General features: G+C 40.1%; 2 protein-coding genes across 2 annotated transcripts; both read right to left on the reverse strand.

Annotated features, from left to right (window-relative positions):
- Positions 1–27999: 27999 nt before the first annotated feature.
- c14h5orf15 (chromosome 14 C5orf15 homolog) lies at positions 28000–34167 on the reverse strand. Its single transcript, XM_026328747.2, has 3 exons — positions 33856–34167; positions 30348–31102; positions 28000–29799 (listed from the first exon to the last, which is right to left on the reverse strand). Exons 1-3 carry the CDS (start codon positions 33974–33976, stop codon positions 29665–29667), a joined length of 1011 nt encoding a protein of 336 aa, XP_026184532.1. The 5' UTR covers positions 33977–34167; the 3' UTR covers positions 28000–29664.
- A 1317-nt stretch (positions 34168–35484) lies between these two features.
- vdac1 (voltage-dependent anion channel 1) lies at positions 35485–43154 on the reverse strand. Its single transcript, XM_026328836.1, has 9 exons — positions 43065–43154; positions 41124–41193; positions 39919–39968; positions 39204–39356; positions 39022–39074; positions 38483–38710; positions 37644–37794; positions 36724–36781; positions 35485–36261 (listed from the first exon to the last, which is right to left on the reverse strand). The coding sequence occupies exons 2-9, from the start codon at positions 41188–41190 to the stop codon at positions 36170–36172; spliced, it is 852 nt and encodes a 283-aa protein (XP_026184621.1). The 5' UTR covers positions 41191–41193; positions 43065–43154; the 3' UTR covers positions 35485–36169.
- Between the last annotated feature and the right edge of the window lie 17794 nt (positions 43155–60948).

The following is a 60948-nucleotide window of genomic DNA, read 5'->3' on the forward strand; positions in this document are numbered from 1 at the left end:
CCGGCACATGATAACAGCCTACTGAGCCAACCGGGATGTGGACTGCAAATCGCAAACGTGTTTAGTCACATGACATTTGAAGCAGGGGACAGTAAGTAGACTTTGATTAAACTCTTCAGTATTTCCATCCACGTTTTAAGAGAATAAGAAGTAGTTTCAAATGTTTTACAGTGAATCGCTCTTCCCTCCAGCTTTTTTCCACCTCCTTCCTTTACCTTTTTTTATTTACAGTGGAAATCCAGCAACTCTATTACCACAGGTCAAGGCACTGTGAGGGGAAAGACAGATTAACTCAGAGAAATTAGAGAAGTTAAATTCCCTGGCCATGTTTATTATCCTGCCCTCAGTCTTGTTCTGGATTTCACCTAGTAAAATATGAATGTACATCCAATATTTAACATAAGGACATCAAAGGGGCCACAGCCTCACTGCAGAAAAAAGGATGAAAAATGAGGCAACTTTATCTCCTGCTATGAGAAGACATTACTCACAGGGGTGGTAAAAACCTGCAATTTCCTAGATTTTACTATCATCTAAGTTTTTCTAAGAGCATTAGCAAAATCAAACACCTCCATGGACATTGTTCCCGAAGGGACGTCTTAAAGCAGCAGCTTAGTCTTGTTACCCCAAATGCAAATATTCACGTCAGTACAAAGACGTTGTCGACACGCAAACACAATGAAGGAAGTGGAGGTGAAGAGTCGGTGCCCACTGTTAAATCACTGTTTATGTTTTAATGTTAGGGCCATTTTAATAGTGACAGTTGACTGGTACAAACTGAAATTAAGTTTATATTGTACTAATGTGTAACTGCTGGTATTTTGTACATTTATATTAATACAGCGCAGTAACCAAAGAGGAATAATCAATCAGTGGTTGGAGCACTGTAGTTAGCAGGGGTTAACTAAAAAACTATATATATTATAGTTAACTATAAATATTTATTTTCTTCAATTCATTATTTTAACAAACAATAACCTCCTATGTATATACGCCTATTATTACAATTCTGTGTCCACATTGACTTTTATGTGTGTGTGTGGTTCAATGTCTCTTCAGTTTTAACAGATTTCTATCATTTGTGGCTAATTTAATGCTGTTGCCTTGTAGTAATGCATTTTAAATTAATAAAATAATATATTTTTTTTCTATCTATTTTAGTATCTTCCAGGAAAAACGTTCAGCCCTGAATCTGAAATGAATCAGACGACGTATGAACAATCACTTTCACAGCAGCTGTGGCGCTTTGACGTGTCATAACAGGAACAGCACAGGTGATTAATGATATTAATGATTCAGTTCTATTAAGGTGTGTCAGTGAACCAGGGTGCCATTACTGACATTATCATCAGCATCTGTGTTTGACAAGCCATATGTCCTCTGTGAGGAAAGATCTAAAGAGCGAATACAAGCATTTTACCCTGCAAATCACATTTGAACGCGTTTGTAAAAAAGGTGCTATAAATAAACCGACCTTAATGCAACATCCATTTTACATCCAAGTCTTTCTGACATGACATCGTCGTGTTTTGTACTTTAATGCTGTCACATCTATAAACTACTACTAACGCTGCTTCCCACCATATGAATGCTTGAACCTTACCGTGCAGTTAAGACTGTGTGTGCTTGTGTGTATAAGAGGGGAAATTGCTATAATCCATGTTTATGGTGTAATGTTTCCTAGCAGTTGCGAAATATAATGCATCCACTCTAAAGCTATCAATATTTCAACATGCAATGAAGTTTTATGATTTTTCTTAAGTGTACCTGAGGCCCAAACTGTCATGAACCACTGCCATTATTTTCTGAGGTGTGTGTGTGTCTGTAAGGTGCTTTGGCACATCTAGTCCCTGCTACCTGACTCCAGCAAACACAACCTGAAACCAATTTTCTTGATTACTTCTGAGTCATGCGGCTTTTCTGTGCCGATTTGCTCCTTCCACATGACGAGAGGCATTTTGAGTAAACAGCCTTTGGTCGACTGCAACAATCAAAAGCAATGTCATGCTAGTTTCGGTGCTGTAGCAATGCCATGGTCTATCACTTCATTTTCCAAGACCGGTGGTAATGAACAATACTGTTCAACACATAACTGAAATGGAAGAGCCTACATTTTGCCATCTATCAGCACACATCTTATTCCTTTTGTAAAAGATATGCTAACTGTCAAGACATCTCCCAATACCACATTAATACAATTCATACAATGCAATAATCTTGGTAGTAGAGACACAATAGAATTTGAAATTAATCGGTAGTAGCAGAAAATGAAGTCAATTCAAATTTTAAAAAAAAAAAGTATTAAAAATTGTAATGCTATAATTTCATATTTGAGAACTTGCACCACTTTTGACCACTTGGGAGCAGAAAAACACCACAACAACCAGATAAAGTTATTATCTAATCTATACAAACAGAGGGTGTGCAGACATTAAAGCTCTGTGAGGCCAGTTTGTGATTTGACCTATAAATAAACTCTAACTTAGTGAATCTGAAAACTGCATGTTAGCAATTAATTTCATAATTAGACACTTGGAAACATTAGTGTTGAAGTCATGTTTCTGGTTTCCTGATAATTGTAAAAGCTTCTATTCAAACTATATTTTGGCTCCGATTTGGTCTCCACCAACTGCTGAGAAAAAAAAACACTTTCTGGTTCTTCAGTTTCCAAATGTCCAACTGTTTACTAACTAGTTGCCAACGCTGCCAGCTGGTCCAGTGGGGACAGTTTTCAGCTGATTTTTTAAATTGTACCGCAGCTGAAAAAGCAGGTTTTTTGTGAAACTGTTTTTTTGTCCTCTCTTTACGTCCTAGACTGATTATTTCTGGTGAATCAGTTCCACATCATTTCACATGTTCAAATGACATATGAATATACAGCAACATCTCACAGAGAATCAGTGTGAAGGAAATGTTCCTATACATTATAAAACAGGCTCTGCAGCTGTATTACTCCGCGGTCGTGTGTTGCACTCTGTTGTTGTCCACCTGTGTGTAACACATCGCTTCCTTCCCTGCCGGGCTAATCCCCTGCAGCTCTTTGAACTTCACACTCGCTGAAACAGATCATTTCTTGCCCCCAACATGCAGCTACACACTATCTGCCCATAGCTGTGTAAGCTCACATAGTCATCCATGGCAGGTACCCCACGCTGTTTGCCCCCACAAGCTAGAATTACCCAGCCAGCCACGTAGCACTCCAAAAAGGGGGGAACAGACAAGTCGTAATGCCGCTTGCATCAACACCACGCTGCTGTCACTGCCTCACCACGGCAAAGATTAACTTAATCTCATGTCACAACTGCAGCAGAAGCACCGCGTCCTGAAAGCTTATTCTGACAGAGGATTTTTAAGAAACGAAATAAAAAATAAAAAAAAAGTAATGCTCTTTTTTTAAATAGACTGTATCCAAGAGTAAAATGAATTTCCCCCAAAAATAAAAAGCAGGGAGCATGCTGGGTAAACATGCAGGGTGTGTCTCTGTGTGCACCTGTCTCTGTTTCTCTCTCCATGTCTCTTTTATTCACTGAAGATAGACTCCTGTTTCCTGAATTTGCATTTAGATTCCTACATCTCAGAAGCCCAAATCTGAGTCATGGCCATTGCCTTCATGAGGGCACCATGTTTCTGGAAAGTGAATAATCTAATCCCTGCTGGGTAATGAAAGCATTTGTTCACAGTTCTGTCTTCTTCGCTTGTCACTGCTTTTCACTAAAAGTCTTTCCTCTTCTTTTTTTTTTTTTTTCTCCTCAGCTCCTAAAACTCACTTTTCTTCATCTTCTACCTTTACTCCATTCTGGCTTCAATATCCTTTCACAAAAATCACCTCATACATTTCTTCTTCTCTGCCTCCACTTTCGTTCCAGCCTCTCTGTTTTCAAAATATCCTTTTATTGCTTTACTCTCTTTCCACCTCCCTTTCTACTTTCACCTTCTAGTCGACAGCAGCTTCTCTACTTTCTCATTTTCCTCTCCACCATCAGTGCTTTTACCTCCTTTACCATTTCATCTCCCTCTTTCCCTTCACCTTGCTGTACACCTCTCTCCTGCAGAAAGAGTTGAACACACCTCTCCCAAGTGTCCTCTGCCACCCGTGATTTCTACTTGCATTTTACTGAACTACAGGACATTGAAAGGCAGGCATTTATTATGGCTGCAGAGCTTAACCACACGGTCCAAAAGTGCCGAGGAGGTCATAAATCTGAAAGGCACAGGGGGTATGTTTCAGTCTGTGTGGAGAGGGTCAGGAAACATTCAGCACCATGTTCATCATGACAGGACTGCAGATGGCACGCAGAGTTGGGCTCACGTCCAGAGTTAATTAGGGATGGGAGTTTTACTAAAGCATAAGCGGAAAACCTGATCTTCATCATCTGCTCAGGATTAAACAGAAACAGAAACGATGTGCTGAAAAGCAAATACTGACATGAGTGGCATGTATTTTCTGTATGCGTACGACTGAGACTACTAGCAGCACTATGAAGCCGCGTCAGCAGGAGTACAGTAGCTGTAGCAGTGATATGTCAAAGGAGAAGAAGAAGAATGCTGCTTTACAAACATGTCATCTCTGGTTGTTATTCAGGCACATAATCTCAGTTGATCTGTATTATAGACTACACAGGATTTGCAGAAACACTTGTTTAATAGATTAGATCAGCATTAACGGGGATATTAGTAAAGTGGCTTCCAAATAACATGTCTGACTGTGGGAAGTGTTGGTATGTAGGTGAATAACTGACCACTGGCTGGTCAGTTGTATGAAGACAACTGTGAACATCAGGGCAGTGCAGAAATCATCAGTCACCAGGTAGCCTGGTGTCGCAGACATCGATTTTGTCAGTGTGTCCTTGACTGTAACTTGTGAGTCCCTGCTCTTTAGCTGACTGTGACCTCTGACCTCTGCTGAAGGAATGAATCAAAGAGAGCTAAAGCTGAGCCGATCAGTGGCCACACACTGAGAACACGACTGGAAAGGAGAAGAAAATGACACTGAACGGTGTCCAAGTCCGCTCTACTGCTGCAAAAAACATCTGCGGCACATATACACCCCATAAACCTATTAAATTTGTCCTTCAGCTCTCCCTTTCATGGAACCTTTGTTCCAAGAAAGAACAGGACTTCTAGCTTTAAAACAGGACTTTGTGGTTGTTTTAATCAACTCCAGTCCCTTTGTTATAAACATCAGGTACACATGAAGCCAAATCTTATAAAATTCAGTTTTTTCTGTGCAAATGTTCTTTGCAAACTCTACAAATTTGTGCTGCTAACCTATTAAAACAGCTGACCCTAAGAGCTGCTGCAATCATGTGGCATTTTCCTTAAACCCCACTTTCATTCAGCACTAACGTCCAGGCTCTGACTGTTAGATCCCATTCTAACTCCCCTTTGTTCTCCTTGTTATGTGTTTGCAACTACAAGTTCACAACAAGTGTTCTTTATTTCTAATCGAAGCAATCACATCGCCATTCAAACTCTTCTCAGTGCATGTGTAATTGGAACCTAAATGCAAAAACAGAAAAAAGAAATTCAAATTACAGGGGAATCATATGGCAGAGTACTGGGCACATAAAAAGCCTAAACTTATTTACTTTGGCTTCAAGTGTAAGTGGGTTTTCTCAAAGCACACATTTTTTAAAATTCTGCACAATGTTTTGTCTTGTATTTTTATTATTATTATTATTATTATTATATTACCTTACTCGCTAAAGTGTTTCCATCACCATCGCAACATGAAGTAAACACTGAACCTTAATGCAGAGTCCAGCGGTTGGAAATGTCCGCCTCATGTTATCTCTGCCTGCAGCGTGTCCTCTCCATTATGTGTCTCAGTTAACTACTCCATCCTGAGCACTTAAGCAGGAGTGAGAGCTCTCACATTCCACTGAGAGAACAGAAATGAGAGGCAGCAGCTGAATGCCAACCACTGGATTAAAAATGTTAATCGTGTTAGAGCTGGGACAGGCATCTGAAGTGAGTGCTGATGATCATGAAATCATGTGGTTATAGTTAGGGCACTGGTGGATACTCCGTGTCTCTTTTAATCACACAAGAAAAAAGTAAAATACACACATTGTACAGTGTGTTCTCATTCAGTGGATGAACAATAGGTTGTAATCATTTAACAAGTGTAATATCTGTGCCAAGATTTTTTTTCTTTTTTAAGTTTGTCATTTTTCTTTTCTACAGAAGAATCCACAAAGCATGGCTCTGCACTTTCATTTAGTATTCACACGTTTCTCCCACTTGGAAACACCTGGGCACGTTGTACATAATCATGTTTGCACGACTGCTTGTGTTGAAGTCTGCCGTTCTCACCATTAACAACTGGCTCTTTTCTCAGCAAGCCCACACCTGCCAGCTATTGTTGGTGCACTTCCTAGTTTTGGCTGTGCACAGTTTTAGCAGTGAGGGGCCTTCACATGATGAGTTTGCATAGGAAACAAGACAACCAGCTGCCAGACATTGCTTAGTGTCACTCTTTAGCTGGAAGTATGGAAGCTAAAGCTTTCCTGATTGTGCTCACTGGGATTGCAGATTTTAGTGTGACTCACTAGAACAGAAGAAAAAAAAAAAACAAAAAACATGGCTTTCCTGAAAGAAAGTGTTTGTCGATCAACAGGCCCCAAAACAAAACTCACAATCCTCAAAAACCAAACCTCACCAGTATGTTCACACACGAGACATCTGACAGTACGACCTGCAGGCTGCTGTACTTAGGAAGGGTCAAAAAATTAATTAATTGATTAATTGATTAATAAAAGGCACAAGCAAGCTGACAGATAAACTAGACACAGTTTTACATCCCAATATTCTGCATCTCAGCAGCAGTAACAGCACAGTGCTGCTTATATGACATGCTGCACCAGAATGCTACCAATCTGTTAAGGCTGCATACAGGTAGACTGGAGAACTACATGGATGGACTCGATCGATCGAGAAATTCAAATGCACTTTTATACCTTTTCATAAACGTGGGTCACTTATGTACAGAATATACAAAGTCATCTAAGTCATCTCCTGCAACTCGATTGAGTTGTGGAATATCATGAATTTGTCTTGTCAAAGAGCCGAAACTGTTCAGTTTTCATATGATCAGCGAAAAATAAAAATGTAAAATACACACGTATGTTAAAATGATCATGTTTGCTGACATGCTTTATTAAAGCAGAGCGTCTCTATTTTCTTATGAGATTGACTTGTGACAATTTTCCATCCTCAGACTTTAAAAATAAACTTGAATATAACAAAGAAAAAAAAAAAAAAAAATCACAGGTTCAACTACTTTCAATTTTCTGTGCAACAGGTGCTCACTAGGAAATGTTTCTTTGATTTAATAGGCCACAAATCAACAACATCAGCAACTACATTAAGATTTGTTTAAAACAGTTAAACTGAGTGACTGAATACACACAGTGTGCACACAGACACACAAATCTCACATGCAGACACAATAAGCATCGGGCCACTGTCATATCAGCAGTCATGAGCTGAATAATGGATGGGAACAAATAGAGATAATTACTAAACAGCTTGTCAATTCAATTAGCCTACTGTTTTTAATGACTGAATGATTCCCCCCCCCCCTCTCTCTTCAATCTCATTTTAGCCAGTTTTCCTCCCGTTAACCATTTCCAGAGGATAACAGGAGTGAGAAGGACGGAGTCAAAACAGAACAAAGCAGTTAAACAGTGAGACTGTAAATGAAAAATATGAAGGCAGAGAGAAGCGTGAAGGAGGGAATGATGGAAGAAGTAGAGGAAGAAGGCAAAGAATGGAGCTGAGGGGAAAAGAAGATGTGGAAATCAGGGATTATTAGGAGAATAAAGATAATGGGAGGAGAGAAGGAAACACTAACAGGAAGGAAGGATGAAGAAAATGTGCAATTTAGAAAGGAGATGGGGGTGGATGGAGGAGCGAACGCTTGAGTAACCAAAATGAAAAAAGCAAAAGAAGGAAGAGAAGAGTCAGAAAACAAATGGAGGAATGATGGAGTAAGAAAGGAAGGAAGTAAACAGAAGTCAGGCCAGTGAAGATAAATGGTGGAAAATAAGGAACAGGAGGAAATGAGGGATTTACGTGGTAGGAAGGTCAGAAGAAAGCCAGAACAAACAGGAGACAGAGGAGACCAACTGCATGAGACGGAGCAGCTGTTAGTCAGCAGTGGTGAAGGCAGGCGGCGATGAGACGAGGTAAGGACGACGGCTGACAACACCTGGCTCGTCCGATCTGCCTGGATGAGACGAGTAACTCCCTCTGTCCTCACTCTGCCTTCCCCCAGGCACATTGTAGGGTTTTAAAAGCACCTGGACATATTCAGGTGTGTCGTGAACACATGTACACACACGTGTTGTGTCTATCGGGGCAAACAACTCTTGTCCCAGGTTGGTGTGATTAGTGGGACACGTTGGTATTTTACAGGTGCAGTTTTAACGAACTATGAATTCACCATGGTCTTGACTGAATGCAAGGCAGCTGACATGAGAGTAAGATGATTTAACTATTTAAAGGTTTTCTCATTGTACCAGCAGAAAGTCGCACATTTTTTACTTTAGTTTTTCCTCCAGACGTGTTTTAAATAAAGAGCCAGAGGTAAGATGTGAATATTAATATCAGATTGAGTGGATAGTTACTCATACAATTAGCAGAGCAGTTAATAAATGATTTTGTTCATTTATTTGTATAGCTTTATTCATTTAAATAACAATATAATCATTTTGAATATAACTTAAAATGCATTAACTGTTCTTTTTATTGTCCCATTAAATATTCATTAATGAAATCTTGTATTATTATTTACATAAGTCTCATCCTCCATCGTTTTAAAATTCATCTGTTCCTTCTCTCTGAGGATGAAGGATCAGAGGAAATATATTGGGAGTCTGCAACATGTGCACAATACAGATTTCAAACTTTGTGCTCCAGCCTGCAGAGACAACGCTGAGCACTGACTAAACACCTGCAGGTCTTGGCTCTTGGCTAAAGGTAAAACTAGTAATAACTTTAGTATGATTTCAGTTCCGACCACAGTCTTTCAAAATGTGCTGTTGGTTCTCCAGACCACTGTTGTGGATAGAAACACGTGCACACACACATGCACACACACACAGCTACAGCTGCTATCCCATGCTTCTCTCACTCTGCAGCCCCAGCAGGGTTTGACAGCAGCAGACTGGAAAACAAAAACATGCAGTTTGCTGCTTCAAATAACCAGAGAGAGCTCACACAACACACGTCACACTCTCTTTGCTTCTAGTTTCATTTTTTCCAGTTGATTCTCATTTTTCTGGGCAGTTACATCTTTTTACCGGTGTGACAGTCGGTCCCAACTGGTCCCACCTTCTTCCCACTCTTCATGTATCCCTCTCCATCTGACTTAACCACCTCAGCTGTGCTCTCTCCTTCCTCATTGTTTTACTCTACACCTGAAGAGACAGAGTCATGTTTGTTACCTTGTGTTTGCCAATAGTCGGTGGGAAATATCACTGATTTTGCTCCAACTAAAATTGGACTCTCAAATAATCATCAATATTTGTGTATTAATATTTCATCAAGGCACAAAACCTGGAAATTCACTTACAGGAAGAAAGATGAAAATATACAGTTTACTCTGTCCTGCTATAATCAGCATTAAATCTAACCTGTAATCCTTATTAAGTCCTTAATTAAGCTAAGTTTGAAGCAAATGTCTTTCACCTCATTTAACGTTATGACTGAATGTATGTAAGTTTGTTGTGGTGTTGTGTTACTAGCTTGTGTACACTGTTGTATCTCTGTAGGAAGACTGGACGCCACAATAGCACAATGTCCTAAATATGATTTACAGTGGCAGTCGTAGCAATATCACCACCAAATGACAACACGAGGGAAATGTGAAGCTGCAGCCAGTTAGCAGGAGCTGGAACACTCTATTAAAAAGTTGAAGGAAAGACTGCAACCACCGCTGAGCGCCCTTTAAACAGGCTCGGCCCTGCACTAGTGAGAAGGTGAATTTACTGGCCAGCTCCCAGATGTGAAGACTCTGCCCAGCTGAGCGACCTTAAATCTTGGACTAGGTTATTGGGTTCTTGTTTCTTTTTTCTTATCCTAGAACTACTGAACTGCAAAAATGAGACCAGCACTACTATGTTTGTTTAGAGATCAGCACACAGAGGGGGCGATGTGACGATGACGACCCTACACGACAGCAGGGCTTCACTGTTCTCTGCAGACGGAGAAAGAAATAAACTGTGACTTCTCTAAGAGTAATGTGCCAATTTAAGCCATACACTTAAAAAGTAAATTAAGTTGTAAATCTGTTAAGTGTGATGACCAATTTCAAGGTCTGTGGAATTCAAAACATGCATCTACAGATAATTAGGTGTTAATTATGAATGCTAGCATCATGTCTTGAAAATGAAAAATGCTAAATGTGTCTGTTGTGTTTTTTTTCAAGATCTGGCTTCAATCACTAAAATGGGTAAAAAAAAAAAAGAAGTTTCATCATATTTTATTCAAAGTAAAAAGGATATCTGTGTGCAGCATAAATATCTGCATAACTGAATACAAAGCGCACTGAGCTAGTAAAGGAGGAGTTATTCAATATCTACTAAAATTTTGTTTTTCTCCTTAATAAAATGTACCTGTACATATATTACAGCCCCTGTGGTGCACATGTAGAATGGAAAGCTAACCTGCTGGTTGTTGCATGTATTGATGCCCTGTTCAACCCACTGAGGTCACCCTCACGTGGAGGGCAGCCTGTCTCTATACTGTGCATCACGCCCTAATTACACGTGGCTGCAAATTACATGAAAGCTGTAAATACGCCCTGTGCTTTCAGTGACCACAGCGTAGGTGTGTGGAGGAAGCTGCAGCACTGTGTGGGGATATACATTTTTCTTAATTACCATGTATAATGGCCACTCATTAGCTTTCTTAGTAATCACATCTCCAGCTTGTTCTTATGAACAAACACCTTTGAATTTTTTACAGGCTGCTTTGATCAGCACAGAGTGACAAGAAAGTCACCTGGGTCCGTTGCATTAGCCGCTCCAAATGAGAGGCTCAAAACAGCCTGAAGAGACAAATACAAATCGGTTTAACACACACACACACACACACACACACACACACACACACACACACACACACACACACACACACTCATGGGCTGCTTAATGAAAAACCAGACTATGACTCTCTGAGCACGTACAAATTTCAAGTGTTTGAAACTTCCCCAAAAAAAATTTGGACTTTCACATGTTAATTTCTGTTTTTGACTCTATTAGGATTAAAGATTAAAATTCATGGGGAAAAAAAATAAATAAAAATCAGAAAAATATTAACCTGTTTTTTTTTTTTCCAAGTTTCACGTTCTGCCGGTGCTATAGGCTGCGGCTAACTGCATCTTTTTTTTCTTTGACCACCAGCATCAGGTTCCAACCACTAAACGAGGCAAAAATCTAGATCCCTGCTGGTGTTAAAATCGCCCTCACATTTACAAAAATAGCTGACAGTGTAAACCAAACCTCACGGTGCAGCGAGCCCCCGTCCCTGAGGCTGGAACACATGGCAGCTCTAATAAGCAATAACATATTAATGCCTCGATTTTAAGCCACTGTCTGAACACATTTACAGGCTGCCATTTAGCTGGCTGCCTCTAATATACCTGTCCATATAAAGTAATGCCTGGCTTCATTCCTGCCTCTAACCTGCCTCAGGTGACTGCCTTCACACGGCTCTAAAACGTCCAACCCTCCCTCTCGCTGTTTATTTTCCTTACCAGCATCTGGTGGCTGGCACAGCACATGATGCCACCACAACAGCTGCCATGTTATAAAGAAAACCAGAAGTAGTCACGCTCTCGGGGGGACTGGCATGCCCTCTATCTAACACCAACTTCTCTGGAGTGCATTTTTACAGGCCTCCCAGAAAACACAGCTGGCACATTGATGGAGGTCATCTGGAGAACTGGGGTTCACTAATGGTTAAATACATACAGAAATCTCATATACGCCATCATCGCATGGCATTTGCATATAGATGTAGTATTTTGAACGCCTCAACTTTCAGCTGGGCCCCACAACTACCCCAATCGCTGTATACTCAGTATTAAAAAGAAGATTGGCCTAAAACTCAATTTTATGTTTTCATGTATAAAAAGGTTCAATTTCCTGCAGCTGGAGTAAGGTTAAGATTGAGCTGAGCAGACACTGTATGGATTCAGCATAATTTTAGCCCCTAAACAGTCACTCAGACTTAGGCTCAATTTAAGCCTGTGAGTAACATCGTACACAATCAATAAAAAGACGCAGTGTCTGCCCAGATTAAGAAGGAATCATAGTTGAGGCAAACCTTGATTGCTGGTCTTTGATTGCTGGGCTGGTTTTATTGCCAGTACTAACTGAAATGAACTTACACAAGTTGATAAAGTGTGTATTAGAGTGAGGGAGCCATTATCTGCAGCAAGGGGGTCAACTGCTGCAACTGGGGGGTTTTTCTAAATACCATTCTTGTGTCGTGGAGCTTTAAATGTGGTTTATTTGTTACCTGTGTCACTTTGGTTTGTGCATAAAAAGCATTTTGATAAAGAAGCTACTTTCACATTCAATGTGCACAAAACCAAATAATGTTGGCTGATACCAAACCACACGACGACACAGTTCATTTATTTTTTTTTTATGCAAGAGGAGCATATACATTATTGTACAACATCCTGCAGCAGATTCAACCCTAAATATTCCACCACATATTTTTCTCTCTCTCTCTCTCTCTCCCTCTTATCTCTCTCATGAGTACTCACTTAACATATGGTTGAATCCATAGCCCACGCTAGAGGACTAAAAGGCAGGAGAAGGGCTTCAAATGCAGCTGCCACTTTAGATGGTCATATCAGCGCTGTAGCGTCTGGTAAGGTCAACTGCGCTCCATAGCCTGGCTCGGCCCTGACACCATTAGTGGTACAAGGATGATTGTGTGCTGCAGTTGAGATTTCTACATGTTCATTTTGGTATTAGTCTAAAAGTGTATGGGCCTTTTGCCCTGATTAGTTATATTTATTATCCCGCATGACCAGAGAGGATTATTTGTCGTGTGTGTTGCTGCTCTGACTGTAACAAACAGCTGAAAATACCTTCAAACCACGGATCTGATCTTTCCATTGCTTTGGTCATTTTTGCTCCTTATGCTGTTCAAATATGAGGATTTGTAGCTCAGTGTTGAAGTAGCACCATTTTTAATTAAGTATTTTTAGGTTGTCTATGACGAATCGCAATTTTAAACTAGTTGGACCTAAAATTCAGTAAGGTGCTGAATGAATCGTTAGAAGAAAAAAAAAAATAAAAATCACTAATATTTGTTGGGTTTTCTTCCCAAACTATTCCTGCAACTTGCAGGAGTAAGAAAGATCAGCGTAGACCATACCATCAGGCCTGGTCATACAAGAGAGTGATGTCGACATTATTCAGAGCACCTTTGTGAAATATCTGATTCTACCCAGGCGACATCTTGCGGCTCTTCGCGGGGCCTTTTCTGAAAGCACAGATTTTATAGCACACAAGAAAACAAGCTGCTGAGGGAACTAAACAAATCTTATGGAGATGTATTTGCACCATGCAGTTCCTATTGATTAGCTGTTATTTGATGATGAACATGAGCACATCAAGAGCATTTGTGATTATTTATGCCTGTGTGGGTTCATTAAAATACAAATAGGGAACTGGTAATGTTTGCCCCAAATGCTTATTTTGTGTTAACAAGGCCAACATATTGATTTAAACACAAGTGCAGTCCAATCCTAACTGCAGCTGAAACATTTTGAGAAATCCACTGATGTAAACTCATAAGTGTAGGAACATTGTGAGCCAAGTGCTTCCTCTGGATGAAATGAGGATGCTGGACAGAATAATAATAGTGATGTCAGTAATGTGCTACACTCAGGGTCAGGGAGTAAGTAATTACACAGAGAAGGAATAATCTCATTATTGAAAAATCATAGTCACTGCAGAGCTTCAGTCAGGTCCTTTTAAGAAAATAGATAATTACTTCTTAAATACTGCAAAAGGTTACAAGGGAAAAAAAGATCAGAATGTGAGATTAGCGACGGTGATATAATGACAATGATAATTCAAAATTACAGTCTACTCAATGCCAGGAACAGCTGTCTGAGACTGGGAGCAGATTACAGATACATTAACTTCTTTGCAGAGGCAATTTATCTTACAGTTAAGAAGACACTGTGATTAAGTCTGCAGTCACACATAAAAAGTGTGATGGTGCACTTCTTATATATATATATATATATATATATATATATATATATATATATATACACACACTCTGATATGTTGTAATTAAAGACACACACACACAGATTGGATGTTTAGAGCTAAATGAGCACAGCAGTAGAAACTGAAACGACTATATTCTTTTTTTTTTTTGCAACATCCCATTGTACTGCTGGATGCTGTGATACTGAGGATTGTTTGCTCTGAGTGTGTGTGTGTGTGTGTGTGTGTGTGTGTGTGTGTGCGGTGTCTTTTATTAGCCACAGCAGGTCAGAGAGTGACTCCTAAGGTTTGATTCACTGTGACCCTGAGTGTGCAGGTCTCCCTGAGAGAGATGCTAAATCCCAGCGGCACTGCCAAACTTTAGGGATGCTGTTCTGTAGCTGACACGCTGCGCTGACCTCCCTGCACTGTTTCACCCTGTGCACCCACAGAATCAGAAATCAGCTACAAAAAAAAAAAAAAAAAAAAAGAAAGAAGCTCCTACTAATATTTTCACAACAACACTGGACGTTCTTGTTAAGGATGCGAGTCAAGAGGTAAAATAATTATTGACATCATACTTCATTAGTTTTCCTTACTCATATGTAAGGAAAATCCACAGCCACGTGTGCTTATGTTGCCTAAAACTAACCACAGTCTCTAGTATTGAAGTCTGGTGCTCTGCATGACCACCATCCACCACAAACACCTACCTACAACATCTGTGCTGTGCAAAAACACAGCACCTCTCCAACAGGAGGTGGACTGAACGCGTAGATGCATGTGAAAATGAAAACGACTGCTGATTCAAACCGACACGATTCTTTGTCGACCTCAGCAAGGCGACCACCAGGAATTAAAACAAGAAACAATCGGTCACACATCAGGCCACATTTAATATCTTTGCTCTTTTCTCTTTTTAAATTCAGTTCACTGAAACAGTTGACCATGCTTAGTTTCACTCATTGATTCCTACAGCGAAGAGCAGAAAGAGCAATATCACGCTGTTTGTTCAGTCTTGGTTTGTTTGCATAACACACTGCCATCACGCTCCGACGCCTCATATACATGTTCCCACATTTACCACTTCAGGCTCACCTTGACGATAAAACTATTTAAGCCTTCAAGACGTGAATTAAATAAACCTACTAAAAGGTGCCAACACACCAAGGACAAACAACTATTCCGTTTGAAGATAATCAACACTACAACCTTAAACACCTTCTCACCACACAGGCCTGGTCCGCCTGAACTGAACGCAGACATTTATACGATGAGCACACCCACAGACTGTATACAAAGACAGACAGCTCATCACCACCTCCTGCCACTGTGCAAAACATGAAGCCAAAACATCATGAATACGTCTGGAAACAAAAAATAAAAATAATAAAAAACAAAATATAAAAAAAAACACTGAGTCGGTGTCGTTCGTCTTGCACCTGTGTTTCTGACCCTTAATGGCCCGAAATAAAAACAAAGCAGAAGACACAGGTTCATTATGGCAAAAGAAACAATTGGCCACACTATCGCTTTTCCGATAGAGCCGGCTAACCACAGCTTTGGGTGATTATAGATTTATCTATCTCTGCTTCCTCTTCACACATCACAGACTCCTGCTTAATGTTTCCCTTTGGGGATGAAGCGATGGAAGCTGATAAATTGTACAGGAGCTTTTAACTGATCTCTGTGAACGTCAGGCCAATTCAACGGAGCGTTTTCAGTGGGTCCCCCCATATTATGCATGTGTCAATATTGTGGTTTATTATATTCATATGTTTATGTAGAGTCTGGATAGTTCTGCGGAGAATAAATATCTTATTTTGAAGTGGAAAAAAAGGTAGAATTGATCACAAACATAAAAGCTGCTTCCAAAAACATAAGCATGATTAAAAACTGTGTGTAACATTAAAGGTGTCACTCGGAGTGACAAACACAGAATTATCATCTGACTCGGAAATGTCTCTCAGCTCTACGGAGTTGTTTAGCATCTTTTTGTTTTCTTGCTGTGATTTTCTAGCCCATAAACTTTCATCAATATAATTTCCTGCCACAACACGCAGCTTTTTCTCAGTGAAAAGGCTCTGAAAACCCAAGTGTACACCACTAGTTCAGCACCAAACAGCAGACACAGCAACGAACTGGTGAAGAAAGTGGAATATCGACTTGATATTCTCCTCAGGTCCGGACCATAATCGAGCTAAACGGAGAGAGTAAACTTTGGACTTTAGACTCGTAAAGGATCCAGAGATACAGCTCAAAGAATGCAGCGTGAATAAACAACCGTTTGCTAACATTAATCACACACACACACACACACACAGATTTTTAAGGTGGTTGCATGTTGAAGTTTATCAATTGACTGATTCCAAAAAGTCAATCAGTGCAGCTTTAACAGAGCAGCCATGATCTAATGTGCAGGTTAAACCACTTTCTTCACTTTCTATGCTTTAACTGAAATCTTAAAACTGAGTCATGACATGTTTCTCATTGTTTGAAAAAAGAAACTAGTGACTGCTCTTTAATATTTTCAAAGGTAAATCATCTCATATGGTTTTGAACAAAAGGCAATTAAGGGTAATGCCTTCATTTTAACCTCATTTAGCAAAGGCAGCGAACAAGCATGAACCTCTTTATTTTCTCTTTGGCAACAGAAAGACTCAACCATCCTTCTGTTCCTGCATTGTTGTCGCCTCCGTTATGAAAATTACACCACCTCCTCCAACCCTCCACATCCACTATTCCCACCTCCTCCAACCCTCCCACATCCCACTATCCACCCTCCTCCAACCCTCCAATCCACTATTCCCACCTCCTCAACCCTCCACATCCACTATTCCCACCTCCTCCAACCCTCCTCATCCACTATTCCCACCTCCTCCAACCCTCCACATCCACTATTCCCACCTCCTCCAACCCTCCACATCCACTTTCCCACCCCTCCAACCCTCCACATCCACTATTCCCACCTCCTCCAACCCTCCTCATCCACTATCCCACCTCCTCCAACCCTCCACATCCACTATTCCCACCTCCTCCAACCCTCCACATCCACTATTCCCACCTCCTCCAACCCTCCTCATCCACTATTCCCACCTCCTCCAACCCTCCACATCCACTATTCCCACCTCCTCCAACCCTCCACATCCACTATTCCCCACCTCCTCCAACCCTCCACATCCAGTATATAGTATACAGTATACAGCTACAGTATATAGTATACAGTATACAGCTATTCCCGCCTCCTCCAACCCTCCACATCCACTATTCCCCCCACCTCCTCCAACCCTCCACATCCACTATTCCCACCTCCTCCAACCCTCCAACCCTCCACATCCCTATTCCCGCCTCCTCCAACCCTCCTCATCCACTATTCCCACCTCCTCCAACCCTCCTCATCCACTATTCCCACCTCCTCCAACCCTCCACATCCACTATTCCCGCCTCCTCCAACCCTCCACATCCACTATTCCCACCTCCTCCAACCCTCCTCATCCACTATTCCCACCTCCCCAACCCTCCACATCCACTTATTCCCACCTCCTCCAACCCTCCTCATCCATATTCCCACCTCCTCCAACCCTCCACATCCACTATTCCCACCTCCTCCAACCCTCCACATCCCTATTCCCACCTCCTCCAACCCTCCACATCCACTATTCCCACCTCCTCCAACCCTCCACATCCAGTATATAGTATACAGTATACAGCTACAGTATATAGTATACAGTATACAGCTATTCCCGCCTCCTCCAACCCTCCACATCCACTATTCCCGCCTCCTCCAACCCTCCACATCCACTATTCCCGCCTCCTCCAACCCTCCTCATCCACTATTCCCACCTCCTCCAACCCTCCTCATCCACTATTCCCGCCTCCTCCAACCCTCCACATCCACTATTCCCGCCTCCTCCAACCCTCCACATCCACTATTCCCACCTCCTCCAACCCTCCTCATCCACTATTCCCACCTCCTCCAACCCTCCACATCCACTATTCCCACCTCCTCCAACCCTCCTCATCCACTATTCCCACCTCCTCCAACCCTCCACATCCACTATTCCCACCTCCTCCAACCCTCCACATCCACTATTCCCACCTCCTCCAACCCTCCTCATCCACTATTCCACCTCCTCCAACCCTCCACATCCACTATTCCCACCTCCTCCAACCCTCCACATCCACTATTCCCACCTCCTCCAACCCTCCACATCCACTATTCCCACCTCCTCCAACCCTCCACATCCACTATTCCCACCTCCTCCAACCCTCCACATCCAGTATATAGTATACAGTATACAGCTACAGTATATAGTATACAGTATACAGCTACAGTATATAGTATACAGTATATAGCTACAGTATATAGTATATAGTATATAGTATACAGTATATAGCTACAATATATAGTATATAGTATACAGTATATAGCTACAGTATATAGTATATAGTATACAGTATATAGCTACAGTATATAGTATATAGTATACAGTATATAGCTACAGTATATAGTATACAGTATACAGCTACAGTATATAGTATACAGTATACAGCTACAGTATATAGTATACAGTATACAGCTACAGTATATAGTATACAGTATACAGCTACAGTATATAGTATATAGTATACAGCTACAATATATAGCTGCCATCAGGTGCAGAAAGAGTTTCCTTGACCAGGTTTGGGCCTGGAAGTTGTTTTAGTGTTGGAGCTTGAGCAAAGCGGTGAAGACTCCCTGACTGACAGAGAGCTCAGCCTAATGGGCCTGTGCTAAATTGCTTGGTGCATTTCAATTAAGAACTGTTGAGGAGCAGAAAATACATCCAGTTGATATTAGAGCACAAGGACTGACTGCATCCATTTCAGCAATGCTAATGTCACGGCCTTAGGGTTAGAACTGCTGATCAGTTGGTTCACCAGGGCGACAACAGCTATAATAAAAACACATCATCACACAGCATTGAGGAGTCACATATTCAGACTCTATTCGCACACTGCACATAGATTCTGGACTTTTTCAATGAGGGAGAAAGTTCTTGTCTTTTTTTTTTTTTTTTTTTTTTACATAGATGACTTAAAATTTAGTTTCCTGACAGTGACAGCGATAGGGCTCTTAGTTCAGTTTCCAATTTAAAAAGGTGAAAAAGTGGTTATTTTAAGTTTGCCCAGTGAATATCACTAACTTAATCTCTTTTCCTCTTTCACCTTCTTTCTGCCTCACTTCAGTTTCTTTTTCTCTCTGCGTTTGCTCCAGAAAAGCTTTATCCTCTGCACCTTCTGTTCTATTGTGCAGCGACGGCGCCCTCATCAAAGTGAAGCAAAAGGGTGAAGAGAGGGTTCAGCATGCAATACAAAGAACAGGCACCGCAACACGGTGCATGTGTGTCAGTGTTTCAGTCCGACACCCACTGCAACGGCTGATTGAGACTCCCTTTGTTTCTCTTCATGCAGTCAGCCTCATTTACAGTCACAAGCTTTATGTACACAGAGCTCTACTGAACAAAGTTACAGAGAAGAACATGCAACACAATCAATAACAACCATGGCAATGGAGCATAAGCAATAAAAATGAAAAATCAAAGCATGCGACACAGGAAACCGTGATATTCATCTCTGCTTATGGAAACTCTGCTTTTAAAACAGATGCAGTGATGATTTATAGATATTAAAATAGTGAAAGGATTACGCAGCTTGTCGGGGTAAGCAATCACTTCTGTGGAGTTATGGAAGCCATAAGACATTTGTTGTCACTTAAAGTGACGAATGTTGATTTGAAGGTCGGGTCAATTGTGAAGCTGCTGCAGATAGAGATTAACATTAAATCTATATTTTTCCTTTAGTGTTGTTTTTTTTTACTAATTTAATTCCTCTCAAACCCAAGCCCATGTTGACATCCAGTGACGTGTGTGCAAACATCCTACAGGAAGTCTAAAGCCTGACTGATAACTGGATCTTCAAAGCCGTGAACTTTCTTTGAACCTGCAGTGACTTTAACAACACACAAACTCAGTCCTGCCCAGGTCTGTATGAGCAGTGCCAGGACCTCCAGAGTGCCACTAGTGACTGGACACAGAACAGGAAGCAGGAAGGAGCAGTATAGAGTCTTCCCATGTGGGTCCACCATTGGCTGATTGTAATGACTGGGCTGTTCCATGTCGTCCAAATTACACAACAGCCTGTGTGGACTGTGACTGGTGCAGCCATAAACACAGCTTAGGACACCTGCGCTTCAAGCACCAAGGCTGCAAAACATTTAACTCAAACCCACTGACAACCTGAACATTATGCAGACTTTGAGAAAACAGCCTCAGCTTCAGATAAGTGACTTTGTAAAGACACTGGCTTGAATTTTCACAGAAAATCAGGAACCGGTGCAGTTTCATATCTGATATTTGAACAGCATGCAGCAGCTGACACTGGGTCACAGTGAAAAGCTAAAGCAGACTCAGTAGTTGAGCAGCTGTTATATGTTTGTGTCACTAACAAGTCTGAAGACGTTGTCTTGTTATTTTATTTACACTGCGCTGCAGAAAAACACATCTACATGTTCATCAATAAAACAACCTGTAGAGGAGTCAAGAAATCCAAACTCACTTACAGCATCCGCACTAATTAAACTCTTCTTCTGACAAATTGGTGTAAGCTAATATGCATAAATTAGACTCATCTCTAGAACCATTGTGCTAATTATCTAAGAACAACATGTTTAACCTCCCACAGAACAATCTTAAAAACACTTCTATCACCCTCAGCAAGGACTCAGCCACCGACTCCTCATTCTCTGTCAGAAAACTTCAGTGTAAAAAAAGCCCCGAGGCACAAATCTCTTATAGCCAGAGGATATATGAGGACGAGAATGTTTCCTCCAAAGCTGAGGAATATTGTGGAGAGCAAGCTAAATACAAAGTGGGGGTGGGGGGGGGCAATTAATGAAAAGGAGAAGTACCTAAAAATATATATACATACGCACACATGCAGCAAACAGGCTGAGAGAGGAAGATCAAAGTGTAAAGCGTAGTGAGGGAAGAGAGCTGAGAAGTATGATGCATGATGTCAAGGAGAGAGAAAGAGGAGGATGAAGAGTGGAGGGGAAACAAAATAACAGGAGTAAGACTGAAAAAAAAAACCAGAGTAAGAGAAAGAGACAGAGACAAAATGAGACTGAAATGAAATGCTCAGATCCAAAGCATCTGAGAGGAAGGCTGACACAGCCAAAGATTTTAAAGCTAGAGTTTTTGGATCTCGGTGTGATGGATAGAATAACTCCCTCAAGTAGAGAAAAGATAGAGATATAAAAGACAAATGACATAGGCTGATAAAATGTTCAGAGCACAGAGGGAGAAAAACTGGGGGGAAAGCAGTGTGAGGTAGACTGTGACGAGAAATCTGAAGAGGACTTGAAACAGCCGACATAATGAAGGATCTAATGTGGAGGAAAAAATCCAGACAACACTTTAAACCGCAGGTTTGAGAGTGTTGCTGGAAGCGACAGGTGCACTTCAAAGATCTGTTTTCAACACCGCGATGTTTTAAATCATTTTCTCTTGCACCTCAAAACTGAACTTATTATGCAAGTCCAGTATCATGAATGTATCCTCATTTAACCAGCAGCCCGCTGGAAACCAACCATCCCAGTGTGTGAAACTCAGCCCTGATTCAAACACTGACCCAACACTCCCACGTCTTTGGATCATGTCTGTAGCACCTGACTTGTAAACTATATAGATACACAGTGTGTTGACGGTACAACCTCGGCTGGCCATCCTCATCTAGCAAAGGAGGAAGTTCTGAAATCTTTTACTTTAGAGGAAATACCATGATCCAAATACCTTCAGTTCTCAAACTCCTGTTTTCAAAATGTGACTTAAGTGAAATTACAAAAAAAAAAAAAGTACAACATTAGGTCAAAAGAAGTTCCCTTTGGGGATCAATAAAGTTTATCTCATCTCAAAGTATCTGCATCAAAATCTACTTTAAACAGCAAAAGTCACCAATCTGTAAAATGGCACAATTCACAATAGCATATCTGATTTTATCTGATTCTGATTATTGATGCATTTGTGTTTATCACTTTAGTGTTGCAGCTGGTAAAGGTGGAGCTGATGTTAACTACTACTACTAATATACTTATAATTTGAAGTACTTAAATGCTGGATACCTTGTGAATTTCCCATCAGAGAATAATACTATGTTATGATTCTACTGTAGCTTGTTTTATTCTGAGAATAATCTAAAGTTACCAGATACATTTAGTGCAGTAAAAAGTTTTGTCTCTGGAATGTAGTGAGGTCTGAGTATGAAGAAGCAGAACATGAAAATAGCTACAAAAACTTCAAAAATATGTAAATATACATTAAATATTTGTACAAATCTTGGGATTTGGGCTTTAGCTTCAATTTGAATCGAATTTTCCTTAAAAATATTTCACAACTTTGAAACCACGTCTGTAATCCAGCTTCTCTCTTGGCCTAATTACACACTGACCCAGTCTCACTCAAAATAAACGAGGATACAGACCAGAGTCAAAGCTTCACCCCGAACAGCAAAATAAATGGACTGTAGCAGCGCCAAGAGGTTTTTACTCACCTGAACCTGGATGATGAAAATGGACGATGAACAGGGAGGGAGTCCAGAGACCAGAACAGCATGTGATGGTTTTTACCTCCTGCAGGTCTTAAATATTTCCGATACACGATGGTAAACTCTGTCCAGCAACCTCGACAACATTCACGTCAGCTCCTGTGTACAGGTCTACCTGCCGCTTCCCGGGAACAGGTGGTCAACTAACCCGGATGTTTGGATTTCGATTAACTTTATTAACTAAAGGATTTAAGTTGTTTTTTTTTTATGAGCTCCATTTTTACTTATTAAATCGATTATGTGTTAAAGATGTCAATCGAACTGGTTTAATATAATACTCTTTAAAATATTTTACAGATTATTTATTTATTTATTTATCTCTCATTGATGAGTACTTAAAGTAGCCATCCAGTGTGTACACAATCTGTAATCTGTCAGGCATCTCTAAGAGAAATCATAAAGGCAATTGACGAGTCAGAACTCCAACATCAGATATCTACAGTCGAATTGTGACTAATCAATCCAAAAAAATCATTCAGAAGTCTTTTACATGTGTCAAATTATAAATATCTGGAATTCTCATTGTGGGTAGTTGAAAGTCAGTTGTAGAAATCTTAAATTAGTTTTCCCATTCAAGTCAATGAGCAAATCTTCCCAGGCCAAATGTAGTCGCAGATATCTTAAATTGTGACTGGTCATAAATACACTACAAATATCTTAAATGTGAATCTTACCTTAAATAAAGGCTGTGATTAATTAATTTATTGAATAAAACAAGTCCATGACTTCATCAAACACATTTGTATGTAATCTAATTGTTACAAACCAAGAAAAGAATCTGAGGTGATGTAGCCTCGGTGAAAACACGTCAGTGTGTCTTACTGATCACACATTATAAAAGCAATAAACATCTGGGCTCTTCTAACTGAGATGTTGGTTATAGTTAACCAGCAGCAACATTTAACGCATTGATCTCTAGTTTCAAGAAGTGAACAGTGTAATAACATTAAATCAAACTATTTCTGAAGTTGCCACTAGAAGGAGCCAAAGTGCAACATTCCCTGTGCAGAGATAGGAAGTCACGAACAGATCAGACTTTCACTGGACATCATGAAGGACACAGTCGTAAATATTTCACATACATTGACCGACAAGTTTTTTTCTCCTCGTCTTCTTTGGTTTGGTTGTGAACAGTGTGTTTTTCTAATTGGTGTCTCTGTTTACACTGTTCTTTTATCAGCATCCTCCTCTCCACATCCCCTCCGGTCATTTCTCTGGATCTCTGACATGTTGCTGAGCCTCCCTCGTCTCAAAGCGTAAAGATGATGGCCTCTGTATTTTCTTCTGAGCAAAGAGAAGAAGCGAGAGGCTCCACTCTTAATGCCAGCCAAGCAGAAGATAAAGAACAAGGGCAGTTAAGCTTTGTCAACACAGAGACACAAAACTCTTGGCGATAAAACAAAATGGAGCAAACATAAAGCCTGGACTGTGGATATAATGTGGTGCACCAGGGAGACTCCAGGCTATGAAACACACAGTCAGGATATTAAATATAAAGACAGCTGCAGAAGGACCCCATGTGTTTACACAGGTAAAGAAAAAGAAAGATACACTTGTTATGCTTGTTTTTCCATCAGAACATTGTTTTGCACTTCCAAAGGTCTGCAGCCTAAAATCTCCATCTTACCTCTTTGCTGTGTTTGCACTTTCTGTGCCACCCAAACAACCCACGGTCCGTCCAATTATTTTTCCTGCCATGTTGAAAAGGAAAGCCTCCCAGCATGTTGCAGGAAAAAAAACAAAAGAAACACACCAACTCCCTGCTAATAATCATCAACATGACTCTGAAGTCACCTGTTAGACCTTATCTCTGGTAGCACTTTGCACTGGGTGCTATGACACAGGATTCTGTATGATAAAAAAAATAAAACTCCAGCAACACTTGTAGTAATAAGTGTAACTTTGTTATGAGGTGTTAGTCTTAAATTATTGTTGTGTTGCTGGAGCTTTGATCCTCCAAGACCGTTTCTTTTCTTGTGCACATATTTCTAGTGGTTAAAGCTGTACCGCTGCCCCTGTTACTTATATTCTGGATGCTTGGTAAGACTTTCTTACAATAACCTGACAGCTTAAATAATATGCAGCATTTACAGGTGTATTCGGTCTCACACCAGAGGTACTGCATTAACATTTGTCTGCACAACCACAGAAAGACACGCGCACACACACAGAGCCGATAGCAGCACCCAGTAACCACAGTGTGCGACTGGTGGCTGCTGACTAACTAAATGGGATCAGCTGGAGTCAAGGATATATTGATGTGAGCTGATAAGGGGAAGAGCCCAGTGCCCTTCTAAACAACATCATTCTATTTCTGCCTTAAAGGTTGTTTCTATAATAACATCAGGCACAATATCATTTGCAAGATCAGATACGATGCATTCAGCTTTTGTAAGAATGTCCAGTTACTTCATCACACTGTCCCATATTTTGGTAGGAAGCTGATACATATGATAGTTTTCACCCGTCTGGGTGGGAGGCTGCCTTAAACTAAACCCCAGACAGCGAGCAGACGGTTAATGTTCAGGTCTGAAGCTGCTGAAACTCTTTGTTGAGCAGGATTCACCAGTGTTAGTGTTCTCCTTGAGCTCTCACATTGAGGAGGAAGCTAACAGGCCAGACCACATGGTCTGATCACTACAGTATGTGCTTTGATAAGCTCCGGACTTAACCCAGCTGTTTTATCTGTTACACCTCCATGTCTCCTGCCGCTCAATATATTGAAGTCTTTTTGTGAAAAATGGATACCTGCCTGGAATGGGGTTATAAAAAATGGGCCAACCTAATCCAGCCGATGCTGAAAATACAGAAATTATTACAGAGAAGCCAAAATCAGTCAATATCTGTCAGAATTGTCCTTGATGGATAGTTTCACACAAGCAATTGGTTTGTTGAAAGAAAATTCCAGCTGTGGAAAGTTTTCCTGTGAAGCTACAAAATGCTACCATTAGGTTGCTTTGATTGCTTTGGCAGTTTTTTTCCTCACCAAGAGGAGGAATTAGTGATTTGATCCTCCAGTGAAAGTCTAAAGACAAACATCCAGACAGGAAACTGCAGCTATGAGTTGTTTGGTAATGGCCATGTTTACCAGCATGTTGCACCTGAAGCAAGAAGAAGACTTTTTTTAAAAGATATTTTTTTTATCCACTTTACAGTGATGCCTGCTTTGCATTCATTGCATGAAAATATATCCGTGCTGCAAACAAATGTCATGATAAATTAGTTTAATGTAGGTCTTACTCTTGAAATTTACCCAAAATACTAATCTTATCTTATATGAAAAATGTTTTCTGGAGAAATTTCTTCCCTCTTACAAAAGCCACTGGAGGACTATTGTCAAGATTTCCCCCCTTCACTGATCAAAAGTAGTTGTGAGATTTTCCAGCTGGTAGATTTCATTTGCTGCTGTCTTTCAGACAGATTCGCTTGGCATAACTTTGTAGAAATATCCACAAAGCCTGGTTATCTTATCTGCTGATGACATGCAACCAGCAGCCACCACTTCCTGCTTTTTCATCTCCAGGTTTTGCTTTTTGCTTTTTATGTAGCACAGCTTGTGATGAGTTAGCAGATAAGAGTTCAGTGGCCAGAAAAAAGGACAATTTGATGATTTTCACAGAAAAGGCTCAGAACTGTGACCTTCACACACTTTTCTGCCTCACACAAACAGAGATGCCAATAAACTAGTTAATATATAATAACTAGAATAACCATCTAACCTTGATATATGTCATTGTACCAAATCATACAGGTTCTAAAGCATCTGAAGCATCTTTGGTCACGTTTGTGACAGAAATAGTCTTATCCCCTCTGACAAAACATCTGCTAGTTGGGAAATTAAATTTGTCTGTTAAATATAATTACAGCTGCAAACCTAAAAGCCTCTTTGTCAATACACTTGAGGTGCTGAACTTTTCTGGTTGCATATTGTTGGAATAAATTTCTTTATGTCATGCATCAGTTTAAAGTCTGAAGATTTAAGCAGGATTTGTTGCTTTCTGACCCGACTTGTTTTACCGTAAGTCTGTGGCACATTAGTACGAATAATTCTGCCGCAAGAGCAAACTGACAGCCATTAGCCAAAGATGTCCAGCCTGGTCTGCCTTTCTTTCTGCTTCCATCTGTCCTGTCCTGTCCTGTTTACCCACTTTAAAAGATAAACATGTCATGATAAACCTTTATACATTTTGCTGTCAGTGTTGTGTGACATTAAAAAGTTCAAATATTAATATTACTTTTATAGCTCAAATTTCTCTTTATTATGCTGATAAGTGATTTGTGTCACACAGAGGAAAAGAAGTGGAAAACCAACAGCAAAATTAAGTTTTTATATGCACAGGCAGCATTTTGATGTGGAGTTACATACACTCATAAGCTCCTGCTGCCTTGTCTCTCACACAGCATGTGGTATGACTCCTCTATCATTCAATTTGCTGAAGAACAAAGCAGAAAATCTGACAACTGAAACACACAGACCTGACTGATCCAGTCATTTGTGTGTGCACACTGCCTCCCTGTGGTCAAGTTTCTCATCCTTCCTTCTGGCAGCCTGACATCAGAATCTGCTTGTTCATCTCAATCACACAACAGCAATCCAAAGAAAAATGATCTTTCAACCTGTTGTGCTACAGCAATTACTTTTTGTTTCAGTCCTTGATTTTGTATTAAAGTTGAAGAACAGCCTGTAATGGAAAAATATAGTCTGTGCACTTTCACTTCTGCTGAATGTAGATTTGTCTCTTCTAAAATCAAAACGTCCTTTCAACTGCCCCTAGCTTTATAAAAAAAAAAAATTTAAAAAAATGTAATAGTGTTTCAGTTCAGTCGGTGACCATCATAATGAAAATATACAACCTCTGAACTTATAATGATCAAAAGAGATGAAAGTAAATCTCTCAGTGAGCAGTGCCCAGTCTGGTTAGTGGTGCCAACACAGTTAAACTGGGCATTCACCACATGAACAGCTGGAGCACAGGCGGCTCCGAGACATAAATACTTTTTTATTCTGGCTCCAAAACATCCACCTGAGGAAGAAAGACTATCTTTTGTTTCAGATTTATCAGCAGAGCTGAACAAACATGATGTATCAATCACAGAAAGAAACCAGGAGGACTATACAATTTGTGCTTTATTGACAAAAAAAGAGATTGTACAGTTTTCTACTGTTGATTGTAAGAGCAGTGTTGATCCATCACCTCAACATATTGCAGCTAGTATGAATGGAAAGTGCAAATAGATTTATCTATTTACCCCCTCTAGACTTCATACACGGACAAAGCAGCTGCAAACAAATGGCAGAAGGCGACAAGAACTTCTCAACAAATACGTGAATACAAATATCTGCCAGTTACAGCATTTCAACTGAAGGCATGAGACGGCAACAGGCAGAAAAAGATGTGGCCGAGTCATGGGTGACAAGACAGCGCGGTCAATTCTGGGTTTACGTGGGGGCTCATGAGAACATTAGGCCATACAGAGTGTGCAAAACATCTGACGAACAGCGTGAACAATCCTTTAAACTGTAGTCTGACAGGAGGTAACTAAAAATGAAAAGTACCATGTAACCCTAAGGGAACACACAGTTTCCTTTTGCCACAATGAAAATGATTGATTAACTTCACCGAAGTCATTAAACGAAGAGGGCAAGCCCCAAGACTTTTTCACAGCAAAATCTGGGCAGTAGTCGAAGAGGTACGTATCTGACAGGTTAAACAAACTAATAACCAAGGAAAAGGTCTGGCAATAAAAGCTTCTCTCATATATTATAGTAGTACATTCTTACCTGAACAATATACAGTGTTTGTGTTCATTTAAATGGCTTGAGCACATGAAGATACCCCTCACCTTAAGAGGACTCACCTTCCTTGACTTAATGCTTAATGTCTATTCATTTCCAGGGATGTTTTTTTTTTAATCCCTTAAGTCACGTAAAAGTTACATAAATTTAAAACAATCTAATTTCTTCCTGTTAGATTAAAAAAAAAAAAAAAAGTTTAATTTTATATGGAACATTAAGTAGTAGTATGACTTAAAAGATTCCCCCAATATTATCTTTTTATTGTATTCAGTAACAGTGAATTTATAATAAAGACCATTTTACTGTAAGTGGTGAATCGTTATTGGAATGGCTGCATATATATAAAAAAATGTATATTCACGCCTAGATTGCTGCTTTATTTGCATACTTAGACCTGCGCAACACAAAAGTACGCACGACACAACAAATGCTTTGAAAGGCAAATGCTTGTGTGCCGATGCTTGGCTAACTGTTTATTAGAGAAATAGTTTGTTAGTCTTGGGATAAATAATCAACTGCTATAATTAAGCATTATATCATGGACTAAAAGATACAGCAGTGAGTAATTCTTCCAAATCATAAATGTGAATATTAAACAAGACAAAAAGGATAACAAGAAGTCGCAGGACGACATAAGGCCAAAACATTCTCAAAAAAAATATATAAGATCCGTAGTAAACCAAAATATTAAATCCCAAGAAGTTATTAATTTAGAAAAAAATAAAAACATTAAAATAATACAAATAAAAGTAACAGAAATAGTGAAATCTCTATGCAGACAAGAAAAAAAAAAGTCCTGAACAAAGAAAAGTTTATCCCCACACAAAACACCCTGGTCTCCTATTGGCCTGTTAAGCAAGAGAAAGCATCAACCAAGCTCCCAGTGAAGCACAGCATGTCGACAACGCCACAGGCCGGGAAGAAAGAAGGCCAGCTGGCTCTGTGCACATCTGGACATATTGCTCTCATGACCGTGGATCAAAAAATGTAGTCTCGGGTCATCTTGAGGGACGGCATGGCCTCGTTGACGTTCTGGTCCAGGCGATGATACTCCACAGTGTTGCGAGAACAAAGGCCGTCCTTCCAGCGGCGACTCTGAGCCAGGAGTAAGATCTGAACAGAAGAAAAGAACATTTCATAAATCCAGATAAAAATCTAAATCATCTGACTCACACACAAGTGCTGATGAAGTAAATGTGTTTCTGGGGCAGCATAGCAAAAATGGTAAGAGTACATAACTGGAATCCTTACTTTTACTTCAGTAAAACCAACGTTTATCAGTATAGCACAGGGGTGCCCAACCCCTGATCCTCAACGGCCACTTCCCTGCTTGTAATCAGCAGTGGACCAGGGTTGGGCACCCTTGGTACTGCATAAAACAGAAAGAACTCATGCCTCTACGGGGGTTATTACATATGGTCATATATTCTACAGCACCTATGGCAAACAGAACAACCAGTATTTTATTCCTAACAAAGACTAAAGTGCTGTGGTACATTGGAAAGCAAAGCTTTTATTTTGTGAGGCTGATTAGAAAGTCACTCTAAACGTTTAGGAAACTTTCACAACGACAACAATAATGTTTTATGCTTTCATAAGGCCGTATGTTATGGAAAAAGAAAACATATAATGTTTTAGGCACTGAATTTTCCAACACTCACCTTCCTCTTGTTGTGATAGGTGATGTAGATAATGGCCACCAGGAAAGCCAGGATGACCAGATGGAAGAAGAAGTGGGAGTCCTCATCCTCTGTGTTGTAGCTGTCCACTCCCTTGTAGTTGGTCACCTCCATCTCGTCTGGCTGCTGCGGCCTGGCCAGAATCTGGTCTTTGCCGTCATAATTAATGCCATTGTCGTCACTGTCCCAGTCGTCTTCGTCACCTCCGTTGTCTTCCTCCTCCGTGGTCTGCAGCAGGTCTAGATCGGTGTCTTGCGAGGTGAACAGGTTCGGTTCGTTGGAGGGTTTGGAGCCAGGTGCTTCAGGTGCTTCTGGCTTTTCTAGCTCTTCTGGTTCTTCTGTGACAGGAGTTGTTGCTTCAGAGGCTTTGGCAGACATGGTGGGGTCTTCCAGAGTAGAGGCTAGAGTGGTTTTAGCAGCTTCATTTGTTGTAGGCTCTGTGTTTTCTTTCATCTTTTCGTTTTTACCATTGTTGTCGGGTTGATCCTGAAAGTTACCATCAGAGGAAGCAAAGACGGTGACACCGTTTTCATGTGTTGGTTCAATGGCTGTTGTGATTTTGTCTTTAGGGGCCTCTGTCTCTGTTGTTGAGGAGGCACTGCTAGCACGTGTTGTAGAGCTGTTTGGACCGTCCAGAGCTGCTGTGCTTTGTTCAGGTGATGAAGGCTCTGTGTGATTTGTTTCCTCGTTCACAGTGGTCATCGTAAGGTTTTGAGAAGTGACTCCCTCCTCATTACCTTTGTTTGCCCAATAAGAGTGGAAGAACAAAACATTACATACATGGTTACAAAAACATGGTCAATGAATACTAATTAAAAGACTTAACCTACCAAAATTTGTATTTTGACCTGGGGAGGTATACTTTACTAATACTTTACTAATGATTTTCTAGGCCTACCAGATAATTAGGTGGCACAGCCAAATTCCAGCTGAATTCTCACTTTCAACCTATTTCAAGAACAACACCTCATCTAAAGTGACAAACTGATATCGCCATCACACTGAGGCAATTTAGGAAATATAATCCATGTTCTTTCATTTACAGATAAATGCACTTTGTTCTGTTTCTACACACGTCCACCATATCACACAACCACACTGTGTGATCACAGCTGGGAAAATGAGCCTGTCCTCCCCCTCACAGACTGCCGTCTAACAATGCCCTTGGGCAAAGCTGTTAACCCTCGAGCTGCCAGGGAAAAGCTGCTGAGTGGACGCTCGTACTTCAACAGCAACGTGTGTGATTGTGTAAAAACGTGATTTCCCTGCAACTGCTGAAAATGACAGACAACGTGCAAAACGTGAGGTATATTAACACGGTGCGTATTATATTATGTTCCAAAGCTTCGGTCAGCCCACCAGGTAATTTGCTGTAATTACTGCATCAAAAACATTTCATTACATGACAGACTTTTTTAACATTTAAGTTTATAAAAGCTAGAGCAGACGTGAGATCTTAACTTCAATAAAATTAGTTAAAAATTTTAATTATCAAGAATCTCCACAGCGAATCAATTCCTGTTGCTTTAAATGACAGCATAAGACACTCATGCATTTAGGCCAGGCTTCCGGAATCAATGACACCCTTTAAATCAACATTATTTCATCCTGCGCAACTAGGAGGCGTTGCTTAGGACGGACCAGGAGCAGAACACTGGGGACCAGAAGCCTGAAGCAAGACATCCCCAAGAGAAGAAAGAGACTATTCATAAACACACGAGCCACGGCTGGCATAAATAATCACTGAACAGGAGATCTTTGTGGCAGTAACAGTTATAAGATTTTCAGAACCTGAGACGGAGCAGCTGAGTCACACACTGAAAAATGTCTTAATATTGACGATGAAGTATGTTTAGAGTACTTCCTACAATCAGACATCATTAACTAGCAATGGGTTATCTTTCTTCACTCTAAATGTTTGGCTCTTTATCAGGTTAAACCTATGTCATACTTTTATGACGCCCAAAATAAACAGCTACTATCTCACTGCTGTGAAATCTACACTAGGACTGGTTGTACTGTTGTATAAGCATCATTCAATGTTTGTATTTCAAATAAACTAAATATTTACCGGATTAGGGGATGATCAGGTTAAGGTAGTGATCCTCCCCCTGTATAAACATGTTTGTTCTCCACACTGTTTTCCACAGGTACAAAACACACAGGAATAAATTCCAAAGGGACATCGGCAGCATAAAGAGGAACATCAGAGGTTATATGTCTCTGAGGAGTTTGTGTTGGATGGTCTACTTATCCACTCATAGACTAAAACACTGGCATGTTCTTATTTATAAGTGTATTTTAGGTCCGACTCCATCGTACCCTCATATGTATATTTGCCAAAAAAAAATGTGAGAAGTTATAGTCTTCGTTCTCAGGATTTGTTTTTACTATCTGTTCCAAAGGTTTCTACTGAACCGGGAAAAAGGGTGTTTAACTTTTCTGCTCCCTCAGCTTAGACCCAATTACAAAATCACCTAAAACACTTATATAAAGTGATTTTATATAATTTGGAAACAGAAACATCTTGGCTGTAGATGTTCTGCCTAATTTTTTTTTTTTAATATATATATAAACTGATTTATTGCTTTTACTAATTGTTTCATGATTGTGTATTTATTTTCTAATTCTTTAATGTTTGTGTGTATGATTATTAATGGCTGGTTTTAGCTTCTGCACCTTATTATTAACAGTCTTGGCCTGGATGCTCTTGTTAAAGACATTTTAAATCTCAATGAGTCTTTCCTGCGTAAATAAAGTTTAAATAAAAATAAAATTTAAACTTTAAATGCTTCAAAAGGTGACGAAAATCCAAACAGGGCTAATGTGTGTGTGTTATACAAGTCATTTCTAGACAAAACATATTACTCATGAAGACTCCTTATCACAATAATACATTTAAAAATAATCTGCTGAGTGATATAAGACATAAGACTGAGAAGAAACAGAGCAAATTTAGAAATAACACAGACTAAGAATTCAACACTGATTATCTCAACAGGTTTTAGCCACTAAAGCGCATAAACTGTTCAAAGTCCATTAATGCAAGACAGATTTTACAGCCTTAGCTGAGGGCCCAGTCCCAAAACAAAGGATTTTATTTAGTGGAGGGTTAATTAGCAGCACAAATGACTGCAGCTCTGGAGACCCGGGGGATAAAAATCACAGACATTTAAACATTTAAATGTTATTTTCTCTGGGGTTACCATAGAAAAGCTCGTGGGTTAATAAACACAAACACTTCCTGTTTAGTTGAATCGATATTTACATTAACCGAATGAGTCCACAAACTTTATGTCGTCAGATCTGAAGCCTTTTTAAACCTTTTAAATCTGAGAAGTGACCTAAATTGTTTTCCGTGTCTTAGCACCGTGTTTCTCACCTGACTCTCGGCTTGTTTCCAGCCAGTTAGCTCGGTTAGCTTTACCCGGTTAGCTCGCTAATTAGCATTCGCGTTAAACGGCCACGTCGTCGTTTAAGTGTGACTTACCTGTGGCGGTGTTTTCTAACGGGGCTGACAGACAACCGCTGGCGAACAGCTGGAGGAGAAAAAGCACAGACAGAGCGCAAAGACTTCTCCGGCTTCGCTCCATCTTCCTGCACGTCGCCATGTTAATGCGTGGTTTACAACGGTTGCACGCAGACGCAATGAGCGGGGTTGCCAGGTTTGAGAGGGTGTTTATCCAGGCGTACAATTAAATAATCGATTGTACTGCATAGTATCAGTGTAATACACTATACAATAGAATAGTATATTACATACCACGATCGGATATTCGCTTTACCAAACAGCTATACCCGCTCCTTTTATGAGAAAAGAGAAATATGTACGTTTTTAGCCGTTTTGTACGATTTCCGAGTGGATTTATGGTTTGTTTGCAAACAACAAATAGCCATAACGATGTCCTCGGAAAGCTTAGGTCCAGTTAAATCTAAAAATGTGTGTATCATCGTATCTGTGTATTCAGATTGGGCTGAGTTTTGAGGGGCACCGAGAAAACCTCCAAATCTGGCAACACGGTGAGCAAGTACGTGATTGTGTGAGTCAGTTTGGGAAAGTGGACGCTTGAGTCACGCTGACACCCTCCAGATGACTTGTCAGGGCTGGATTTCCAGCTGGGAAAAACCCAGTTTACTGTGTGGACGTTGTCTGCACATCACAACAAATATTATTGTTTATAGTGTCTGGTCCACAAAGACCAGAGGGACTAGGGTCCAGGTTGTGTGATGTCACAACTGTGGTCTTGGTTTCACTTTTTAAAATGAAACTCAACTTGAGAATGCTGAATTCTTTCAATCAAATACATATGAATGCCTTAAATAAATAATTGTATATAAGGTAAACAGATTTAAAAAAGAATTACAAATAAATTATGGAAAGCAGAGAAAAAGAAAACTGTAAATTTAAAGATGAAAAGAACAGGACCTAAGGTAAGAATTTTAGACAAATTAAGGTTTAAACTAATTTCTAATTATTTCAATTAAAATAGTTTCAGTAACTGACCAAGTAAAACTGAGTTAATTTATTTCATTCACTGTAAATATTTGCTTTTGCTCTAATAATTTAAAGCTCATGAAATTGTTGTATGCTTTTGCCACAATTAAAATTGAAGTTTCTGCTGTGAATTAAACAAACCACTTGGCCCAGAGGGCCCGAAATTAAAATTAAATTAAAAATCAAGATAAGTTATGCATTTGTCTGCTTTAAATCAGAAATCAACTGTTTTATTCAAGTGTTTTCACAAATTTTAAATAACCATGGACTGGATGGTGCTAGAATTATAACATTAAATCACAAAAACTGGGTGAACTGGTTCAATATGTTCTTTATTTCTGGGAAAGACAAAATTGTCCAACACATTAAACATGACTCCCATAACCACTTGTGGAAGACTACCAGTTCCTGTCCACTGTAGTGTTCTCATACAGTGTGTTTATTTTCCAATCCCTTTTCAAAGAAATACTGTAACTCTTATCCAGACGACTTTAAACTGTGTGCATAATTCATTTCATTGGCTGGACCAGGAAGGATTGACAGGTCTTTGCCTTTGTAAGACTTCACAGGTGGAATAAACTATTTAAGACCATGAATAAAATAACTTGCTTTTTGCTATATGTAACAAAAGTCATAATCCACACCAAATACACAGACACAGAAGACAAGTGAGACAAAAACACAGAATGTACACATTGGGGTGTAGTGTCTCCTGGAGCTACTGACAGCTCCCTACATCAGGGACAACTAACCCTTCTGAAGGTCTCTGGTGCAGAAGTGCTCAAATAAATCTTGTACCACTACACCTTTTAAGAGAGGAGTGCTTACTGGCACTATGCAATTTCGCCATCTGGTGGTGTAACAGTTCAACTGTACAGTAACTGCGTCAAGCCCCTTCTGTATTTTGGGCCCATCTAGTTTTGATTTTCCCTTTTAGCTGAATTGGAAAGCAGAGACACAAATTAAAGCATGTTAAGAGAATGACAACGCGAGGCCAGTGTGAATGTACTCAAGGCTACTTTTCCCTTGAAAACTACACTATTCAAGATAAAACCTGCTTTTAAACCTTTTGTAATTTTGTTCTGAACTGGGCTTTACATTTTCAAAATATAATATTCCCTTGAAATGGTCCTTTAAAATTGGTAACCACTGTAACCTTTATGTTGTCCTGCTCACAGATGTAGCACGTCTAGGGGTAACAGGGGTTTTGTGAGAGCTAGCTAATCAAGGATTTGGATTTTGTTTTTTTCTTTTGGTGAAGAATACGTGTGTGGGCTGGGAGGACTATAAGGGCGACTGACTCATCCACCTATGCCTGGAACTCGAGGCCAAGACCAAGCTTGTGGCCACCAGCGTTGATGTTCTTGCCATCGAGAAGAGCAGATAGTGTCAGCTTGATGCCTGCAGAAACACAGTCAAGTGAATTGAGTAAATAATATTTCTTTGTAGTTTCACTCTCCAAACATTACACAGGGCTCGTACTGAACCTGACTTACTGACAATCCCACCTCTGCACCTCTTGTCAACTTCCCTCCAGCAATAAATGTCAAACTTGATGTTTCTGTGATGTGTGTTGCTACTGTTTTTTATCCCTCTGGAAAGTTGTCATACAGTTCGCAAAGATTTAGTCAAAAACTTAACTAGGGAGCCATAATTTGATCTAGGTGAACAGCTTGAATGTCTCTATTGCAGTTATTGAATAATTTACTTTCAGTGCCCAGCTAAATTCCACTGCTCCAGTTATGACCTTATCCAAATGTTGAAAATCATTGTTTACTGAAATTTGGTGCGTAACATGAAAATGGGTGGTGTTTTGGCATGTTCCTGCAGAGGACACCTCAGTTACAGACAGACTGCACTCACCTGGCTTCAGAGTCTGAGTGTAGCCCAGACCGACGAGGCTGGAGTTGTTCACCTTGGCCTGATGATGAAAAATAGTAGAAAAAACATTTATTGTGCCACTTTTGAGTAATTTCTCACCCCCTCCAAATCAAATCTTCTTCTTCTTTTCCTTTGGGCTGCTCCCTTCAGCGAATCATCTGCCTCCATTTAACCCTATCCTCTGTATCCTCCTCACCCACACCAACTATCCTCATGTCCTCCTTCACTACATCCAAGAACCTCCTCTTTGGTCTTCCTCTAGGCCTCCTTCCTGGCAGCTCTAACCTCAGCATCCTTTTACCAATGTATTCACTGTCCCTCCTCTGAACATGTCCAAACCATCTCAATCTGGCTTCCCTGGCTGTTTCTCCAAAACATCTAACATGAGCTGTCCCTCTGATGTCCTCATTCCTGATCCCATCATCAAATATCATCAAAAACTAAAATCTGATTCATACTGAGCTGTGAAACCGATACTGCGATTCAACCATGCCACCACTAAAACAGTTTCGCTTCAAAATGGGCACATCATTAACATGTTGTAAACACATACATACACTTACAGTAATCATTCACACTAATTGGCTCGACTGCTAGTGGGACTTAGCGACTAATGTAATAGACAGGACTTCATTAGTCTGGGCTTTTCCATAGCAGACAGACTCCTCCCATTGGCCATTTTGGCCTGGGTGAGGCTTCTCCCCAAGTAAATGCAATGCATTCACGAGACTTGTATCCAAGTTAGTCAGCCAGACAGGACATGCAGCAAAGACACTAGCCCAGATGTGAAAGGGGCAACATGAATTAATGACACCAGAATGTATCAATAAGAAAATGGTTTCACAGACAGATGCACAACATGACACCACACACTACACCTAAACTACTACTTCAGTACTCACAGAGAAGGATGCATCAGAATCAATCTGATACTTGGCAGCAATGCCAAAGCGGGTGTTGCTGTTTCCGGCAGTCCACGCCAGGTTGACAGCAGTCTCCAGCTTGTCATTCACCTTCTGGTAAATGGAGCCACCAAACTCAGTACCATCATTTCTGAGGAGAAACAGTGAATTGGATTGTAAGTAAATATTACTGCAGCATTAATGTGTTTCCCCACAGGTGATATTTTCTTAACTGACAAATATGGCTTTGTGTTTTGTAAACAGATGATGCATATCTGTTAAAGACCTCCTCAGACGGGTTCACTGCACTCAGATAAAACACACTGTGTTACACACTTGATCCGACCTCACATTATCACTACAGACTGAATCAGGCAGGCCAAGGGCACAGCAGGAAACAAGACTAACACTGTGCCCTGATCTTCCCTCCTTCGGTCTGTTTGTCTGGCATTACCTCGCTCTGCTTTTTCACCAAGAATCTTAATGCCTTCAAACCTTTCACTCCATCTCACATACAATATAGTAAATCCCATCACCTGGGTGTAAAAATAACTGCCAGGCACCTGGACACTCGGCACACAGCCAGACAGACGGGAAAACAGAGTCTGAAGGTGTTTGTCTAGTCAAGGTTAATCGTCTGGACTTAAGGGTTTGAGTTCCCAGCCTGTTACTCAAGTTATAGTATACGCTCATTGTCCTCTCTGCCTTAACTTTGAATTTTAAAATCCACAGCACTGTGGTTACAATATACCAGACCGATCATACGGTGACACTTTACAAAGATGTGGAGAAGCACCATGTGGATAAAACTGTCTATCTGCTGCTTCATGTTGCCTTACACATTTGTATGGAGCTGGAATTCATCAGTCTGGAATCCAACTGTAAAGTTGCTCTGAGTGATCCTATTCCTGCCGGCCTCAAAGGTCGTCTGGTAGCCGGCCAGCCAGCCCTCGTAGCCCACCACCGCAGCGCCATGGATGGCTGTGCCATTGATGTCGTAGTTAACGTCACAGCCAATGTTGATATGGTCGCATTTGTAGCCTGTCTTGATCTTGCCACCCTTCTTGCTAGAAAGACATAGAGGAGAGAGTACAGACCATTAATGTCGAGGTTTCCCACAGCTAAAAACATCCCAGGGCTGTGACCCTGAACTTAAAAAACTAAAATGAAATCAGGGCTCTACACTGAAACTATGAACTCAAACATACAACCTTTTTCAGGGACTGTGAGACACGTTGCCTGCCAGTTGCTAGCTGCTAGCTAGAAAGTAAACAGTATATATAACGATGTGTGAAGATTAACAATAATACACGACCAGCCCTCCTTCCACTAAACTCCTGATTTCTTACTAAAATTATCATCACTGAACTGGCCTTACCCAGTGTTTGGTGAGAAGGAGGAGTCAAATGTCAACTTCAGGCCCTTAGCCAACTGTAGAACAATAAGAACAATATCACAACAATGCCAATGCCATGTTAATGAATTCCTAAGTAATTAAATAATTCTTTGGCCAAAAACAGCCCAAATCATTTTTTAAACATGTTTTTCTTCGTCACAGACCTGGTCTTCCAGGGTAATCTCAGTCCCCAGGGTGTTGTCTGTGTTCCACTTCTCTGTGAACGTCAGTCCATGCTCTGCCCACTTGTACTTGGTCTCCAGGGAACCAGCAACCTTGCTGGTCTCAGTGTTGGCAGAGCCTGTGCTGGTGAACTCCTGTAGATAAAACAAATATTGAATGGATAATCAATACAAGAATATATTTCCATTTGGTCTTTACACAGGGTTTTCAACAGTGATGCAGACCAAAATCTAGTTAGTCATTGATTTGACCAATGACTAAGACCATTGATTTCTGAATTTCTTGACATGTTCCTGAACTTCCTATTTTGGTGATTAATTAGTATTATTATATGTAGGCGGAAGAGTCGCAGGTGTTTACCTCAGTCTGGGATTTCCACCTGAACTAACTAAAAAGCATGAGGTTGCATTTACAAGGCCAGAAATCAACTTGGTTAAAACAAAACATGGCAGGAGTTCACATGCAGTTGTACAGATCCAATTCTCTTTATGAATACTATAAAAGAGAACATTTTCTTTACACTCTTTTTAAACCCATATCTGTCAGGTTGCAGAAAGCCAGTGCGCCCTGGCAGCATTCAGGAGATCAGATAACCAGCTTGTTCATCACCAGCCAAGAGCCTGTTAAGGTATAATAAGATGGCTGCAGTCTGGAGAAGCAACTCTGATAATCTGATAATTCCTGGCAATGACTTACCAATCCATTCTCAGACTTTGTTTTCAAGTCCAGCTTGATGAGCCCGAAGCCTGAAACAGACGATATTTGATAAAAGATCAAAATGAATCTGGATGAACACACAAATGTTAATAAAATGAAAACCACTATAGAACATCTTGTTGACAGCCCCCACAACAAGTTTAGCTGTAAAGCCAATTCTGTTTGTCCTTACCATGCAAAACCTAAGAACCCCTTTAGATACTTCACAACTGATTAAATCACATCATCGAATTAGTATTTAAAGTTATATGTCACTGACTGAATGCATGTATTGATTTGATGTAGGTTCTGTAAAAGCTTTTCAGCTGTTAGTTTTGAAGAATCAGTAGAAAGCTGATTAAAAATATCATGGCTTGAGCCCCATTCCTGGCTCTACTCAGAATCACAGCCATCTAGCAATGATCAGATCATTTTGATATGATTCTTCCCCTTCACTAAACCGACAGACAGACAGACAGATAGATAGTTTATTCATCCCCCATGGGGAAAATTCATGCATCACTCATCACTGTCAACCTATAGTCAACCTTTTCCCACCCTATAAAACTGTCACCACTTTAAGATTAAGCCTTCATTGAAACCTGTGAATAACAAAGATTCAGTCTTCATGGTACATATCTATCTGCTGTATCCACCAGGTATTCCCTAGATATTAAGAGGACATCTTTCAGTAAACAACTGTCTGTATACACCAAACAGACAGCAGGGACATCCAGGCTGTGCACGCTGCCTCAGTGTGTTCAGCTAGTGGTGAGCTATTAATAGTAACACTACCTGGTATTTATCGCTTTTATTTGGCATTCTGGTGCCCACTGTGCTGTATGCTTAGGCTGGATTTTAACACTCCCTAAAAGAAAGTGTGGCAATGAATCTTGAAAGAAATCTCCTCAGTTACTTCACAGCATAAAACAAAAAAGAAGGTGCTGTTCCAGTGTGATAAACCACTACGTATGCCTTTCACTAAAAATGATTTAAAAAAAAAAAAAAAATGAAGATGCTTTGTTTTTTACTCAGTGGTCTTGATTTAGAGATGAGCACCTAGATGCTACTTCTGGCAACTGGAAGAGCTTACTAATGCTGTCCACTACAGCAGCAGAGTTATTTCTCTCTATCAAAATAAACTGACGGAGGCTTAAAGTCATACAGCTGAAAAACGTGAATATGACTTGATCCTTGGAGCCTACCGTATCCCTTGGTGAAAACATCCCTGGCGGACTTTCCAAGATCGGCGTAGGTGGGAGGTACAGCCATTATCTGCAAAGCAAAAGAGGACAGTCAAAGCTCTGCCTAAGAACAAGGACGAGAACAAAAAAATAAATAAACAAAAAACCCAGCAGCAGCTCTGAAAAGTAACATCACTGCTCTGCTCCCCTCGCTCTGTGTCACAACTATCAGACAGAGTCCACAGTAGCACAGCAGAGGGAAAGAGACTGCAGAGAAGGAACAGTGAGATGTTTCAGGGCAGAGAGCAGTTCTGCTGAAAGATGAATGCGAGAGTAACTGGAGGTGACAGATGGACAGAAAAGGCACAAATCTGATGAAGGCATTGCTGATATTACAGGGGCCGGCTTGTATACACAACCACCTCTGGCATTAGCTGCCCATTTCCAGGTCTTTGTGTTTCATAGACATTCAAAATAAAAGCTTTGCAGATACATTATATCAGCACATTATTTCCCCTATGGTCCTTCTGTTTAAAGTTAATTCATAGTTTTGGCACTTCCATTATTCCACTCAAAGTGATGTTTCAAAGTGAAACGTGCCAAGTTTAGAAAGAAAAACAAAGAGGCCCACAAGCACAAAGCAGACCCTTTGCTAACCCTTTGGGTGGCTGCTCTCATGTGAGTGCACCTCTTTGTCCTTCACTTTCCTCAGCAGCCTCTTTGTGCAAGTCATGTATTTCATCATTGGCTCCATTTTTCAATAGCACAAAGGTTATCAAGGTACAGAAGGCCTGCTGATAACACACGTGCATATTGACAGTAGACAAGCAGGTATAGAAGCAGTTTAGCAAGAAAAATGTGACATTAGAAAGTATAATTTCAACAAATACATTGCTATAGTTCGACTGTACCAGTGTCTAATCCCCAATGGTGCTGAACTTCTATTTCAACATTCATGTGCAATTCATGTGCATTCAATAAAGTTTATGAACGCCACACCTTTAGACAAAAACCCCACCCTTTTACTCAGTTATGAGATTATATCTAGTTGTATCTACTACATTCTGTCATCAACACCGTCTTTCTTTCCTCCTCTGGGCCAACACTGCAAAATCAGCACTGACATAACAGATATCGGTCTATCCCTGTCATATTTTAGCCATCCCAGCCCATGCAAACACACACACACACACACACACACACACACACACACACACACACACACACACACACACACACACACACACACACTCTCTAAGGCTTTCACACATGGCCACAGGCTGAGATGTCAGAGGCCGCAGAGGACAAACCTCTGTAAGGCCCTGTGAGTGTGATGTCCTGGGGTGAGCTTTGATGGTTTTAGATTGGAAATAGCTTTATATTTATACGCACCAACCCATTTTTTAAATGAAGGCACCAAACCCATACTGCAATTACTTCAAACAAGCCTTAGCATTTAGCTCAGTGTGGGCTCTATCACTGCCCTTCAGCACCACCTAAGTTGTAGCAAATTCACGAATAGTCCTTCTCTTGAGTGAGAACAGCCTCTGAGTTTTTAAGGCAGATTCTCTCTGCCCTCGTCTGCTAACAGATTAGCATCAAGCTAGCTAGTTTCAAAAGGACAAGTTCTCCAGAGACGTTACTTTCACGTTTTAGCAAAGAGCCCGCTGAGTGAATGTGTCAGGAGGGTAAAAACCGTGACTGAGAAAAGCTTCATTATAATCTGGTCCCGAATAACCGCAGACCCCTGTCCAATGACCGCACCGCAGGACATTAGCCACCTAGCTAACAGCGGTTGGCCTAGCATCCCTGCTGCCGGCCGAACTGCATCCCTCTCCGGTTATAAACGGATGGATGAGTCGGGCAGCACCGGGAGTCAGAGTCCGCCGGCTGACAGCGGTGACAGCAGCTGTACGGTGAACGTCAGGTGAGCTGATTTTAAGCACAAGATTTCTAACTTACCTGTGCGTCTCAGCCCTGACCGACAAGGAGCTCGTTAACGGCACAAAGCGAGGAGAGAGGTGGCGCAGCGGCACGTACGAGTCACGCAAACGGCAGCGCCACTACGTCATCAAACAAAGATACAACATTCGATCACAACACCAAGATAGTTCCCGCCCACAGAAGAGAAAGGCTAAAAAAAAAAAAACACCGAAGGAATAAATTAAAAAAGATGATTCACACCTGGTTCAACTTTCCAGCATCGGTGAGGAAGAGCCGACTGTTCCCACACACATTTAGCACTGGCACTGTACCCTGTCTTAGTATTTGCGTTTACTGCTACTTATACTGCACGACATTTCAGAGAGAAATTTAAAAAGTAGTTAAATATAATTTCACCTCAACCAGCTGCATCAACAAAATGTAGCTATTATTCTTTGCTAATAAATCACAATAATAATCAAGTAATGTAATAAATGAACCAGATCATTGTAAAAAACCTAACATAGTCTTCCTGTATTTTCCGTGAGGATTAAGTGCATTGCAGCTTGTTATTACTGCAGGTGTTATTACTTTACACAATGATATTAAACGTCACCCACTACTAAAGTTTAGCACATCAACTCAACTGAATTTTACTTTAAACCATAAAGTAAAATATTATGAAGTAAAAATGTCTGTCCTATAAAAAGTCATCTGAATTACTGCCTAAATTTTCATCTCCCACTTCTGCCACGAGTTAAAAACGTAAACGTTTTATATGGCACAATTTACATGCTCTCGTTGCGGTATTCTCTTTGGTAGGGGCTCGGTGTCACCTTCACGCAGGCGCATTTCACACCGGTCGCACGCAGTTGCCTCATAATGGCTTATTGAAAGAGAGACATTAACAGCAGACTGCAGATCAGCTTTCTACACCTTCACTGTGCATATTATCCGATCATACAATTCAAGCAAACCGTCCAGGGACAGCAGAGACACCTGGACAGAACACAGAGGATGTTGACCTCTGCTGTTTTATGATGAAAATATTTCTCTCCCTGTAATCAGTGGTGGAATAAATCCTTATTTAAATGGCTACCGCAGTGTAATAACAGGTTACTCTTATAAAAACCTTTAGTCCAAATTTTACTCAAGTACAAAAGTATTAGAAACCAAATATACATGAATGACCAAAAGTAAAAGTGTAGTAATACACATTTCACATTAATGTAAATCATGTCTGCTACTTCCTACAATTTAGAGACATTGTTATTTTTCAAGGGAATATTTTACCTTAAAAATATATTTGCAGCTAGCAATTAATGAATCAGTTATAGCACTACAACAATAAAATTTATATATATGACAATAGAACTCATTCAGCATTATTTCCCTGTTTAATTGTGTCAGATCACCATTACAAAAATATCAGATTTAAAATGCAAGGGAGAAGCTTTGTCCCAGCTAAAATTGTATGTAAATTAACTTCATCTTCCCTCAGCCTGCTGGTTGTGGATGCAGAGCTGGGCTTTGACATGTTTTGCAGTTTTGCTTAATTTCATGTGCAGGATTTCGCAGAAACACAGCGGTGTGGTTGTGTTTAGGGAACACTGCCAAAACCCGAAGGTGCTTCCTTTGCAGCGGGTACAGCTGGCAGCAGAAAGAACACGAAGACACACTTCACACTGCACCTTTTTCCTCCATGAATAATTTCATCTCTGTTTTCGTTGATATTTGATCACTTCTAGTTTTTGTCAATAAACAGTGAAGACTTTGAATGTCCTTTTCAAGATACCAACATATTGCTTTTAATTATATGACAGAATGGCTGAATTAATGAAAATTCAAAGCAGTGATAAATAAGAGCAGTCTCTGAAATCCCCAGATATTAAAACAAGTCAAGAACTTGTTCAGGAAATAATAATTTGCCACCAACCAAACGTCGTGTGAGTCTGTGGCTGGTTTATCTCTCTGTTCTGTCAAAAGTGTGAGGTAAAAAAAATCATCACATGTTTTCTACTTTCTAAACAGGGGAAACGACTGTGATCATTAAAGAAATTGTCAGTGTTAGTTTTAGCCAGTAGATGTCAGTGTTGGTAAGAATCAGAAAAGGTCTCTAACGTTAATTGTTCATATTTCAGAGGTGAATGTACTGTAGCTTCGCAGCAGACCAGCTCTGTTTGTTTTAAGAATTTCTAAACATGAATTCAGTCAATTATTCACAATGTAATCTATGAAATGTTTCAGCAACTTCTTAAATGTAAAGGTTTAACTTTTCATTTTGTTTGCTGTTAAAATTAATTTGTAAACATTTAGAATATATATTTTATAATTTTGTTTTTTCTGTTTATTTTAATAGATTTATAGTGATTTGCTTCATGAAACGTATTTAAGCTGTACATAAAACACTGAACTAGTATTGTCACTAAAATGTAGTGTTTTGCAATATTTTTCCTTCTACACACACACACACACACTGAACAGGACATTCAAAGTTTCCTCTCACATGCTAAGTTTCATTACTTTTTGCTTTATTTGAATGCTTCCAATTTAGGTCATTTATTTAATTAAACTCTCAACTGCAAGTGAAATATTCTGCTCAGAACCATTTGTCAAAGAGCCTGCATTTACTTGATTCTCTATGGGAAAGGATTAACATGCTAAATATTCAGTTTACAAGATTAACTTAGAGAGAACGTCAAAGCCAAAGACTTTTTATCACTTGCCAGGAGGACTTTATATTGAAGATGTATTTTCTTAAGTATATTGAATATTCAATATAGAGAAGATATAGACGTAAAGTAACTTTTTCCTGTGACAAGCTACAGAAAGAATTATCAGCTTTAAAAACTTCAAACAATGCTGGTTGGCTTTACTACAGACTTTAAGTTTTTTAGGACTGTGGTTTTCAACAGAATTTGATGCAATGTCATTTAATTTCATCAAAGTGTTTTGATGAATCTAATGTTTTCAAGATATACTGAATATAGCTATGATGGAAAACTGTGTTTAATAACATTAATTAAAGTCTCAATCACAAACAGCAAAGCTCATAAAAAAAGAAGCTGTCCAATGATGGATGAGAAGAGATAGTTCATCGTTTACTCCCCCACCAACATCCACAGCTTGTTGTCATTAAACAAACACATTTAACTTATTTCCTGATGTGTGTTTAGAAGTTTCCATCCATGTTTTATGTACTTGCATCACTGAATCTCAAATAACATTTAATCAACAACTAGTAACATGTTTGTCGCCCGTCGGTCGCCTTCACAGGCAGCCAGAATTCATTTCTAGATTATCCTCGAGTCATATCTGGATGCTCTGCTTTCATCCCTCGAGCTTCAAAGCCGACGCTACGCTCACTTCAAACAGCCGTCACCGAGTGCCAATCATATCCCACTCCAGAAGACAACAAACGCTACAGAAAATGTTAATCAACCCGGGCTTAGCATCACCAAAGTAAATAAAATAAACTGTAAACAGATGCTATAATTTGTGACATATGGATAAATAAGACAGCATGTTATATTTCTCTTCTTAATTCTGTGGTTCACACAGAACTCCTCAACTTCTTCCATTTTCCTCTTTCCCATCCATCCATCCATCCATCCATCCATCCATCCATCCATCCATCCATCCATCCATCCATCCCAAACTCTCTCTTGTGAGTCAGTGATTTCACTGCATGCTGCTGCTTTTTCCAGCTGAGAGTGGAAGTCATAGCACAGTGCCTGGTTAATACAGGAGTATAAATCACTTTGCTCCATGTCCCTGCCTTCAAACAGTCCGAGACCAGTAACCTTTTTACCTTCGTCTCTTAGGATCAAGTGCCACGTTCGGGGCAGTTAGAAGGTTTTTGTAAAAGATTTAATGGTTCAAAGTTTCCACTCCCTCAAATTAGGAGGGATTTCTGAAACAGTGAAAGTGATGACAGGCCCAGATGAATGAAAAACTCCCTTGTTCAGTTGCTGAGCACAGTCCAAACATGTCACAATAACTACTGATGCTTTGCAATTTGGTTTTCATGGCACGAACTGGTCACTTTCATTGTGAGACAAGAAATATTTGTGCTATTCAAGAGTCATAAATATTACGACAAACTCTGCAACTGGACCGTCATTGTGTGAGAATACGGACTAAATCAAAGGGTTTGAATAATTGTTATAATTAAGTTAAATTAAGTAAATAAATCATGTATATTTGCAACAGGATTATTCAATGATTAGCACATATACATTTCTGCAGATTTCCTCATAGCCTAGCTGTGTGGTTTACTGTATTTTTATGTATTAAATGAATTAGACAGTTAACTGCAGCTGATAATAAAGTACAGATCCCTCTTTGCTCAGTAGAAATAATCAACCACAACTCGCCAAGTGAAGTCATGTCTGGAAACAGAAACAATGTGAATGTGTTTTGTTGAACAATAAAGATCTGTTTTTTGTTCAGTGTTTCTTCCTCCTGACATTGTTGCGTGTGGTATCACTGCAGCATTGTTCTACCAAAATAAATGGAAAATAATCTGTGGCTTCAAGGACTGTAAAGTTCTATTTATAACATGGAGATAATGGAGAAAAAGGTGGTTGCTCGGTTATAAAGTTCACTTCAAAGCGGAAAACCATGGGTTTGAATGAACACAACTTAAAAAATACATATATTTGTTTTCCTTTCTTTCCTTTCTTCTTTTTCTAAATGGCTGATGTGATAGGAGAAGTAAGAGATGCATCCTTCCTGTATGAACTTTGGTAAATAGATTGAAGGCATGAAAAAAAATGTCAATACTCAACTGTGGTCAGAGCACAGCAGAGCAGCAGTGACTCATCCTCACTTTGCATGTGTGTGCATGTGTGTGTGTGTGTATGTACGTATGTTTGTATACGCCTGTATGTGTGTGAGAAGAAGAGAGTGTTTGTGTGTGGCGCATTGTATGCAGCAGTTGCAGCGATCTTTATCTCTCATTCATGGCGTCCAAGGAAATGTAGTGTAAGCTGGTTAACAGTCATTTTCTCAGTATCTGTGTGGCAGAGATGTGCTGATAATCACCACCACGTCGCTCATGCAGCCACCTGCTGCCTCGTTCTGTGGAAACTGACATGATGCTGCCCTGTGGTGCTCATGTTGGTTGTTGATCACATTACAATGGCGCATAGTCGCCGTGTGTAGCCTGTGGATTAAACATGGTGTAACTGAATGGGTGAGTGAAATAAGGTGCTTTCACTTACAGATCAAATTATAGATGAAATCACAAGCACGAGCAGTTACATAACCTAAGGCATTTAAATCTTATTCTCAAATAAAAACTTTATAACTTAGTTAAACTTCATCTAAACTTTGTTAATTGCTGCTAAATGTTTTAAGAAAACTACATATGGACTAACCTCTGGTCTGGTGCAAATTTCCCATAAGGCTTTGAAGCTGAAACTACCACAAATGACAGAGCTATAGTGTATGGAGATCACTTTACATAAAACCTTCACCAAGTGACATACAATCCTCCAAATCAGTCCAATTAAAGCCCGTATTTTTTTGCACACAGTGATGAGGAGAAGCTTAACCATGGTATGGAACCACGAGCTTGGCAGCGAAGGGAGCGCTGCGGCCTTGCCAGCACTTTTACCACAAACTATCAAACTGCCACGCCGAGCCTCCTGCTTCACACTGCACCCAGCATCGGTGTGTGTACTGCATACAAGATACTGTAATCAACAAAATTCTCCATATTCTCCCCCTCAGGTGCCTTCGCCAACATCAAAGGAGGTGAAGGATGGTGTGGTATCTCTGTGTGCCTGCGCCTGCCACTGTATAAACCAGCCCGGCTTTCAGCCCCAAGACAGGCGGGGAGCAGCCGAGCAAATTTAATTTCATGACTGCCACGTTGCTACCTGGCAGGTAGGGCTGTGGTTCGTGTGTTTTGGAGGTTTCGCCTGCACCTGGTTAGAAGCTGATCACACCAGATGCCTCTTTAAAAAGCACAGGATCAGATATGAAAATCTATGTCAAAGATCCAAGCTTTTATGATTCTGTAGAGGGCAGAGGTGGAAAAAAGCACCAAAAAGTCTGAATTTGACTGTTTTCTTTGTGAAAATGTAGGCAATTTATAACACTCTTACAAAAAGTAACATTCACTGACCTCTCTAAAAAACAAGCACAAGTGACATTTACCATTAAATGCAACTTTAATTCACATTCTGCTCATCAACAAAAAGCCTGATTTAAGTAAAACTGTTTCAACAAACTCCTAAAATGAAGTGATCGTCAGTGAGATTAGTTTTCTCAGCTCAGATGATTGACAGTCTGCGGTAACAACACGACAACTGGAACATTTCTGATTTTCCAGTGAACAAGTGCCCCCTGAAACTGATGTCGCTCAGAATTTAGATAAGTTCACTTCAGTCAAACAGAGACGCAAAAACAGACTTTCTCCAGCTGTACAAGTGCACAGATCCGTCTTATTCAAACATTTCTGGTTTTTATCACAAAATGATTTACTTTCACTGAAATAAAAGCAGTTTATGATCTTTTTATAATTTGGGTTTCCACCACTCTGGATATTAAAGTTGGATAACTAAAACCAAAACTGTCCCAAATGATTCAGCAGCTAATTATAAGTAGATCAGAGAATAATACCTATAATACACTTTACACATTAGATCTAGTATCAAACGAATTTTGTCTGATCTGTGTGTTTCTCACCTGTGCAGATCACCGAATGATCTGGTTGGTTTTTGACAATTTGCTCACACATTCAAACTACCATGTTTAATTACTGCAGCGAAGGCCAAAAGAGAGAAGCTCTGCACCGACTGAAAAGCCCTGGCACTGAGCGCCAAGCCCCGAGCTGCTAACCTTGGTGAGCTTTTTGATCCTTGCTTGAATTTCACATGAGAAAAATCACCAAAACTGGCTTTTATCTTCTCTGGAGTGCAGCCAGATACTGTAAAGGCAGATGAATGCTTTTATCACCACCAGACCTCACTACTGTAATGCTTTCTTTTCTAAAAACACTACATAAACTGCAAACGTAGAAGCAGATGCTTCAACAGTTGCCCATTAGTTTTAAGTAACTGGTTTTTAAATCACTCAGCGAGCAAATGCCTGACCTCAAGCTGCCGTTAACAAACTTGAGGTAGTTTAATTTAGTAATGAGTCTTTTTTTAGTGACTGTATTCATTAGATTATTAGTAGAGTACTGAATCAGAAATCCTTCTGCCCTTGCAGTCTTGTACAAAACACATCTGATTGCATTTTTAAAAAATCAACACGTTTTACATAAATACATTTAGTTACGAGGATGTTGTGACCTGTTGATTTGCCAGAGCAATTTCCAAATGAGAGATAAAATATTTGAATCTAAGCTCTTTGTGAAAACCAAAACAAGTTTTCTGCCTTAAATGTGTGTCTGGTCTCACAGTAATGCCTTTATATCACTGATTTAAAGTGTTACGTAAGATTTTTGTTCAATGCTGAAAATTCACCTTAAACCTCAAAATCAGCTCCACTCACAGAGCACAGCTACCTGAGAGGAGGTTACAGTTTGTGATATGGAAGCGATGAAAAGACATTTTCCATTGGGGTGTGTGATCAGCGCTGAGATCTTCCAGTCGTTGTGTAATTCTGCATGTCCTTAAGAAACACACGCCTCAGTGTCTTCACAAAGCACCTAGTGCAGATATGAGGAGCTCTTTCAACTGAGGGAGATGTGAAGAAATCAGACAAAACTGTTGTCTGGGTGTAAACATGATGTTTGTTGAGATGCTGACGGTTAAACTTAAATGCCAGGCCCACCCCCAGCTTGCATTCAGACAACCACACACACACACAGGCTCCTCACCCACCCACTGAAGCACGGACATACGCTCACTAACAGTCACGCACACAGAGAAAGCAGACTCTGTGACCTGCCTCTTTCAACAACAGAAAAACTCTCCATAAACGATGCAAATGTATTTTTCACTTGGCGGTGAATCGATGAACAAGGTACATCCACAGTCTGGTCTGTCAGACCAAGAGAAAAAGAAGCATCCTCAGGTGCAGTCATTGTAACGTGGATGTGGTCAAAAGAAAGAAATCAAGTCAGACCTTATTTGTTGAGCTTCTTTCACACATTCATATGTTTTACACGCTCACATGTTGAGATATATAAAACCACTGCAATGAACATGCATGGGTATGAATGGGTATGAATGGGTTAGTCCTTCACTGTGCAACAACTAAAGGGCTAGTTCCAGACGTCTGCACAGCCCAATTCCTGCACTGCAAGAATATCAGACAAATGAAGATCAGAAAGTCGTAGGGGCATTTTTAGACCAATACTCCCACTGAAGCCTGTTTAAATATTGTAAACAAGGACTCAAGGATCTGTAATTTTACAGCAGGTAATAATGTTAAGTTGTTAGTTTCACACAGGCAGAGAGAAGTTTCCCGTTTTTATTCTCATTTCTGATTGTTTTGCTTTTTAAAAACAGTTGAGTTAAAAATAGAGACAATATTGTTAGTGAGCTCCGGCTCCACTTGGCTCTGCTGCTGTTTAACAAAGTGGAGTTTTTCATCACATCACCTGCATCTAATAAAAATAAACCTCTTAGAGCTTCATGAGAGACCACCACTAAGTCCATACAATGATTTCTGCATTTTGCAGTATTTTTACTCAGCTAGTTTATGGCAAAGGTTGAAGCCAACAATCTATGTGGGAATCATTTCGGCGTCTGCATGAATCAATTGTCCCAAATAACCAAATTTAGCTAAATCATTTAAGGCCTGTCTTAACTTTTCCTTCCTAACTCTAACCAGAAACATTCGTCCTTATTGTAGATAAACACCTCAAAGCAGCGAAACTACAAAAGGAAAAATGATAAAAATGAGTTATGAGGGTTTAAAAGAATACATTAGTCTTTCTCATGGTTTCCTAAATCACAAAGAATCAAGACGGTTTCTTATTTCACAGCAAAAAGTTATTTTAATTACACGTTATGACAGAAGTAATTCACACAGACAAAGTCACGTCTCTGTTCATTCAGGCTTCATCAGCTGTGATACAGCACGTTATTATCTTCCAGCTCACATAACGAGAACAGACCAGCACTGATTTTCCTTGATCTCACTCACTTTATTTCTAATGATGTAACCCTAACCTCAAACTCTCTTGCTCTTCCCAGACAAATACATTTTGTCAATCACAAAACCCCAAATGAAGCTCTGACACAGAAACGTTCAGTTCCTCAACATCTCTACTTCATCGGGACATTCACATCAGTGCCAGTTTCGCCAGCTCTCAGCAGAAGCCGCATTATGAAGCGTTTCAGATTGTTTTCTGTGTGTGTTTGTAACGACCACGAGTGTCGGGATACATGCGGTGACACATTTGTCGCCATCGCAGCCAGGGCCCTGTAATCTTCCCAATCAGGAAAACCAGAACAAATTGGGTTGTGGAGCATTTCCAGTGTGCCATCACAATAAATCACCGTCATGGGTACATGGACACTCTACAACAACAGCGCCTGGGAGAATAATGTTTGTTCCCAAGATTGGTCCACTAGTGTTGGATGATATACTGTGAGAAGATTCCCATTCACATGTATTTCTCACACATTTATTGTATGGTGGAGTGAAAGTATTTCACAACCATAGGTTTGAGGATCTGCAGGGTTTGGGTTTGGCCCTCGCCCTTTCTCATTACACGGTTTGTTGGCTGTGAACAAGCATCGGGCAAGTCAGCGTGATTGTTTACTGCGTCTGTGAGAAAGCATGGAAATCAAAACAAACAGCAAAACAAAGGCCTGACTATGAAGATCACTTTCACAACAAATAATTACAATGGTTTTTGTTTTTTATGTTCACGGGGCTTTCTCAGAAGCTAAAAAGGTCTGAGGAGGATGAACTTAGACCAACCCTGTCTTCTAAAAATTACGTTCATACAAACTGGCTTCCCAGTTATGTTGTGGTGAAACGTAATCTCTGACTGGATTAAATTCAGAGGTTTGTTTTTTGAATGAATAAGTAAAAACACATTAACAGCAGCAGAGTGTCCAGCAGGGAGCGGTCACACATGCCAAAGTTTAATAAGTATATTTTATCAGAAAAAAAAATCTTCCTGATTGGTTCAATATCAACATTTTTGCTGTTTGGCAAATTTGTAAAATAAAAATACAAATAAAAAATGTATTTTCTGTTGTAAATTGTATAGAAACATCATTTCAAGGTGCAGTGAGGCTTTGAGAATGCTAACGATGACAATGCTAACATGCAGATGATGTTCACCATGTTAATAATAAAGCGTCTTAACATGCCAACAGCGGCTGATTTGGATGAAACAGATAATGCTAATGGAAATGACATCGGTTTCTCAGGTGAACCAAAGTGTTGTGACCAGATAACGGCACCAAAGTTATTAGAATTTATCCTCAGCAGGGCGTAAATTCATGATATTCTGTCTAATAGTTGTTTCACCTGCTTGTGGCTCTGCTGGAAAAGTCAGAGCATCATTAGAGAACAGACCAGCCCAGCCAGTCACAGAACAAGGTTCTCCAGTATGACTAGAAATGATGCAGATCTACACAGAAACTTGTCGTTAGCATAAACTGTTGTTTTAAAGTTGCCAGTAAACACATGAAAAAGCAAGAGGAATTTGTAAACGAATGAGGTAGAAGAAAATGACCTGGGTAATTTAGAATGAAGCTGATTTAACACTGTTAAATCCAGATTTAGGAGATAACTTGAGTAGAAAAGAAGAAGGCGGCTTCCATAATCTCTCTGTCTGTTTTTTAAATATGAAAGTCTGTTTTATTAAGCAACAAAAAGCGAAACTAATTTCTTTTAGTTGATGCTGTTTTTTAGTTCTTTGTTTCTTTAACATGTTCTGTAAAGCAAAATTGTGCTTTGAAAGAGAAACCAGATGAAGACAGATGAAGTAAGAATAAGACCAGATACATGACATGAAAAGTGAGAGAGAGAAAGGCAGAAGTGAAGGAAGCAATAGCCCAAAAAGAGAGAAAGCAAGAGGAAGAGAGGAAACAAAAACTAGCGAGAGGAGACAGCGAGCCAGAGAGGACCATTCAGCTCCAGTTGGTTATCCAATCTGTGTTCTCAGTCTCCCAGTCAAGTAAAAACCATCAAAGCTTGAGGTTTGGGGACTCAAAAGTCAGTTCAATCTCCAGCAATTTCCCACATCCTTTCAAGGGCTGCCAGACGTTTATTTGTTTTGGATTAATCTAATTAACCCCCCCGTTCCCCCGTGTCGCACACAAGAAGCGAGTCACAGTGAAAAGATGACAAGGCCTCTGCTTCTCATACATCCATCTTGGCCCGCCCAGTGCGGTGGCTCATTGATTTCATATCAGTGGATTATATTTTGCTTCAGCCTGACATGTAAATCCCCCTTTAACAGTTCTCACGAGCACATCAGCAAACAGTCTGCAGTCCGTGAGCTCAAAGCATGTGCAATGTACATTTTACATCTAGACTTATACATGCACTTTTAATGTTTTATTAGTTTTTAACTCTATAGGTATTTATTAGTGTTGTTTTCCCTCAGCAGTTCCCTCAGATCATTTATCTTTATGGTGAATAAAGTTTCAATACTAAATCAATACAACACAAATGGGTGAAAACAAGCTGTTTAATTTATCCTCAGAGGTTTTTTTCCAGGTCTAGGAGAAAGAGTTACCCCGTTTAAAAACAACAATCAAAACAACAAGCATTTATGGACTCAACATATTTCCCTCAGGGATTTATTTTAAGACAAAATCCCCCTGCGACTTTAATAGAAAGAGTTTCTCAGTTACAAATAAGATTTCCAGTCGTGTGTTGCAACATAACCAGTTTGTCATGCAGTGTTGAGTCCCTTAAATCTCCTAAATCCTAAACTATTCCAAAACTCCAGCTTTGACTTTGTCGTTGACCCTGATGCAAATGCTGAAATCACGCAGTTTGTTTTAAGTGGCTTTTTAAAGATCCTCGCTTTGGATCATAAAAGATCCTCAGTCAATAATGGGCCGTATAAAACTTCACTCACAGTATAAACCAGGTTTTCACAAACCAACTTTCCAAGCAACCCAGAGCCATAACTCCTCTGGCGTCGATATTTTTTCATATGACAGAAGTCACAGTAAAAATGATGTGTGAGTATGTAATACATTAGTGTTCCAGCCATACTAAAACGTCCCATAAATCCTAGGGGTTTTCTGTTTCATATACTACATCTCCCTTCATGAGCAAAAGACGAGAAAAAATCTGAAACGTATTGTGAAGATTTGCCGATCAAACCCAGATGGGACCAAATCATTTTTCAGGGTCTGGATTGATGAATAATGTGCTTTCTGATTTGGCATAAGAGCTTGAATTTTAACAATCATTCACATGAGGGCACTCAGAATAAAAACGTATCTCTTGGAAATCATGATGCAGTCATATAAAAAGTACTTTGGGACAAAAATATTTGACTAGCTCATGGTATCAATCATCACAGTCAGCGTATCAGTCTTATCTTTTGTGGAGAGTTTTAGCAGGACTGAACAGGGTCTTTTATTTTCACTTAAACAGTCAAACATTAATATTCAGCAGATAATAATAAAATCCTCCCCAACACAACCTACACAAAGCTCTCGTCCTCTGTGCACTGTAGTGATGTGATGGGGCTACACACCTTTTCACTGGTGGTTTTCATTCAAGGTTAGTTCCCATTTTGCACCTGCAGAGGTCAGTCTAGCTCCCTGTGCCAGCAGCCGCTGACCACCACAACTGGTGACCTGCAGCGAAGACGGACAAGAAACCAGCAAGTGTCAAGGGGAGGAAACGTGTTTCTGGAAGTGCTCACATTCAAATACTGCCCCCATTGGTTTTAAATAATAAAGTATTATGTACATTGATCCATTTCCATTCACTGGAGTCAACTACTGACCTCCAAGGTGTTTAGGGCTTAGGGACCACTAAATAAAACATAAAAGTGTATTTTAATGTTGAATAAATATGGAAGTACTGTACACAGAAAAAGGTGTGAGGTACTTTTGAGGTATTTTATGTTACATAGTACTTCTACTCCACTACACTTAAACGGGAAATATTATTACTACATTGCAGAGACAGTTATGGTAATGGGTCTTCAGATTAAAATTTTAGACACAAAATATGTGATCAGTATTTCTCTGTTACAAACGATTCATAAAATGATAATTTGCTACAATATTATGTTAATGCAACTACGACTATATTTAAATTATATCCTAAGATGATTTTTAATAATACAACACTCACGCTTTGTGTATCTTTATTTGAGGGAGCCTTAAAATGAAGTATGCCTTCACTTCTGTATCAGTACATAATAAAATATATAAGCTGACATTTATTTTATGTATTTCTGGGAGCAGCTTTAATTGAGGCTTTTTAAACAATCTAAGACATCAAACGAGGTTTTGGAATCAGCTGAGCATAATGAAAACAAAACAGTGTTTCCTCTGATGTCCAACAAATGTACTGGGAGAGATGCATCAAAGAAGAGCCAAAGGCAAACAACTTTCCACCCACAGCGTCTCTGAAAGACCTGAAAGCAATGCAGCTAAAAGACACGTGACAGTGCGGAATAAAAGTTTCTGCCTCTGGCTAAAAATCTGCTGTCCGTTCTGCTTTATCTCAGTTTCAGGGATTATTCAAAGCAGGCATTCTGGGAAATGTAGTAAGTTGTGAATGTAAGTGAACTGAAGGTGAAAATTTTCTTTATAATTACTGCCTTTCATTGTTTGTAATCTTCTGCTACCATCACCTCCAACTAGCATGTGGGTAAACTCTTAATAATCAAATAACATGATTAAAAGTTATTTTCCTAATAAATTAATTTAATTTAAAAAACAAACTCAGATATTTGCTCGGGGATAAAAATGCATAAAACGTCTTAAAAGGTACTTTTTTCAATTACCCTTCGATTAAACTCTAAACTTGAACTCGGGATGTTTTTTAAAATCAGAAATCCTCTGTGTGAGTCTTTCCCTCCATGGCTGCTGCCAGTTTGCCAGGATGTTTTCTTTGTCCTGCACGACACTCCCTGCATTTAACCTTGGCTTTAGACACGGTTGTTTAGATTCTCCGATGCTTATGAAATCCAACAACATCACACAGAGCACACGGTTTTTTAACTACACGTATTCTTTGCCTGTTTATTTTTACAGTAAAGTTCTGTGGAGATGTCCAACAAGACGATAACGTCTCCTATGTGTCTGTCTTTGAAATGTTTGGAAAGTGCTGGGGAAAAAAAGCTGCAGTTGAAATAACTACTCTGTGTCCCCAGCTGTCAGTTTCTAAATGTAGACATTTTGCAGTGTTTCGCCAATACGCTGGCTCATTAAACATTTTCTGCGTGATGGAGACTGTCAAGTGTCAGTCACCATAAACAAAGATGCATTTCTGCACCAGTTACAGTCTAAAAGGTGCCTGTAAACTGGGGAAGGGAGATTTTTAGAGTTTTGTCAATAGCTTTGTTTTTCAGCTGGACTTCCTCCCTTCACGAGTAATCAGCATGTTATTTTCTGCAACATGGCACAGTGTCAGCTCCTCTTCACTTTCTGACATGGAGCCTTCATCTGAACAGAAGAAAGAAGCATTTTGAAGATGGTACAAGGGGTTTAACGTGGTTTCATTCCTCTTTACTGAAGGGGAGTTTTGTCAAATCATAAAGAAACTTTCAATAATTTAATTTTTCTGAAAATGAAAAAACAGCTAATTGAGCTAATTAACTAGACAGGACATAACGGAGGTTGTGCATAAACAAGCGCTTTTTATGAAAATGTAAACATACCGAGTGATGTTTGGACTGAGCTTCACTTTTCTAACCTTTTTCTACTAATTTTCACTCCTTGCCTTTAGGTTGTGTGTGAGTGTGTAAGGGTGTGGGTGCGTGAGGGTGTGTGTGTGTGTGTGTGTGTGTGTATAGCTGTGGACACAAGCACATGCATGTAATGTGCACACGATTATATGTCTTTCTTGTTTCCATCCAGATGTTTGTCTGCACACATGTATGCACGTACTGTAGGGCCAATACTGACTCCTTAATCTCCAACTGCATGGACTGGCATGGAAACACACACACACACAAACACACATAGATTCCCCCCCCCCCCCCCCCCCCCCCCCCCCCCAAACCTAAACAATGATCCATCATATGAATCCACATCCTCCTCTGGGCCACATCAGTCCCTTTGCTGTGGAAAAACTGATCCCAGAATCGGCTGCTAACTGTCAACTTCAGGACTCTGAGCCGCCCACTCACCACTAGAAAGAGACCACTGTGGACGCACGCATTTAATAGGCCTGCCATCAGAGTAAATGGTGGCTTAGTTTGAGAGCGCTCTGATCTTCCTCTAGATTTGTGATGCTTCTCTTTTTGCAAATCCCCGAGAGGAGCGAACACAATGGTGGATGTGTTGAGGCTGTAATTGTGATTTTAGTTTTAGTTTTGCTCCTTGTCATTGGAGGTGAATTGTCTGGCGTGTCGCAGCTGTCATCGGGGTTTGTGTGCGGTGTGCGTGCGCTCGCATACATGTAGGTCTCTGCTCCTTCCTCTCGGTGGATGAAACACGCAGCAATTACAACTGGCTGCTGGCAGTGACTTCAGATCCAAGTGGAGATACCACCATTGGAGAAACAAGCCGTAGTTGCTGATTGAGGGCAGAAAATTAAAACTTCATGTTCCATTTAGGTGACGAGAAAGAACCTCAAGATCTGATTTGAAAAGACGTGGTGGAGGTGGATGTACAAATTTTATGTTATGGTAAAATATTACATGGAAACGTGTCTTTTTTTTCTTAAAAGTGATGCTTTGGAGAATGAATCGTGTGTGTGTGTTCATCGTCATTATTATCAGCCTCTACCACTGTGCCCTTGAGCTGCCCACGGCTTCAGTATGGTCGTGGCCACCCACACACTCTGCCCTGCTCTGCCATTTTTATCAAAGTCCACATAATGGAGCATCTGGGGACTATGTATGGCTAACTCATTAGCATCACCACAAGCTCCTCTTTGTGCCAGATACAAAGAGATATTTCTATTTAACCATTTTCCAGCCCCCACTATGTAAAGGTGGACACAGCTAAGATAAATGTTGAGTTTTGGTTCAGTGACAATTTTAAACAACATGGTTTTTAAATCCTACTGGTGCGTTTTATTCTAAAGGGTTGTAAATGGGTTTCCAGCTCTTCCAAAGTGTGAAAAGTGCAAATAGTACGAAATAAAAACAGTTTTTCTTAAAGCTACAGCAGCTAGAAGTCGCTGTTTTTTGATGTGACCTGGAATTACAACATTTACTCTGCAAAGTAGGAAAATGTTTCTGTTTCTGTAAAGACAGATGAGCCAACAGTTGCTTTATGTTACAGCTAAAGAGAAGTGTGTCAGAATCGTACTGTAAACTGTGCCACCACCATCAGACTTTTGTACATTTCAATGTGGTTTCGCCATTGAAAGCAGATGACTGTATGAATTCATTAGAGCCCAAAGCCAACAAGGCGAAATTATGCAGAAGCAATGCAAGATGCAAAAAATAAATAAACTAAAAAAAAAAAAATCAAATTTAAAACTGAGCAGATCTCTGACATCAAACGGGGGATAAAACAGAGAGGGGAAAACAGAGGAAAAGTTTTTTTTTCATGCAGCGTGTTGTGTTCTGGGACATGAAGCCCTGGGCAGGACCTTCATCAGAGACACAGCCGGGCCTCTCTGGCTGTGGTGAACACACTAACCACTAATATCACGTTGGTTCAGCAGAGGAGAACAACAGCACGGCCACACTAACCAGACAGCTGCAGCTTCCTGCATCACAATATGCTGCAGGAGAGATTAGCCACTCAGCTAGCATAATAGCAACAAACAACAACAGCACTGATGACAATAGAACAAATAATTATCATAATTACACTGAAATCACCAAACTGCTACAGCCACAGCTGCTGCTATGGAAAAACTGCATGTAGTAAGAACATACACACATAATCAGAGCAGTGCTAGTTTCATCATAGATATAGTGGTTTTTACATCCAATAGTTTTCAATGCAAGCTCAGATACTGATAATTAAACTGAACAATCCAACATGTGGGTTCTCTTTACTATATTGGACATGTACAGCATATCAGCCATGTGAGTGTGTGTTTTTTCTACTGGGCATACCTCACCTCACTGTGACTGCTTGTGTAAATATTCATGTACATGGTAAATCCTCTCATTTTCAGTCTCAGCTGCTCCAGGACGTCCCGATGAGCTAAAACTGCTTTGGAAATTTTATTCTTGAAATAAAACAGTGGGAGCTGATATCACCACACAGAGCTGAGACTGCAATGGAAAAAAAAAAGTGTGTGAGAGTGTTTAGTGCTGGCTTATTCAAATCTAATGTATCAAGCTTTAAAGAGCAGGCACGTTGCCTCAATTCAGTGAGATTACACTGGTAAAAGGTTGCATGTGCACGTTTGCATGTGTGTGTCTATGTGCATGTGTGTGTATGTGTGTGAGAAGTGAGGAGTGAATGGTTTGGCTCCACATCAAAGGCCCCTGCGAGTCTCTGCATTAACGAGGCCCTTTGTTTCCTGCCTCCCAGATTACAGCACGTCTCTCCCTGTGCTGAGTGTGTGGGTGTGTGTGTGTGTGTGTGTGTGTGTGTGTGTGTGTGTGTGTGTGTGTGTGTGTGGAGGGCACAGTAACCTGTAGACTGAAGGGCTTGGTTCTGATCCCGCTCCTCATCTTCCTCAGCTAATGTAACCAAAACAAACTGATCCAAGGACAGTTTTTCAGACTCATTTCTGTAGTTAAAAACTTTTTAATCTCATTGGTGTTTTGTTTGATTTTTTCATGCCAATTACGACTTTGTATATCTCCTAATTTTAGCTATAGAGACAACACTGTGTACAGTGATGGTTTATATGTAAACCCTTGATACAAATGCTCCAGTGA

This window comes from Mastacembelus armatus, chromosome 14 (genome assembly GCF_900324485.2).
Source record: "Mastacembelus armatus chromosome 14, fMasArm1.2, whole genome shotgun sequence".
In the NCBI taxonomy this organism is placed as follows: domain Eukaryota; kingdom Metazoa; phylum Chordata; class Actinopteri; order Synbranchiformes; family Mastacembelidae; genus Mastacembelus; species Mastacembelus armatus.

Bases quoted from the DNA above. Each gene is read 5' to 3' on its own strand.
- c14h5orf15 (XM_026328747.2), bottom strand. From the start codon at position 33,976: ATGGCGACGTGCAGGAAGATGGAGCGAAGCCGGAGAAGTCTTTGCGCT. The intron at 31,103-33,855 runs GTAAGTCACACT...GGGCAAACAAAG, and splicing joins GTTAGAAAACACCGCCACAG to GTAATGAGGAGGGAGTCACT. The intron at 29,800-30,347 runs GTGAGTGTTGGA...TCTTCTGTTCAG, and splicing joins CCTATCACAACAAGAGGAAG to ATCTTACTCCTGGCTCAGAG.
- vdac1 (XM_026328836.1), bottom strand. From the start codon at position 41,190: ATGGCTGTACCTCCCACCTACGCCGATCTTGGAAAGTCCGCCAGGGAT. The intron at 38,711-39,021 runs GTAAGGCCAGTT...ATGTCTTTCTAG, and splicing joins TCCTTCTCACCAAACACTGG to CAAGAAGGGTGGCAAGATCA. The intron at 36,262-36,723 runs GTGAGTGCAGTC...GTGTTTCTGCAG, and splicing joins CACTCAGACTCTGAAGCCAG to GCATCAAGCTGACACTATCT.